Genomic DNA, 72,089 nt, shown 5'->3' with positions numbered 1-72,089 from the left:
GGTTGAACTTGTCACCTGACAAGTTCTGCTACTTCGAGAAAAAGCTACGAAAAACAACAACAAGGACTAGGCTAGGCTGTACGGCGCACGGCGCGGTGAAGTTCATTTTTAAGAGTGTACCAGAGATTGAACTGAAGGGATAAAACGTGCTCTCTGATGATAAACTTCCCAAGCAGCACAACATCTTGGCAAAATATTGGACCAATATTGGCAATACTGGCCCACCAGCTCCCGTGGCATATAGTGGTTAGGATGATCGCTTTCCACGCCGAGACTGGGAGGTGACACGGGTTCCGATCCTCTCACCGGCTGTGCTGTCAGAGGTTTTCCCTGGGTTTTCCGAATACTTTCCAGACGAATGTCGGCACAGTTCCCCGTGAAGTCAGCCCAGGACGCATACTAACCCCCTGTCCCCCACTCCTTCCTGCTGTCCTCTCTCCATCTGTGCACGTGTATACGCCGGTCATAGCCATAGTCGCTTCGTGGCGCTAACACAGAATTAAAGAGACAAAACAATGGTCCAATCTTGTTCCAATATTCAGCAGACCATTGCCAATATTGGTCCAATCTTGTTCCAATATTCAGCAGACCATTGCCAATATTGGTCCAATCGTGTTCCAATATTCAGCAGACATTGCCAATATTGGTCCAATCTTGTTCCAATATTCAGCAGACATTGCCAATATTGGTCCAATATTGTTGATGTTGATTGATGTTGTGCTGCTTGGGTTCACGTTCCTGCATCCTCCTAATATGTCTTGTTACCAGTAGGAAAGCGGAGCGGAGAGCTGCCCTGCTCATCGGAGTCATTGCAAACCTAGTTTCCCTGCGTGTATCTGGGGCAGTGTGTCTTTAAACAACTACACATGTCAAGTGCAGCCAAAGGTTACTACGAGAGAAGCTCGCAGCGGTAGCAGATAACAGATTATAAAAGCAGTCGCTTCAAATCCCTATTCCAACTACAGGAGTCGAGTTTTTGCATCGTTTGACTCACATATTGATTAGATATGCCGTCAAACTTTTGCCAACTCCTATACAGCGACCACACCCTGAGGCTTCAACCGTAATAGTCTGTATCCAATCCGGGGACTTTAGGGGACTTTTGAGTGGGAACATTCATTGCAACTGTCACTGAATCCATCCGCCTTGCTACTGATCAGCCTACACTCTTATAAATGATGGTGGGGGGGGTGATGGTTTTGGGTTTTTTTTAGTTCCGCGCTCTTAAAAATGAACTTCACCGCATAGCACGCTCCTAGCCAACCGTCATCTTGAATGATATCGTCATATGTGCCCTGATTTGTTGAAAATGGAAGGCGTACGCCTAATTATGAACAGCATTAGTGTTGAACGATGAAAGATGAAAGTCACAGAAAAGGTTAGCCAGCTATAGGACTCGAACCCACATCTTCTGGAGTACCGGTCCAGGGCTCTCCCAATTGAGCTGAGCTAACACACCTCCCCAGCGACTTCCAAGGGTGCGTCATCTTCATCGTGAATTTCTTCGTCAATTTGAGGCTTTGTATGTATTTGTCCTTTCTATGTTGTTACAACCTCAGAACATCAGTTCTCTCAAGCATTAGTGTCACAGAAAAGGCTTACGCCTCCGGTTTTCAACAAATCAGGGCGAAAAAACGATATCACTCTAGATAATGGTTGGCTAGGAGCGTGTTATGCGGTGAAGTTCATTTTTAAGAGCGCGGAACTAAAAAAAAAACCAAAAAACGACACTATAAAAACAGAACTTCACCGCATAGCACGCTGTGAGCCAACCATAGCCACGAATGATAGGGTTATCGCTTCTGATTCGAAGAGAGAGGTGGGCGTACGCCTTTTTGTGTCAATTTGGCTATATGAAAATTGCCACAAAAAGGCGTGCGCCCCCGTCTCTCTCCCCGAATCAGAAGCGATAACCCTGTCATTCTTGGCAATGGTTGGCGCACAGTGTGCTATGCGGTGAAGTTCTGCTTTGAGAGTGTAGCTTCTGTGTAGCATACTCATAGAAATAAATTTATTATCGCCGAATTTATTATAGCATATATCTCACGTCGATATCCTTCAAAAGCGTCTTTAAAAATAAGAACCAAAATCCACCCCGTGACGACTGCGTGGAGAGAGATCAGTGCCTCTGTTCTTGTTTGCCCCAGTGGCTTCCTCCGTTTTTTTTTTTCTTCTCTCTTCTTCTGCATGTTTATACTTTTCCCCCACGCAGAGTGGAAGGAAGGCTGTTCCGGCCGAGGAACGCAGCCCAACGAGGGTGAAAGTGACCTACTTCAACGCTCCGTGGAAACTGGCAAAATGGGTTAAGAGAAACAGCCGGCGCCGACAATCCAGACGCTGCGGAGCTCCACTGGCGTATAGCTGCTGCACGGCGAAACGAATTCATCTGCGTATAATTTATTTATTTGTAGCTAAGTGTTTCATATACGGGGTGTCTCAGTTAAATCCCCCCCGGGGGGGGGGGGTTCGCTTATCCTAAGAAATCAAAAGAAAAAAAAAAGAAAGAAAGAGAGGGCGGTCTGCCTGCCGAGACGGGCGGCAAGCTACCACGAAGAGGGAGAGAGAGAGAAAAAAAAAGGAAGAAAAAAGAACAAAAACGAGACACAGCAACTAGACACACACACATGCCGATGATACGTTCAGTGCAAAGTTCGGTGGCTGTGCCATCTGGTGGTCACCTTCGGCTCACACCATACAGTTCACCATAATCACTTTCAGTTGGTCACACGTTCGTTGTTCACAGTTGTCATAGGTTCTTCTTTGCTGTCAGAGAATACCTAGGAGGTTACTCTCCTTCATGAAATCTAGGACTACGATTTGTGTTGCCCGCTTGTTGTGTGGTCCAGTAGGGTAAATGAGTGACTCCAGAAGGGGCTCTGGGTGACCTACACTCTAAAAGCAGAGCTATACCGCATCGCACGCTGTGCGCCAACCATTGCCACGAATGATAGGGTTATCGCTTCTGATTCAAGGAGAGAGGGGGCGTACGCCTTTTTGTGACAATTTGGATACATGGTAATTGCCACAAAAAGGCGTACGCCTCCGTCTCTCCTCGAACCAAAAGCCATAACCCTATCATTCGCGGCAATGATTGGCGCACGACGTGCTATGCGGTGAAATTCTGTTTTTAGAGTGTAGGTTCCCCATTCTTTCCATTAGGCATCCCCGGGGCTAAATAATTCGCGAACCGGTGCACCAATCGAAGAACTTTCGTTTTTTACAAGCATCTGTCCAATACCACCTACAAGTAGCGCACCGTGTGAATGAGCGGGAGGCGCTTAATATATAAATTAAAATACCAGAGAGTTTCGTGAAAAAAACATAACTTCTAGAGCAGGGCGCCGTCGGCATTAAAATGGGTACTACCTCTTTTGAGGTACTATCCCTTGATAAATCGCGAGGAATGCATATTTGATCCATACTTGGAGGACCTTGAGTACCGTACTCTAAATACTGTATCTTAAATACTTTTGTTGGTATGTTAGTATCTTACTGAGTACACTTCGTGAAAAGTATTTGTACTGTAATTAAAATACTTTTTCAGTATTCAGTACTCTACTTACTCTTTCATTTTTGTCGAATATTCAGATGGGCTTCATATTTATTTACTTTTTGTCGCACCTGACAACAGTTGACCTTTCGAGGCCGTTTCAAAGGAAGTGCACGCTGTTATTATTTGGCTCGAAACACCACGTGTGTTTTGACCCTAGATTGGGCTGTCAGGAAACGTTTTTCAAAGGAAGAGAGGACCGTTGTAGGTTGAGCCCTTTTAAATGCAGCTATACTACTGCCTGCAAATAAAGCATATGTTTAATCTGCAGGCATATTTTGAGACTTCCGTAGCTGTTTATTTTTTTAGTATCTTAAATACTTTCATAGTATTTACTCTCTAAATGCTTTCATTTCTAACTACTGTATTCTAACTACTTTTACTGTAGTTTGAATACATTTTGCGCTCAGTATTTAGTGACATATTTTAAATACTTTTTTGTAGTACCTTCTACATCTCTGCATGGTTTGATCAAAATGTGCATCTTTAACTATGGGCCACATGCTGGACAGCAAGCACAAAAGCACCCCAATAACACCCGATTTCACCCGGAATTTCACATTTCAAAGTAGCACCCGATTGCCCCCCCCCCTCCTGCCCCCCGAATACGGGAAAGGCCAGCGCGCTAACCGCATGAGCCACGCGAGCTGGTCTCTCTTGAAACAGAGCTTCACAGCATAGCAGGCTCGTGGCCGACCATCATCTCGAATGACATCGTTTTCTCTTCTGATTTGCTGGAAACAGGAGGCGTACGCCATTTTTGCGACAATAATGAACTCCATAGGTGTCACTGAACAGGCGTACGCCTTCCCTTTGTTACAAATCACGGGGAAAAAAAGGAGGTCATTCGAAATTATGACTTGCTAGGAGCGTGCTATGCGGTGAAGTTCCTTTTAAACCGAACACAATCGAACACATCCTGCGAGACTGCCGAGCATACCATTCTGCGCGCGAACCCCATCTCCCTCGCTCCACCTCGGGCACGCTAGCGGACATCCTCTACCCCGCTGGTTCTTCTGCCGAACGTTCCGCCAAAGCAAGAAACCTCATTCTCTTCCTGCTGAAGACAGGCCTTGCTCATCGACCCATCTGATACTCTACTCTCCCCGATGAACTCGTGCACCTCACCGCACCCCATCCTTCAACCTCCTCTATCCTCCATCCGTCCGTCCTTCCTTTGTGGTTTGATTTGCTTTGCGTTCTTTTTTTTTTTTTCTGGGTATAGTCGTGACGACGCAAACTTCTGCGTGGCCAACAACGGCGAGCCTATCCTGCCATTACCCCCCCCCTCCTTTTAAAGAACGCAGTCACCTATACCACACTGTATCACGTGTACAATCCTATAGCACGAGTAGCATTTAGCCTATCCTATATCCTATAGCATCTATGCATCCTAGCCTATGTATCCTAGCCTACACTCTTAAAAATGAACTTCACCGCATAGCACGCTCCTAGCCAACCATTATCTCGAATGATATCGTTATCTGCCCTGATTTGTTGAAAACACGGGGCGTACGCCTTTTCTGTGACAATTATGAACAGCATAAGTGTCACAGAAATGGCGTACGCCCCCCGTTTTCAACAAATCAGGGCAGATAACGATATCATTCGAGATAATGGTTGGCTAGGAGCGTGCTATGAGGTGAAGTTCATTTTTAAGAGTGTAGCCTGTGTATCCTATTGCATTTTGTAGCAATCTATACGCATGTCTCAAATGTAAATATTGTATGAGTGCAACGATAAACTATGCGAGACATGTTCCATGTTACAACACGTCGTGCTTGTCATCACTACAAATACATATAGGTACCGATATCTCCGTTGGCAGGACAGAAAAAAAAAAAAAACCTATTACACCCGAATGTATGAATAGTACTGGATGGCCTGCAATAATAGGGAACTGTATTTCGACCTGTGACTGGCTAGATACCTCAAAAAATGGGTGGAGCCTCAGGGAAATGCAGGTCCCGTTAATGGCCAGACTCCTTCTTAATACCCCGCACTGTTCAACCGCAATTGTGCTAGGATATGGAAAATACTAGGTAATGTTTGTCACATGTATAGCATGTTGTGCTTTGTTTAACAAGCAACAAGTTGTTAATTTACGGCGTCAACACGCTTTACGGCACACGAAAAAAATAGCACCCACACACCCCTCCAAGATTCCCGAAAAGGCCTTTAACTCAGAAATGTCACACCGTATTCTTGCCAAACCTCGACAGGAGTATTACACCAGGGAGGTGTGCCACGAAATACTCTTTTTTTTCATGATGTTCACGAAAAGCAACAAGCAGGAACACACTGATGATGATGATCATGATGAAGGCATGATAAGGTTTTCCGTTCCGGTCTTCGTTTCGGTTCAAAGAAAACGGTTCAGTTCCTGTACAGCTTCGGAGTAAAAATATAACGGTTCGAAACCTGTTCGAACCGGTTCAGTTTCGCTAGGTGCAAGAATAATTAATCCAGCGAAAATAATCCCCTTTATTCTTTCCAAAGAGAGAGAGAGAGAAATAACGAGAGAGGTTACAAGATTCTACACTCTTAAAAATGAACTTCATCACATAGCACGCTCCTAGCCAAAGACCATCCCGAATGACAACGTTCTCGCCCCTGATTTGTTGAAAACGAGAGGCCGAGCCTATTTTGTGACCATTATATACGGCACAAAATAGGCTCCGTCTCTCGTTTTCAACAAATCAGGGGCGAGAACGTTGTCATTCGGGATGATGGTTGGCTAGGAGCGTGCTATGTGGTGAAGTTCATTTTTAAGAGTGTACACACAGAAACACACAAACACTTATACACAAACACACTCTTAAAAATGAACTTCACCGCATAGCACGCTCCTAGCCAGCCATAATCTCGAATGATATCGTTATCTGCCCTGATTTGTTAAAACGGGAGGCGTACGCCTTTTATGTCACAATTATGAACAGCATAAGTGTCACAAAAAAGGCGTACGCCTCCCGTTTTCAACAAATCAGGGCAGATAACGATATCATTCGAGATTATGGTTGGCTAGGAGCGTGCTATGCGGTGAAGTTCGTTTTTAAGAGTGCAAACACAAACTTATAGACAAAAACAAGGAGCCCCTCTTGCGCTCTGGCACGTTGTATAGTAATATGAGGTTTCTAGTTTCCTACCTAAACACCGAAGGATGCCATGTATTTTCGGTTTCCCTCCTGACCGTAAAATTTAGTTTCGGTTTTCGGTTCGCTCCGGGGCCTCCCGCACAGTATGTACATTTTGCACCATGGCTAGAGCCTAGAGGTGCTGCGCGGGTGCGTTTATATCCGCGCATCCTCGCGGCTATCATCCTCGTTGGTGGAGAAAAATGAAGCGTTCGAAAATCCGTGCGCATCCAAAATCTCTTCGGTGCCCGCGGGTTTCCGCACTTTCATCCGCAGATAATCGTTAGTGCCTCTGCATCTGTCCCGCATGGGAAGCCGTAATTAAGAGCACGTTGTGAACCCAAATGGTGTGGAAGTGTGCCATCGTGACCATTGCTTCGCCTTCAAGTGCTATTATTTGCTTATTAAGTGCTAAGCCATTAGCTGTCGGACAACTGAGGATGGCATAACGCTCCGTACAAAGATTGTATGCTGAAATGTAAGGACACAGGAAGCGTAACATTATCGAGAGTAATGTAATATATAGAGGTTGAACGAACAGCAATAAGGACAACACGGCATTTAGCCTCACCAACGATCTTCAATATGGAATAGGGCGAAAAGGTTTTCACGTTTTCCGAACCACTATCATGAGCATATTCCAGTCCTCCTCAAGAGTTAGCGCATCGGAAGTTGTTCATGGTAACGGTTCAGAAAATAGGATATATCAATCATTTCTTTCAAATGACTGACGTCACATTCTGCGGCATATGACAGCTTCCTAAGAAGGACATAATAAGAATAAGAATAATAACTTCTTTATTACCGAGGCCAAGAACAGCCAAAACCTTGGTATTGGCGCACGTAGGCGATATTGGTATCGACTTGCACATACACGCACATACATACACACATTATACAGAAACAAAACATGTCCAGGAACACATTCAGGAAGAGGAACTTAACAGGAACATATTCATATTGAGACATATACAATACAGAGCAATATAAAAAAGGGAAATAAAAGAAAATGAAAAGCTGTACAACTTCACATGTTACTGAGCGAACGTAGGAGAAGCATTTTCAGAACGTTTGTATGGGAGTTAAGGATATCAAAGGAGTGGTGAACTGCGTCTGCCATTTGTTCAATACGTGCGATCCGATTCGCGGGCACACGATATTCGTGCGTCTAGGATAGGTACAACGATAAAGAGCTGATGTAATAAAGATGGTGCATCGAGAAAACTATGTAAGATCTTGTAACAAAGATCGTGTAACAATAATAAGAATAATAATAATGTCAACAAGCTTGAATATGAGAGTTTATGATCTACTAACCCTCGTGCTGAAAAAACTCGAGCTGCCCCGCCTTGCTCCTTCTTATCCCTATCGATCTTCTCATATTTCTTGCTCTCCCCTGCAGTTTGGGTACGAAATTTCTCATTTCGTTACAACAGTTCCAGACGCATAAAAGCTGATACCAGTAAGCCTTCGGCCACAAACAGGAGAGCCTATCCAACGTTCGAACCCCTTTGAAACCCGACGCCCTGCCCCGGACGCAGGAAGAGTCAAAATAAACTCCGCGGGGTTCGCGTTGCGACCGAAGATGCAAGGCTTCCGTCACCTACGTGTTTAGAGTCCGAACGGCGCCGGCCTGCACCGGGAGAAACTACGAGCACGCGGTGGGGGAACCGAAAAAAGAAAGAAGCAAAAACATCGCTGGGCAAAACGAAGAAAGAGTAAGGCCCACTTAGCCTCTTTTACGCAGAGGGTCCCACTTCCGAATGACAGCCGAGGAGGAGGTCACCATCATCGCTATGGGGGTCCGTGTTGAGTCGGTCGTACGCATATATCAGTCCTGCGCGGGTCGGAATTTTCTTACCCGCACCCGACCCACAATCCGCGTTTCATTACGATAGTAACGAAAATCTCCAACCACGTTACAGGACGGGGATACCCGACGTTTCGGAGCCAGTTCGGCTCCTTCCTCAGGGGTGACTGTCACCCCTGAGGAAGGAGCCGAACTGGCTCCGAAACGTCGTTCCGTCCTGTAACTTGGTTGGAGATTTTCGTTACTCTCATAGTTCTCACCCAACCAGACACACTTGTGTCGAATATGTTCACTTTCAAGCGTTTCATTACGTAATGAAACCCGCATCCGCCAGCAAGTCGCACACTTTTTTTTTTCTATCGAAATCCCATCCGCACTCGCCGCGCCACTCGTGTCGACAAGAAGCAGAGGCATGAGCTGGGAGCACTCCCTTGCAAGACTTGTCACCAGAGGCATTTTTTTATTTCGTGCTAGCGCCACGAAGCAACTGTGGCGATGAGCGGCATACAGACCTTGACAGATGGAGAGAGGACATCAGGAAGGAATGGGAGACAGGGGGGTTAGTACGCGTCGTAGGCCGACTTCAGGGGGAACTATGCCGATATTCGTCTAGAAAGTCTTCGGAAAACCCAGGGAAAACCTCAGACAGCACAGCCGGTGGTAGGATTCGAGGTTTCATTTTATTCTATATTGTCCGAGACGACTCTATGCCTGAGAGGCCAGAGGGAAGAGGATCCCGTGACGTCACCCAGCATCGCCGTCTGCTTCCAAGCCTGCATTCTTTACCCCTTGCCGGATGATGTCGGCAGTGTGTTGCTTTCAGCGCCCTCTCGCTTCACAAAGGCGAAGCGCTCGCATCATAATAATTCATTTGAGTGAAGTCCGCGCAGTTTTGCGCCGAGATATTTCGTACACATGTTCCTGACGTCCCAAAGATTACGGATATACCACAACCGTCGTGGTGATTTTGTTGCGGAGTTCCAATTTAACGGGGAACTGTGCCGACATTTCTCTTAAAGTGTCCGAGGAAAAACCCAGGGAGAACATACAAGCGGCACCCGGATTCGAACACGGGTCACCTCCCAGTCTCGACCTGGAGTGCCATCACCGTACAACCACGAGGCCACGGGAGCTAGTATGTAAAGAAAGACGTGCGGCCAGGGTTATTTGGATTTAATCCACATGGATTTTATCCGGTGGATTTTTGGGATTTTATTCACACAATTTCATCCGGATTATTTTGAGATTTTCTCCAGATGTGATGTGAAAGATAATCTGAATCCAATGTCACACGGAAAACTCCCGGTTTATTTTCTTGTAGTGTTGGCTGTTTGCGAAAGCCCAGGTACGCGCAACATTAGCTTTTACTTATAGCTTTTCAGATTTAACTGTTTCCCGCTTTCTTCTACTTCTGCCCATCAGGGAGAGACTTTCTTCCGCTTCCTGGAGGCACTGTAACTGAAGTGCGCCAAAACGCGAGCGCTAACTCCGACATGTAGGATCTATACACCATTCAATCACACGTGTATGGAACTCCACTTTTCGGAAAACAATAGAAACTGATACAATCTTGCTGGGACAGGCAGTTCCGTAAACAGAAACAATGAGAAGTGACCCGAAATTAAGAACAGCAAAGCGCATTTGTTTCTACTCTGTGTCACATTTCTAGTCTTGTATACAGGGTGTTCAAAATTAAACTTTCACGAGCGCTACGCAAACACAGCGATGACAGAAAACCGGATGACAACTTTACGCTACACTCTTAGAAATGAACTTCCCCACATAGCACGCTCCTAGCCAACCATCATCCCGAATGACAACGTTCTCGCCCCTGATTTGTTGAAAACGGGAGGAGGAGCCTATTTTGTGCCATTATGCACGGCACAAAATAGGCTCCTCCTCCCGTTTTCAACAAATCTAGGGCGAGAACGTTGTCAGACGGGGTGATGGTTGGCTAGGAGCGTGCTATGTGGTGAAGTTCATTTTTAAGAGTGTACTTGTATAAGAAACAGGTGCTGCTAATTATGTAGCACCTTTTTCTTACTCAAGGAACAGAAAAATAGCAGCCAGTTTTCTTTTGTTCGCCTATTTATAAAGTGCTAGTGAAAGCTTAATTTTGAACACCCTGTATATTCTCCAAAAATATCCGGGTTTTATCCAAGAAAGCCCACTGGAGAGGATCTTTTTAAAAATATCCGGAATTTTTTCAACCCTGCGTGCGGCCAACATACATACAGTGAGAGTTTCTAGCCAGAAGAGAATCACTCACATGCGAACAGCGCAGAAATATAAGAGAAGAACGATCTTTTTTATAAGTTGAGGGTCAGCCACTCATCTGCCAAAATGACCTGCAATGTGTGCGCATGTGTGTGCTCCACTCATTTTACAGCCAGCACATCTATACATAAGAAATTCACGCGTAATAGAGTAGAGTGCCGTAACCGCTACGGTCAAACATTATTGGGTGTCATCATCATATTCGTATTTTTTTTATTATTATACTGCTCTTATTTTCTATCATTCACGCAGTCGCGCATCATCATCTTGCATGTACCGCTATTGTTGTCATTCTGCGAAATCACTCCATTAATTAGAATAATAGTAGAATAATAATCGTGGTACATTTTAAAATGTAAGCAAGTTCGTTGTGACGTAACAGTCACGAGGGTAGGAGCTGCGAGGCAATCAAGCATATAGACCGCAGACACAAACACGCCACTTGAGCATCACATCACCCCGTGGTATATGCTTGAATTAGTTCAATTACATGATTCAATTAGTCCGATATTGGTAGTCATGCAATTAGTGAAAATACACATTCTTTGTTATATGACAAAGGCGCCGCAAACTGCGAGTGTGTTTATGTGTGTAAATGCGTGTCCGACTGAGCAACAATATAATACCCTTGTCACGCGGCAACTTGACTGTCATTCCCAGCGAATGACATTCGCACTGAATGGCATTTGTTCCGTGTCGCACGGTGAAACGAAATGGCAATGCATGCGAATGGTATTCGCCCAGCCCAGGAAACGCTGTTGATGCAGAATGTGTGCCCCCTGTGTTTCTTTGTGGTGGTTCGCTGCGTTCATGAGAAGGTACAGCTCCGGTCAACCTTAATAATAACACTGGAAAAAATGTGGTCTCGTTCTCGAGCGCTATTACAGCAACCCTTTGGGCCATATGAGAAAATCATAATTGAACAAAATTATTCTGTTAGTGTAACGCAAGGATTTTGTTCAGTTAACATTCCCTCTGTACCCCAAGGGTGGCTGTTATCGCGTTGGGAAATGAGACCGATTTTTTTACATTGTTATTATTAAGGTTGACCGGAGCTGTACACTCTAAAAACTGAACTTCACCGCATAGCACGCTCTGCGCCAACCATTGCCACGAATGATAGGGTTATCGCTTCTGATTCGAAGAGAGAGGGGGGCATACGCCTTTTTGTGTCAATTTGGATACATGATAATTGACACAAAAAGGCGTACGCCTCCCTCTCTCCTCGAATCAGAAGCGATAACCCTATCATTTGTGGCAATGGTTGGCGCACAGCGTGCTATGCGGTGAAGTTCAGTTTTTAGAGTGTACATAGCACCACTGAGCGGAAATCGGAGTGTGTGCGGATTCTATCTCACTTCTGGTTTCTTTTCGTCAAATGCCATTATTTAATTGACGTAAAAATCCGCGTAACGCAAGAGACCTTCCGGCGCAAGCAATCTGCTTCTCTCTTCTTCGCACCTTGGTATTTCTATTGCACACCGAAGTGACCTTTACGTATTTTTCAAAAAGATTAACGGTAGAAAAAAAAAAGAGCTTGGCGACGACGCCATGTAGCCGTTTGTATTGAGTCAGTCGAGTTCCTGTGCAAGTCTATTGTCGTACCTTAATTACTTTTGTATAGGCCATAGATCGACGGCAATCGAATGAGACTTCCAGATGGCATTCGTGAAGAAACACAGACACGTTGACGCCGTTGCATTAATGCGCGTTTCTTGTGAAGAAAAACGGATTTTCGACTTCCAGGAACAAATGTAGAAGACAGTCGCACAGGCGAGGCGAGTCTAAAAAAATGAAGTGAAACTAAATAGGTGTAGAATTCTTGTTAAAAAATGGAAAGGATCCGCCTATGAATGGGCGACGTCATTCTCCACATTTTTTTTTTTTTTTTTGGGGGGGGACTAGACTGCGTGTTTTCTTGGTTGGAAAATGTGTGTGTGTAGGATATAGGCTTATTCGAAGTGGCGGGGGGGGGGGGGAATCTCAGTGAAACGAAAAGTCGACTTGATCTTCCACACATACACTCACAGGGAGAGACAAACAGATGAACGGAAAAGACAGAAAGGAAAAAAAAAGTTTTTATTGCAGTATATATAATTTGTACAAAACACAGGCCCGCCTAAACCGATAGGTTTGTGGGCAGACCACCTCGGTCAAGTGGCAAAACACAATCTGAATAAAATTCCAAACAAACAAAGTAGTACAATGAACCAGACAGTAAAATTATAAGCCCGATTCAACACATCATTATACAAATAATAATAATAACAATAATAATAAGTCGCCATTGGCGAAGCGGCCTCTTTCGGCATCACGACAACCAGAAAATAGCCACATCTGGTAACCTTGGTTGTCCCATTGCCTATCATTGCATTGGGCCGCACTCCTCGTAAGATTACTCAGAAGGGGTAAAATTGCACTACGATTAGAGAAGGCGGTCAGCGAAAGCAGGATGCGCAGACGTACAACGTTGAGGTTTCAGCTTCCTTTTTTTTTTCATTTCTATCGTATTAAGAAAGGACAACATTGTACAGAAAATATTTTTTAAATTTTATTTTATACTGAATTTTATAAAATTTAATTTTTTTTTTAAATTTCGCAAAGTAAGTGTGGCTATGAGCGGGGTACTGACGTAGACACAATGCAGAGACAGCAGGAAGGAGTGCGGGGACAGGGGGTTAGTAAGCGTCCTCGGCCGACTTCAGGGGGAACTGTGCCTACATTCGTCTGGAAAGTCTTCGGAAAACCCAGGGAAGCCCTCAGACAGCACAGCCGGTGACTGGATTCGAACCCGTGTCACCTCCCACTCTCGGCGTGGAAAGCGATCATCCTAACCACTACGCCACTGAAGCTGGCTTGTACAGAAAAGAGACTGTAAGCACAGACCTGCGTCGCAGTCTCCATCGGTAAACGCAGAAATGATGCCAGGTATATGGATGTAGTCTTGTGCGGGTAACGAAACAATGCTAAACATAATGAAAGCTAATGAACAACAGAGAAGAAGACAAAAATTCCAGCGAAAGATTATAGCGATCTAGCCTGAAAAAATAAACAACACTAGCCTATCGAAGAAACATACAGACAAGCAAAGCAACGTGTAACTACAGACATACACGGTGCAATTCATGATTATAATGGTAGGATTCAAGTGGAGACCCAAATACAGGTTCCCACTAGTTCGGGATGAGAGAACTGATGTTCTGAGGCTGGAACAACATAGAAAGGACAAATACATATTGCGCATCATAGTTCTGGATGTTTGTCTCCCGGCCCCCAACTATTGGATTTTCTCCTTCTTCTTATTTATTTCGACTAAGTGTGGCTAAGTGGTTCGGGGTAGCCAGTCTGACTTTGTCGTGCCTTAAATCCCCTTTTTTTTTCTTTTTATATCATATCACATCACAGGTTTCAATAGGTGAATCTGGAACACTGTGCAAGGTTTGCAACTCTAAGAAAAAAAAAAGTAGAATTTCCTTACCACGCTGGTAGAACGACAGTATTTCTACCCTTACTTACCACAGTACTTATACCAATCCTCGCGCGCCTTGTCCTCCATTGGTATAAGCGGCGGCGTCCCTTTCCATTGCTCCTGTCTCTCACGTTTGCTCTAAAAAACACAACAAAAAACAACAACAAAAAAAAGGAACAAAACAAAAAGAAAAACAAAAACGAAAAGGTCGAATTTCCTACCCAAGCTGGTAGAACGACAGCTTCTACTCTGCAGTTATGCCCACAAGGTATAAAATTGGTTTGAGAACAAATGTGGTTACAATGCAGCTCTACCGTGATGGGCAGAAAATTCTACCATTTTTCTTAGGAGTGTAGGATTAACGTGTATAAAACAAAGCGATACGCATAATACTACATGTTCTGCAGCTGGCGGTACTTAGGTTTAATCTGCAATAGTGAATATAGCTATTGATTTGCCGCAGATCAATTGGCAGAGTATTCCTGTAAGTCGGGCCTAAGTACTTAACTCAGAAACTGCCGTCCGTAATTCGTGTGCGGCAGAGGCAGGCATAGATAAAGATAGATAAAGGGGATCATAGCGATCATAGGGGTCATACGGGTCGTCGCGTCGTAGCGAGTAAGGAGAAACCAAATTCGCTAGGACCGTAATGTGTGGAAAATAAGACGGGCGTACGAAAAATCGTCCCCGAAAAAACTGTCACCCGTAAGAACCGTCCCCTGGGAACAATGTCCCCGGAGAAATCGTCCCCGCAAAAAAAGTATAAAGTAGTTTTTGTCAAACGGCGCTATAGTGTAGCGTTGCGCACGTGCCCAGCTATGGGGAGCCCCCCCCCCTCCCCACCGCATGCTGAACTGTCGAAAACAAGCCTAAACTAGCCTAATCTCTGAAAACTAACCTTGGATCCGATTCTAACCTACACTCTTAAAAATGAACTTCACCGCATAGCACGCTCCTAGCCAACCATAATCTCGAATGATATCGTTATCTGCCCTGATTTGTTGAAAACGGTAGGCGTACGCCCTTTTTGTGACAGTTATGAACAGCATAAGTGTCACAAAAAAGGCGTACGCCTCCCGTTTTCAACAAATCAGGGTAGATAACGATATAATTCGAGATTATGGTTGGCTAGGAGCGTGCTATGCGGGAACGTTCATTTTTAAGAGTGTAGAGGAGATTTTTACTGGGGACGATTTTCCGCATCCCAAATAAGACGAGTGAGTAAGCTTGCGTACCAGCAAACTTGCTTTATATTTAAAGGGGCACTAAAATGCAAAAACAACTTGCTCTCAAATGAAAGTCCGTGTTTCAATTAGTTCACTGCAAGCAAAAGTAGTTCACACAACGCTATCGTTTAGAAGAGAAAATGCAATGAAAACAGAGCCGTCTTTGGCAGCAACGAATGCGATCCCCAGGAGACAAAAATTGGCGGCATCCAATGAGACACCAGAAGAAGCGCGCGCATACTTATCGTGGCCGTGTGAATTTGGAACGGGTCCGATCGTAGTGTTCCGTATGTGCGCCGCATGATGCGCACTGCCGCATTTTTCAATACCGATTCACTGCATTGTAGCCCACAGCAGTTCTCGCGAATGTCTCCCACTGACAACATTTATCTTCACGTCCTTCGGACAGCGACGTCAGTCCGCTTCGCAACGCGCGCGATTATTTTCACCGGGACTAGTCGATGGCGTGGAACGCGCGTGCATCCGCAACGTGCACTCTAAAAACAGAACTTCACCGCATAGCACGCTGTCCGCCAGCCATTGCCACGAATGGTAGGGTTATCGCTTTTGATTCGAAGAGAGAGGGGGCGTACGCCTTTTTGTGGCAATTTGGATATATGAAAATTGCCACAAAAAGGCGTACGCCCCCTCTCTCTTCGGTTGGCGGACAGCGTGCTATGCGGTGAGGTTCTGTTTTTAGAGTGTGGACTAAAACCACCGATGCTCGAGCTGAAAAGAGGCTCACTGCTTAGCGGCGAAGCAAGAAACCGCGCGAACATAGCGTGTAACGTAATTTGAAGTGAACTAGTTTTGCATTTTAGTGCCCCTTTAGCTAACGTGTATATGTCCATGACGGGACAGTATGGAAAAAGCAAATGTAATTGATTGATCTGGTGGATTTTCTAAATCTATTCGCAATCCTCTTTTTTCCGTTAATAGCAACGGTCTTGACACAGAAGTGTATAGTTGCATTCCTCCCGCAGCCTCCACTGTGGGAACCGTATTTGTCGACCCTGGTGTGTCTTCGTTGCACAACGCTACCTGACTGCTGAACAAATCGTGTTCGCTAATATTGTTGGACGCAACATTGTGCGTTCTGCCTTTTGTTACCTTTGTCCTTTTGTACATAAAGCACAACACAGTGGGCGGTACGCCACATATAGGAATCGTAAGCAGAGGATGTAATGGAGTGTAAAAGAGAAAGTGAAGAAAAAAAAAGAAAGGAGAAAAGATCAAAGGTGTGAAGCACAATTCCCCACAATGGGGATTGGCCATGCCAGATTGGACTACAGTTAAAAAATCAACAGTATTTTTCTTTGCTTAGCCGTCTGTGCTTGTACATTTTGCCACGTGTTTTTTTTTTCTTTTTCTGTCGCTACCTTAGGTTACTTGACGTTCAACAACAACAGCAACCACAAACACATGCAGGGACGATGAGTGGGGAAAATTTCCACATAATTTGCGACTCATAACCACAGGCACCCGAGCTGAGCATGGGCACACTCATGGAAAACAACCTCTCTCACTCTGTGTGTGCTCAAGCTCAGGATTCCTCCTCATGAACATGATCCACCCGCTAGCCTGGGCGTACACTATTTTATTTATTTCGGAGCAGTCAACTTGTACCGCAACACGCCAGTTAAAATCATCAACTCATTAACATAATTAACACCGCGAAAGACACCGAAGCGAATCGGCCACACAAAACCTTTCCAACGGAGGGACCGAGCTACCACAGTTTCTCATTATGAAATGTCGATGAACGTGGAATTGGTCTTGAACCATTACCACCATGACTCGCTGCGAACTAACCTCATCTGTCTAACCCCATACATCTCCCACCGCACCAATCGTCGCGAAAAAGTGCACATACCCATTTCGCATACTACGTACGAGGGGTGTTCAAGTGAAACCGGGACTTTCTGTCTCCTAAGTGTGCAAATGGCTTGTGCTACTTGATTTTCGTGATTTTCACACGCGACAGGCCTCCGCGTTCACCATGTGGTGGTCCAAAGTTTGTGCAAAACAGAGCACACGTTCTGGACAAGATGGCCGACAACGAGGTCAGCGCGCACATCGAACAGCGAATTCTCATTAAGTTTCTCGTGAATGAAGGCGTAAAGTCATCTGAAATTCACAGAAGACTTCAGGCTCAGTATGGCCACGATAAACTTAGCCGCAGTAAAGCGTTTGAGTGGTGCAAACGGTTCCGAGATGGCCGTACATCAGTGCAGGACGATCCTGGCCGGGGCGGCTCAGAGCCCAGTGTCAGAGTTCCTGAGAACATCCAACTTGTGGAGCGCCTGATCCTCAAGGACCGACGGGTAACATCTCTCGAACTGGCACGAAAGACGGACCTTTCTGTGGGAACGTTGAACACTATCATTCATGAACACCCCCAGTTTCGGAAAGCCGGGTCTCCTCACCAAAGGAGTCCTCGTCCTACAGGTCAATGCACGCCCGCGTACCGCGCATCTCACGACACGCACCTTACAGGAACTTGGCTTGGAGTTGCTGCCACATCCCCCTTACAGTGCAGACCTCGACCCCAGCGATTTCCATCTCTTCGGGCCACTGAAGGCGTTCCTTGGGGGCCGCCACTTCAGCTGCGACGACGAAGTCAAGAATGCGGTCCGATCATGGCTGCTACGCGCCGGTAAGGATTTCTACGCTGCTGACATCCAAGCCCTCGTGAAACGCTGGGACAAGTGCATTAGTGCAGCTGGAGATTACTTTGAAAAATAAAACTAATTTCTCGCCTGTAAGTTCATTTTACTTTTGCGAAAAATGAAAAGTCGCGGTTTGACTTGAACGCCCCTCGTACTTGCTTCGCCAATGCCTTTCTTCCTGGCACAAGCCAGGATTCCTTTCCTGTCCTTCTCTTTCTTTTCCTTTCCTTCTTTTTCTTTTCGTATTCTTCTTTTCCTTTTTTTTTTTGTTGGAATAGGAAGCCGACCTCCGTCTGCCTGAACTTTCCTTTCTCTTTTTCTTTCTTAAATATATCCGCCCCCCCAAGATTGGAACCACCTTCCTGGTTTCCCCATATCGATTTCATCCATTAATCAATTTAAAACAGCTGTTTGTGATTATGTTACATAAGTGTGAAATTTACAAACTACTCCCCTCAGTAACGCTTCTTGCCCTGAGGGTAAATAAATAAATGAATAAATAGACAAATCAATAAATCAATAAATAAACCATCACGTTCGAATTGCACACTAGCACGACATCAGTTACATTGCTTACAATCCGACACTCTCGACCAACGCTCACCGCAAACGCTCTCTCGATGGGCAAGTATTTGTCTCCATCGACTTTCCGAATGCATGTGAGCACCTTGTGATTCAGACACCTCATCTCATCGTCATTCATGTAGTAGTAGTTGTTGCGTGATTCAGGTAATAAAGAGCTCGATAACATTCAACCAACCTGTCCTCTGGCCTCAACCGTAAAGAAAAAAAGGAAAAAAAAAAGCGAGATTCAAGCGGACGTACACCGCCCAGGAGATTATTCGCATCCGAATAACAGGGTGCCAGATAACCAAATTGGCATTGCTTCACCTCCGACCCTGGGGGGATGACACGTAGGGTTGAGTCCCACTTTCGCCGGTACTGCACCCAAGTAGGGCGGGTCACCCACTACGGGGGGAGAACAATAACTATAATAACAATCGTATAGCAGGCCCGTGAAAGCGCACAAAGGCTTGTAATGGAGAGTGACAGCCACAAAGGCATTCAAGCAGCGGACATTATGCTGCCGGACGCATTCGAGGCCAAGGCTGCCGAGCGGGTCTTCGTGAGCGACTCCCACATAACCTCCGCTGCTGGGCCGTGCATCAACTATAAGGGAGGAAAACAATGCCTCCTGTCCCGGCGGCGTCAAGACTGAATGCGCTGGATGGGGCTGAATGGCGGACATAGAACATGAGCGACTGTGGTGTCTTTCGGTGTTTCTGGACTGCACGGGAGTAAGTGTTGTTCTTTTGCGCCAGTGACCTCGAGGATTGTGTGTTTAACGCCTCAATCGTGAACGTTGGTGCATTTTCGTGTTAATAGACCTCTACCTGAGGAACGTCATCATGACGTTGGTAGACAAACTGAAACTGAAACCGAAACAAATCGGAAGGGAAGGGATGAGTTCCACGAATGGGCACTTGTTCGCAGCCTCCTATTCAAAGAAAAGTAGGACAGAAGGTCTCGTCCCTTTCAGGGACCATCTTAATCCTCTCAAGACCGTAGCTTTCGATCGCGACCTTGTTCGACCCTAGCTTCCAGCGTGGTTCAACTCTACCAAATTGGTGGCGCTGTCGAATACTATGACGTCATTTGTTTACAAGCAAGACGTCTATTGGTCAGACACATCAGATTGCAGAGACAGCAGAAGTGTCCTGTTTGCAGTCTCGTGGAGAGGATGCTTTCCAGGAAGAGTGTACTTGGAAGGTGTCAACGGCGTTTTTCAACTTATATACCAGTTTTGCAGCACTGTTAACTTCTAGAGGACTTTTAATTATATAACTCGAACTAATTTTGTTCGAGGTCTATTTATAAAGAAACAAATTTTGTTCAGTTATCTAGGAGGCCCAGGCTTAGGCCCTCCGTCTGTTGCTATGGGGTTTATTCACATGACGTCACCAGCTGGGGAGCGCCACTGTCGCTAGCATATTCTGCCGCCATAATGTAGCTCCTGAGGTTTTGACCGTCCACGCATTCATCCGCATCGCAGTCACCGTACATTTGTCCTTAAAGGTTATTGGACAGTGTGAATATTACCGTATTTTGCGGTGTATAACGCGCGCGTTACACAGTAAAAAAGTGTTCTGCAGAGTTCCTGCGCGTTATCTAACGGTGCGCGTTATACACGGAAGTATTTTCCTGCAGAGTTCCTTTTCATATCGGTGACGTACACATCCTAGCCTCTTCCACAGTGTGCTGTGACTTTCTCCCATATCTCTTTGGGTCACTTGACAAAGCCGGCGAAAGGGCACTGGACTTCATAAAAGGTTAATTATGCTGCTTAAGGATGCTATTCACTCTAAGAAAAAGGGGTGTGAAAAGGTGGTAACTTCTATAGTTACCACCTATAGGTTAACCTAGCGTCTAATAAAGGGTGTAAAAGGGTGGTAAAAGAAATTATCATATATCAAAATTGCTACAAAAAGGCGTACGCCTCCCTCGCTCACCGAATCAGAAGCGGTAACTCTATCATTCGTAGGTAGCAGGTACACTCTTAAAAATGAATTTCACCACATAGCACGCTACTGGCCAACCATCACCCCGAATGACAACGTTCTCGCCCCTGATTTGCTGAAAACGGGAGGAGGAGCCTATTTTGTGCCATTATGCACGGCACAAAATAGGCTCCTCCTCCCGTTTTCAACAAATCTAGGGCGAGAACGTTGTCATTCGGGGTGATGGTTGGCTAGGAGCGTGCTATGTGGTGAAGTTCATTTTTAAGAGTGTAGAACTTTGGAACCTTTTAGGCACAACATATGCGACAACAATTACCTCCTAAAAGGTGTAACTGCTCCACCTTTTTTTCTGAGAGTGTTGAGCCGTCAATAATTTTGGATTCATTTCAGAAGAATGGCGCGATTGAGAAGGGACGCGAAACGGAAAGCAGAGAGGAGACTGAAGTATAATATGACAGCGACGCTGTTGCATCGGAGTTTAACGGATTTGACTAAATGTGTTTCAAATACAGCATGTGCATATATGATACACAGCTTTGATTTATTGTGTATACTGGTGGCAGTACAGAAGCTGTGTGGGGAGGTATTTACTGAACGACTTTACAGAAGCTTGTAGCACCATTGCGGTGCGCGTTATACATCGAAAATTTTTCAAATTCGGCCCGTTTATGGGGGTGCGCGTTATACACGAGTGCGCATTATACACCGGAAAATACGGTATAGAAGTTACCACCTTTTCACACCCTTTTTCTTAGAGTGTAGTAAACTACCTGTTTAACATACCTACTTTTCCCCTGAAACTACGGTTGTAAAGACATTCCACTTCCTTACCAGGCACCTGGTAACACTGCGTCAAAAAAGGCGAATCCGGTTTGAAGTCAAACTTTGCCACCCTGTTCTCTGGGGTGTACGGAAGTAGGCGAAGGTATACTACGCGCTGTGATTTAATGTTGGATTTCTAGGAACACGTCAAGGTCGACAGCATACGCGAAACAACAGAGAGAGAGTTTGCATTCCGCGGAAGACTCCTATCCATCCAACGTGGCCCCCACACCTTCATTGGCATGCTCCACAACACCGCAATCCTCCCCCGAAGAAGAGTGCGCACTTTGTGACTGCGTACACCCTCACGTGCGCCTGTCTTTTTAATCATTCCGTGGTGTCTTCCCGACCTTGGCATTTCTAGGCCGACCGTGCATGCCAAAGTGGACTACCTGTTCAACCTGAAACACGAAGGAGGAAAAAGCAGTTAGCGTAATTCGTATCTCACAACGACGTAAAGTTCCTGTAATGGGTATGTTACACAGAAAGTGACAGAAGAAAGCCTTGAAGGGAGGCTCCGCACCAAAAACGTGTTGAGGTAACAGTGCGACATCAATCCGTACCGTATGATATTTCGGTGAATACAATTTCTCATCCTCAGGTGGCACAGATAATTAAAAAGTGATATTTTCCTTTCAGTGATTAGGCGCTCCTGCACAGAAAAGCAGTCCAGCAACATTGGACTTCACCTCACCGGTATTCCTCGTGTACGGCTTTCTGTACGTTTCGCTTTTACCGCCGGCGAATATTTTAGAACGAAATCGAGGAAGCAGATGAATGGCCATCCATGTGGTACGAAGTAGTTACAAAGCGCGTGCCCGAAAAACAGCCGGTGCCCGCACGAGGCTACCGGTGACGTCACGCGTGGTAAAGGAAGTAGGAGAGAGAATCTTCGAAGTTTCGGTTTCGTTTTGAGCTTCCCATCTTTTTTGTCAACTAACGAGTCCCCGACTGCCAAACTAACTTTGTTTCTCATTTCGGAAGAGCGCATCGAACTTATTTACACGGCCAATATAATGGTCTCGGATTGTCCCGGAGTCTCCCTTTAAAGGGACCATGAAATGACTTTCGCGAATTCCGAGTACTCCGCCGGAAACGGTTCTCATGTACCCCCACAATCATACACACATCGATTTTTAACGGTATTCAGTGCACCGGCGGCGCAGTTACCACGCAAAAAACAGCGGGGCGTGACCGCCGGATACATCCCTTCCAAGGGGGCGTACGCCGTCAACGTCCAGTCCTCTCAGCAAATTGTGAACGACCGGGAGCACACACCCCGCGGGACCACGTGGGTGCATGGTTTTAGTTTGGACAACGACGACGTCGTATATCTGCCGTCGAAATCAGCAGAAATATGTCGAAACGCAAACTGTCAGCGATGGAGGAAGAGATTGTGCGACATACACAGCGTCTACACTCTTAAAAATGAACTTCACCACATAGCATGCTCCTAGCCAACCATAATCTCGAATGATATCGTTATCTGCCCTGATTTGTTGAAAACGGGAGACGTACGCCTTTTCTGCGACACTTATGCTGTTCATAATTGTCACAGAAAAGGCGTACGCCTCCCGTTTTCAACAAATCAGGGCAGATAACGGTATCATTCGAGATAATGGTTGGCTAGGAACGTGCTATGCGCTGAAGTTCATTTTTAAGAGTGTAGGAATCATTCCGTACGCAGCCCAAAAAGCCACCGACAGAGACATTTTCTGACGAAGAAGCTCAGAAAGGGGAAAAACGCGCTCGTCCGGTAACCATGCTGATAATCAACGGCTACATTCCACTTCTGGTAGGATACTGTGTCAACGATTAGACATACGATTTTAGCTCCAGGTCAAATTAAGACACAGTTCATGGCGAAGTTTGCAAGCTTGCTCACAAATTTTGGAATTTGCTCGCAAAAGACCTTCCGCGAATCGGCAAGATCCCCTGTGTACGATATCACGGCCAGTTCGCCTCGCAGGCGGGTCGTAGCCGCCGCCGTTCACTGCCGTGGTTAATATAGAATATTTTCGCTATTTGAACGATTTTCAACTTCATACTTCACAGTGGGAATGCTTTAGTACAGAGTAACAAATTGAAAATGATCGTAGGCTTTGTCAAATATCTTTTCATGGTCCCATTAAAGCAGCAGTGAGGTGTCGTTTAACATGGCTCGAAACACTGTCCCATTAGTCAAGCTTTCAATTAGGAACCACCATGCAAAATATTTTCGCTTTGCGGCCTCCTATGACAGCGCAATCAAATCTAAAAAAAAAAAAAAAATGAAAAAGAAAAACAGTCGGCGAAAGCAGCAGCGGCACGATTCTCGCGTGACGTAGTGAAGGCCCCGTGCCTTGTATCTTCGTTTCACTCTTCTCATCTCACGCGCTGCTTATACCTGCTTGAGATGTGCCGCTCTACGTCACGAGTCACGTGCCCGTGGACCACGTTACGTCACGACGTTCACTCGTTCTCTCATACGCTCTTTTCACGAGTGGAGGATTCTTCTTCTTCTTTTTTTTCTGAAGTGAACGGAACAGAGACCTTGCGAGCGTTGTCTATAGATAAGCTGCACACCTGGTTCCTTCGCAGGAGCTCATTTTATTCGTTGCAGAAGAAGCTGAAGTGAAAAAACAAAATCTTTCGGGGGCTACCTTCAAGACTCCTAAGCAGATGAAATATTTACTAGAGACATGTACACGGTCGTGCTGAAGATTGGGAGGTGGCGGGTTGGAATCCTAACCACCGCCTGTGCTGTCTGTGGTCTTTCCCTATGTCTTCCGCCACACTTTATAGACGAATGTCTGCACAGTTCCCCTTGAAGTGGGCCCAGGACGCATACTAACCCCACTCCGTCCTGCTGCCCACTCAAAATATGTGCACGTCTCCACGCCGCTCATAGCAACACTTGCTTCGCGGCGCTAACACGGAATAAAAAGTGATTGATTGATTAACAGAAAAAGAAAAAAAAAGACACGATGGAAATGTGGCAGTCGTCGAAATAATCAGACAGGTGCAGGAATCAGCACCTCTTGGCAAGTCCACGGCATAAGGTAGTGTAGCGGAGTAGCGTAGTTGGTGCAGCGTGGTTAGCACACTTGACTTCACCGGTAATCAAGAGGTGTGACTTCCATTCCTCCTGCGCTCTCTGGCTTTTTCAACGGCTGCCATATTTCAATCTTGATTCGGCGTGTATCCGTATACGCGTCTGCGTCAGCGGCGCGAAGCAACATGTGTACATGTAAAACATGCACACTCTAAGAAAAAAGGAGGACTTTTACTCCTTTTGGGGACTAAATGCCTTGCCACAAAAAATAGTCCCTTTCAGGAGTAAATGCACGGGAGTAAATGAATGTCAAAGAGTGTAAACTGCATTTCCCGCGCAGTTGTAAGAGTCCCAAGTACATAATTCGTGTACATGCATGAAAATACTTTGAAGCAAACCGTCAACCGTGACATATCGCGTGATATAAAATCTTGCGCCATACATAGGGCACAATTTGCGGAGAAATATGCGCTAACTGTTTCTTACTCTATGTGGTTGGAATATTGCTACGTTGTCTGAGTTATACAGCCTTATGCCGCTCAAATTGACCAAGGGCACACATTTACGTAGACTGTTGCATTCAGGAGACCATGCGCGAAGTTCAGTGACGATTTGCAGTCCTGGGGAGTAAATGTCGAGACTAAATGTCGGGTTAGGGGACTAAAATGGGGAGTAATTGCAGACTAGGGGAGTAGAAGCTGCAATTACTCCCCGTTTTACTCCTTTTTTTTCTTAGAGTGCAGAGGACAACGTTGAGAGAATGAGTGCGAGTCCTCTTCGTTCAATGAGGCCCTTGGCAAGTCGTCTGTAACGCCCGGCCGCCAGTGCAGCGTAAACGGCTGTTTATACTTCAACTGCAAACAGCGTAGCTCATGCAACGTCGACCAGCGTCCTGCAGCGAGCGCGTGCCAGAGAGAATTAGAGACGAGACGCATCCACAATTTTTGCAATTCGGAATCCGAATCCAAGGAAGCTTTTGCGAATCTCGAATCTTTCCAATCCTTTCTTGAAAAGAGTTTAAAATGTCAGGAGAAAAAACACTTCTACTGAAAAGTGTTTTGAAGCAGAATTTCATATCTTGTGTTTAATGAAAAAACAAAAAGAAATGAAATGATAGTTCACATTTACGAGAAAACATAGTTATACACGTCTTCTTAAGTGCAATTTATTTAACATGTTGTTCACCGATTACACACTCTAAAAACAGAACTTCACCGCGTAGCACGCAGTGCGCCAACCATTGCCACGAATGATAGGGTTATCGCTCCTCATTCGAGGAGAGAGCAGGGCGAACGCCTTTTTGTGGCAATTTGGATATATGATAATTGCCACAAAAAGGCGTACGCCCTCCTCTCTCCTCGCATCAGGAGCGATAACTCTATCATTCGTGGCGATGGTTGGCGCACTGCGTGCTATGCAGTGAAGTTCTGTTTTTAGAGTGCAGGAAATACATAAACTCTCCAGTCTGAGTTCTTTCCATAAAACTAAGACACAATCAAAAGCAAAACCCTGTTATAAACTTGTAATGTAAAAGTTCCTGCTTGAACTTTTTCAGTCCAGAGCAATGTAAACAAGCAAGCAAGAAACGAAATTTTTGTTCAAAACACCAGCGTTCTCACCTGCTCGGGTCTAGCCTACTGCGTTTTTTTATCAGCTATGACAGCCGATGCGCTGAAGACAGTGCTCCTGGCATTACTGCCGATGGAGGTGTGATCAGGAACTTTTCGCCCAATAAGGCTGTCGGCGGACTCCGTAGGCGCCAATTTTAAAAACAAACAAACAAACAAACATGGTTGGTGGATTCGAGAGAATCGATTTGCCCAGTTGCCCGGGTAGCCGAATCCCAGTGCCGTTTTGGGCACTGGGATTCGGATTTCCCAATTTCGAATCGAGGAGGAGGAAGAGGAGTGTCGTTGGGAGGAACCCGAGAGGTCTGCCTGCCTGATTAGGCGGCATGTTTCTCGGGAAGGGAAAGATGGTGGAGAGGAGGAAAGGGTGAAGTGGAAGACCGAGCGGAATCCGCTCGGGGGGAGGATAGCTGCGTCCATGGGCCGACTTCAGGGGAACTGTGCCGGCATACGCCTATTACACATCTGAGGGAAACCCAGGAAAAACCCCAGACGGACGGCACAGCCGGCCCGCGGATTCGAACCGCGGACCTCCCAGTCTCCAAGCGCACGCGTTACCGCTGCGCCACCGGAGCTGGTCAATTTCGAATCCCTGCCTAGGATTCGAGGATTCGGTTGACCCATCCCTAGTATATCCCTCCGACCTATCCCTAGTATCCCTCCGACGGCAGCCTACACTCTTAGAAATGAATTTCACCGCATAGGACGCTCCTATAGTCAACCACACTCTAAGAAAAAAATGAGTACTTTTACTCCTTTTCGGGACTAAATGCATTGCCACAAAAAATAGTCCCTTTCGGGAGTAAATGAATGTCACAGAGTGGAGACTGCATTTCAAGCGCTGTTGTAAGAGTCCCAGGTACATAATTCGTGTGCATGCATGAAAATACTTTGAAGCACACCGTCAACCGTGATATATCGAGTGATATAAAATCTTGCGCCATACACTCTTAAAAATGAACTTCACCGCATAGCACACTCCTAGCCAACCATCATCTCGAATGATATCGTTATCTGCCCTGATTTGTTGAAAACGGGAGGCGTACGCCCTTTTGTGACAATTATGAACAGCATAAGTGTCACAAAAAAGGCGTACGCCTCCCGTTTTCAACAAATCAGCGCAGATAACGATACCATTCGAGATGATGGGTGGCTACACTCTAAAAACTGAACTTCACCGCATAGCACGCTCTGCGCCAACCATTGCCACGAATGATAGGGTTATCGCTTCTGATTCGAAGAGAGAGGTGGGCGTACGCCTTTTTGTGACAATTTGGATACATGATAATTGACACAAAAAGGCGTACGCCTCCCTCTCTCCTCGAATCAAAAGCGATAACCCTATCATTCGTGGCAATGGTTGGCGCAAAGCGTGCTATGAGGTGAAGTTCAGTTTTTAGAGTGTAGCAGCGTGCTATGGAATGAAATTCATTGTTAAGAGTGTACGGCAGTCATCTACCAGCTCGCGTTGCTCAGTGGTTAGCGTGCTGGTCATGTCACGTCGAGACTGGGAGGTACCTGGGTTGGAATCCCGGTACCGGCTGTGCTCTCTGGGGGTTTTCCTGGGTTTTCCTCAGACGCTTTCAGACGTATGTCGGCACAGTTCTCTTAGAAGTCGGCCCAGGACGCACCATCCCCAAGGGCGTTAGTCGTGACGTTGCCCACCTCTGTGAGGCCGACAACGGCGAGCCCTTTCACCACCACACTCTTAGAAATGAACTTCACCACATAGCACTCTCCTAGCCAACCATCATCCCGAATGACAACGTTCTCGCCCCTGATTTGCTGAAAACGGGAGGAGGAGCCCGTTTTCAACAAATCAGGGGCGAGAACGTTGTCATTCGGGATGATGGTTGGCTAGGAGAGTGCTATGTGGTGAAGTTCATTTTTAAGAGTGCACCACTACGGCAGTCATCCTCGTTGCGCGCGCTTGGTCGTCGAGGTTACGACGGAGTATAAGAGCTCTTTATGGTTTGCGCACCTGATTGGCAATCTAGAGCTGTAGAGCTGCAAGAGATTCCGTTACCTTGCTTTTTCGACCGTGCGTATTTCAAGCCTCACCACGAGAGGGCACCTGGACGTGCACCAGGACGTGCAGCTGTGGTGTGGACCTTTTGCGGAGTACCCACTATCAAAGTCAACAACTCACGTTTAATTGGTGCTTCGTTCTTCATTCATTTCAAGATGATCATCATGGCATCGACATATTTCGAGACCGTGGACACACAGCCAGCACAGAAACGTCAGCGGCGCCAGCGGCATCATCAATGCTACTAGGACACGCACGGGGAGAGACCACATCAAAGGTATGCCATCGCCAAGGCAGAAGTCAAGCCCCGCCCATTGGTGCTAGCCAAGGTCGTGCTGAAGACTGGGAGGTGCTGGGTTCGAGTCCTACCACCGGCTGTGCTGTCTGAGGTCATCCCTATTGGTTTTCCGAAAACGTTCGAGACGAATATCGCACAGTTTCCCCCTGAAGTCAGCCCGGGACTCGTACTAACCCCCCATTCCCGTACTCCTTCCTGCTGTCCTCTCTCCATCTGTCCACATCTGTACGCCGCTCATAGCCACAGTTGCTTCGCGGCGCTAACACGGAAGAATAATAATAAAAAGTCGGGTACGTATTCGAATAGGAAGTTATTAGACCGAAGACCAGCAACTGGCCCTCACCAATCCACGTGATACCCAAAAGAAAGAAACGGGAGACATGCAACCGTACGGGGACTATCGCGCACTGAACCGTGTCACTCCACCAGCCCTGTACCCTGTCTCGTATCATTCCTTCTTAAGCATGGTTCACACTACTGCGTTTTGCTGCGTGCGGGCGCTGGTTACCGTGGCAACAGATACGTGCGCGACCTCCCGTAGCAGAACGCAAGGAGTTCGCCCGAGCTCAATTTTTTTCCGACGCACGCAACAGCCCGCAAGCGGAGAACGTATCGCGAGGCCGCCTTCCGAGCGTGCGCTGTAGGTTTCTCTCCGCGAGACTGTTTTCAACATGGCGGCCACCGGAGTGGAAATCCCGCTCGGCGCTCATTGGCTTAGAGATTGGTGACGCGCGCATTCGGACGCAATTATGTGAACAGAGGAACGGATTGCTTACAACGCACGCATACGCACGCAGTCGTCCGCGCGCAGCAGAACGCACTAGTGTGAACCATGCTTTACCGCTCTCGCTTTCGAGACGCCTCTTTTCTTTCCATACCGTGTTAGCACTGCAAAGCCACTGTGGCTATGAGCGGTATACAGACGTGGAAAGGGGGAAAGAAGTCTGGAGGAACGAATCGGAATCTTCGGGGCTAGAGTAGGCTTCCGCGTCCAACACTCTAAAAACAGAACTTCACCGCATAGCACGCTGTGCGCCAAACATTGCCACGAAGGATAGGGTTATCGCTTCTGATTCGAAGAGAGAGGTGGGCGTACGCCTTTTTGTGACAATTTGAACACATGAAAATTGCCACAAAAAGGCGTACGGCCCCCTCTCTCTTCGAATCAGAAAGCGATAATCCTATCATTCTTGGCAAAGGTTGGAGCACAGCGTGCTATGCGGTGAAGTTCTGTGTTTAGAGTGAAAGTCAGGAGCAGTTGCGCCGATATCTGTTCTGAATATCTGCTGGGAATCCCAAGGGAAACCTGAAACAGCACGACGGTGCATGGGGTTCGAATCCTCCACCTTTCTCCCTTTTTGCGTGAACTGGAGCTGAGGGAATGCTATGTCCATTTCAGCCATGCCGCTGGCATTCCGAGGTCCTTGCTAGACCACAAGTCACGGAAGTACAAGCTATGGTGTACAGAAAAAATGCTTTAAAATGAAATAAAAAGAGCTGCAGAAGAGACTTGGGGAGTTTGACGCAGGAAGTTCTGCGTTTCATTTCATTTTGCGTTTGATTTTGATGCGGAGTCCGACTGTAATGGAGAAGTAGTGTTCGAGAAGGATATCAGTGAAGGCTTAGAAGCAAGGGGGCAAAAACAAAACAAAAACAAAAACGACTGCGTTTATTTATTTATTTATTTATTATCACCCTCAGGGCAAAGCACTACAGAGGGGAGTGGTTTTACAAATGATCCGTAATGATTCTATGGAATGTTTCCGAGTTGGTACAAAATAGTGAAGATGGAAGGTGATTCCAGTCAATGCTTGTTCTCGATACAAACGAGTTTGAAAAAGCGCTAGTCCTGCAGTGAGGTATCCCTACTTTGTGCTGATGGTCAATATGGTCATGATGATCGTTGAACATCAGAGGAGAGGAAGATGAACCAACAGATTAGGGATGGCTGTCCCACTTGGCATTCGCATACACAGTAAATCATTTTATACCTTTATCCGCTCAAAACGGGTGTATTCTTATAAAAACACCCTTTTCTATTCCGCGGACTAAAGAAAAGGGTGCAAGAAGAGCATTACTAAAGGTGTAATATCGACATACACCACATTTTATCCAATGTCGATCATTAAGGGTGTAAAGTGAGGTATTGAAAGAAGTGTTTACGCTCAATACACCTTTTATACGCCCCAACTAATCTGGGAATATTGTGTTAAAAATTATGTTTTAATTCGAGAAAGAAAAATTCTGCTGCTTTCACAGCTCCGCTCAGGAAGTAATCACGTTATAGACGATAACCTGAGTTAAGAACATAGTATTTGACAGGGAAGGATGTTAGGAATATAGCTGGTATCTTTGACTCGTGGCAGGCGTACGTGTTAATTGCAAAAATGTATCCCGTCACCGTTACAAACGTTTTCCGCACCACTACACTTAACGAACGTGCCCCAACAAATTGTACTTCAGTACATGATCAATTCGATGCGCCAATATAGGCTACATCGGAACTCACGCTGGTCCCACCGTATTACCAAGCTAACAGGGGTGCCTGTGACGCATTGCGCTCCGAGTCAGGTTAACCACGTCTGGTAGCCTGTTGTGTTCAGGGTGGTGCATGCCATAGAAGCAAGAACGTCGAACTGTACGTCTCGGCATGCTGCCGCAGGAGCTTGTATTACACTAGCTATTCTAGACGGAGTATTTGCCAGAAAATTCCTCCATCCTGAAAGCTGTGTTCAACACAATACTCCACTTTTAAGGGGAGTTTTTTTTTAAACGCCCATTATAAGAGTGTCTATGAGGAATACACCTAATTAAACGGTGTTTTAGAAGAAGAAAAAAAGCGTGAAAAAGTGTACTGTGTATTTCTGCGTAGCACTCTAGAGGAAGATTGTGAATGTTCCTCAAATATCTTCACTGAAGACTACTTCTGCGTCTCCGCACCACACAAGCTGTCATCAGCCCCTGCAGGAACGAGACGGAACAGAGACACACGCAGAATATCAATGTATACCCAATAAAAAGAAAAGGTGTGCGAAGGATAATACACTGACCTGTTTCAACAAATACAATCGACGAATAACTCCTGTGTTCTGCGAGTACCGCGTATTTCGACTTAAATCACATTTGGAGGAACATGAAATCAAAATATCTTATAGTCTGTTGTAGTGGAACGACCGGCGAGTCCATTGCGTTTTCAGGCAAGATAATAATAATAACAATAATTCCTTTATTCACAAAGATTAGATGTGGGACGCAGATGTACAGGCAGGTACAGATCGAAAAGAAGCGTAGATGATCAAAAACTGTAGGCGCAACCATTCGTGAGATAATTGCTGAAATTAGATATTCAGTCATCCTCAGCCGACTTATTTTTTCCTGCTGTCTTCATTTTTGCTGTCTATAGTTACTTTGTTTTCTCTTCTTCGTTGTACTCTTTCAAGTATTACCTGATCTATTGTACTTTTCGAGCCTCTTCCCTATAATTTTGTTATTATGTCCCCCATATGTTTATCATCTTTATGCATGTTTTTTAAACATCCCCTCCTAGTGCCTTGGATTATTGCCTTCCTGCCATTTCCTCTACAATCATTAACGTGTCTTGCTGTATATATGTACATTTCTGTAATTTGATAGTGCGTTAACACCAAGGCTCTTGCGGCCGTTCTTGGGCACAATAAACTCATTCAATCATTCATTCACTCATTCTCCTCCTACACTTGTATGCATAGGTGTACGCAGCTCTTTACTGCACTCCTCAGCATCACACAGGAAGATCGGAAATAACGGAAATGTATACTGTTACAATATACACGTGCTGAGAATACACACATAGTTATAGACATCCTGTCATGCGAGCCCAATGTTTATCAGCAGACGAGGTAGGTATGTCCTTTTTTCTTTGCCTCCTATCACTCTCTCCTTTCTTTGTTTGAATGCTACACCGTACGTCCGGAACCCCGGTGTGGCACGTACCCTCGCGAGCGCGTCGAAAAGCACAAGTGATTCCCACAGCCGTCCCACGTCATTACATCCCCAAGCAGAAGGAGCGTCAAGCGCAAGAAAATGGAACGTTCCTCCAAAGCAGACGAACGGGCCGACGAAACCGAAAGTGAAACTAAGCCAAGCACGCACTCCTCGTCAAAGCAGAAGACAAGCGATCGTAAAACGCGCCGACGTCGGGTCATACAGGTAAGGGCCCTCCTTTCCCTTCTACACAGCCCATCAAGTACCGTACACGGGTGACCCTAATGCCGTTGGGGGCCTTTCAACTGCCTCGTCACGCGTCTCCCATGCGTTTCGCTTTCATTTCTCCTCTGTTGTTTTGTGTTTCGAGCTCCTTGAGATTTTTTTTTTTCCTTCTTCTCGCGATGTTCCTTCCTTTCTGTATGCTACGCCGGGATGACGTCCCTGTCGTGTAACGCTTTTGTAAGATGTCAGATGATATCGTCCTAATTAGTATTAGATGATGCCGTATTACGTCGCTTTTGTTGTCTTTTGTTGTCTGGGAATGTTGCCGGTTCCTCGTGGAGCACAAGTGTACGATGTTGGGGTAGTTGGTATCCTGACATATTGTTGAATACAGCAATAAACAACAGTTGAGAAGACAAGAAGTTGATGCCGCGGCTTTCACGGCAACGTTAATGATAAAGAACGAGGATGCGTGTGCAAGCCAGCCTTCCATTGACCTGTCTTTGGATGAGATAACATATCTGCATAGGATATAGTTTCTGGAAGCGGGTCAATAGGTTCGGTACGTTGTCAAGCATGTGTGACGGTGCTTGATTGATGTGAGTGTCCATCTGTTAACGGGGCACTAAAATGCAAAACCAACTCGCTCTCACATGAAATTCAGTGGTTCAATTAGTATAATGCGAGCAAAATTAGTTCACACAGCGCTACCGTTTAGAAGGACAACGCAATGAAAACGCAGACGTCTTTGGCGGCAACTAAAGGGATCCCAAGGAGGCAAAGATTGACGGCATCCAATGGTACAGCAGGAGAAGCGCGCGCATACCTGTCGTGGCCGCGTGGATTTGGAACGGGTCCGATCGTAGTGTTTCAGACATGCGCAGTATGATGCGCACTGCTGTGTTTTTCAATACCGATTCACAGAATCGTAGCCCACAACAGTTCTCGGGAATGTTTTGCACCGACAACATTTATATTCACGTACTCCGGACAGCGACGCCAGTCCGGTACGTAACGCGCACTATGTTTTTCACCGGAACTGCTCCATTGCATGGCACGCGCGTGCACTCGCAGCATGGACTAAAAACACCGATGCACGAGCTGAAACGTCGTTCATCGCTTAGCGCCGAAGCAAGAAAGAGTCCGGTATAATTTCGATTGTGGCTCCGTAACGAAATCAAAGACTCGTCTGCATGTCTGTCCGACCTTGTCCAGCCACCTCCTATTGATTGCGTTTTGTTTTTCATTTTTGTTGCTGTTTGTATTGCGTTTGTATTTCTCTTCACCCTTACCCTTTTCTCTTGTACCATGTGACTTGGTTTTTGATATATGCTTCACCTCTTGTAACAGGTCCTCAAACCTGAAGAAGTGCAGCCTACTGCACGAAAGTCTTGTTTTTAATGTATACAGTAAACAGTTGATGCTCTTAACCGTCTTTGTTATTTTTGATGACAAGTACGAAATTAACGTAGCGTGGAACGTAATTTGAAGTCAACTTGTTTTTTGCATTTTAGCGCCCCTTTAAGTATGGGCGGTAACTGTTGCGGGAAAAGTGGAGCTAATTCTGATTTTCACACTTGTTAATCATCGGTGATATTATTTCCCCTTTGTGTCCTCAATAAAATATTCCGTTAGTTGCGAGTATGCAGTCGTGGAGTCAACTTCTTGCCTTCTCGGTGTTGTCTATGTGCTGCATTCAACAATATGTCCTCACGGAGTTCCTCTGTCTCTGTGTCTTCGCCATGTGTACCAGGTCGCCCCAGTTCACCGCTGTGCGAGTTACGCTTTTTGCTTGTGATTATTCTGTGCTAGCACCGCGAAGGAACTGGGACCCATAGCGTTTACAGACGTGAAAACAGATCGGGAGACTCGGCGACTGGAATGGGATGCGGGCTCGAATTCCGGAACCTGTTGTGTCCCCTAGGTGTTTTCTTTGGGTTTCGTCGTGCGTATGAAAGGAGCATGGAAAGACGCGAGAACAAACATGTCGGGAGAACTAGAAATTAGGATCACAAGCCCTGAGAGATGGGGCAAGGTGGGGCAAGATGAGACGGCAATTTGCAATTGAATATGGAATTTTTATTTTTCGTATTTTTCAAACAAGAAATTCAAAAATGCAGATTGTCTCATCTTGCCCCAACCCTCGGGGCAAGATGAGACACGCTGTGGTAATGAACTATAAAAATTAGTTTTTGCAATTTAAGCACCTACACAGCCCCGTTGAGCCCACCGCCTACATGATGTGCGATAAAACTACACAGAACCCGGTGCTATTTTCCCCCACCGGCCTTCGCAAACAAGGCACCGCCAGTCTGATGTGTCGCTGGTCGCTCGCTTTTCAGTGCGCTTCTGCTTTGCTGGAAATATCCTAGGACACAGGAAAATCTGCTGGAAAATCCTAGGCAACATGCAAAAAAGGAAACTCTGTACAACAAGCATAAGGCCACCTAATAGTTGAGTGATCAGTTTATAAGTTACATTAAATGTAAATTGCATTACATTTAAATTACATTAAGTTGTCGCGTCTCGCCCGTGGATACCATCGGATGCGGATGTGGACTTACATTGACAGAATAAACCTGCGACACGCTGCTGCACAGCTGACAAGAAAAAGGACTACAGAAAATCGCGCCTTTTTTTTTGCGATTCTTTACATTCCACACTCTTAGAAATGAACTTCACCGCATAGCACGCTCCTAGCGAACCATAATCTCGAATGATCTCGTTATCTCCCTCATTTGCTGAAAACGGGAGGCGTACGCCTTTTCTATGACAATTATGAACAGCATAAGTGTCACAAAATAGGCTCCGCCCCATGTTTTCAGCAAATCAGGCACGAGAGCGTTGTCATTCGGAATGTCGGTTGGCTAGGAGCGTGCTATGCGATGAAACTCATTTTTAAGAGTGCAGGCAGAAGTAACCAATTTTTTTTCTCTTCAACGCAAATGCCAATCCAGACAATTCTCACGTGCAATGCAGAGCCACCTAAGAGTAAAGTTTCAAGCGCATGGGGCAACGCGTCTCTGATATTGGCGGCGCCGAGAAAGAAAATGTCCCATCTTGCCCCGTGTCTCATCTTGCCCCACCTTACCCTACATTCGCACATAAACTACGAGTGCAGCGCGTAATCCTGCAGCGCAAGAGAGCTTTCAACCTCGCGGGTCAGAAAACCTCCTCTCCTCCGCTGCCAGTCGGCCATGTCATGTGCCTCGCCAATAGACCTCACCCTGTTTGTAAACAAATGACGTCATAGTGTTCGACAGCGCCACCAATTTGGTAGAGTTGAACTACGCTGGAAGCTAGATGCGAACAAGGTCACGTCCGAAAGCCGCAGTCTTGAGGGTATTACCATGGTCCTTGAAAGGAATACGACCTTCGGTCCTATACTGTCTAACACTGTGACGGTATTTGTTTACAAACAGGAAGAGGTCTAATGGTTCTCTCTTGCTAATGCTCGCCATGACTCAACTTACTCCCACTTTATTCTGCACGTGAGCCACGACGACTTCGGAAGCTGCAATCTATTCTGCCGCAGAGATATGGTGCTTGAGTTCGTGAAGTACAAGTACGCGTCCTTTAATTTCGTTATGTGTCAACACCAACCCATTCCACCCTGGATGAAATCCGCAAGAGCGATTCATTATTGGCTGAGAGCACATCACTTCTCAGGTCTCTCTATGAAAGCCTGCATCCACGCCGCTGTAGTAACACTAACCCAACCACAACCTAGATAAACGTAATGTTGCCATTTCCGCATTTTGCCATTCATCAAAGCCTTAAGTGAAAATTGTGAGAAATATGTGAAAATTAAAATAGCCGTTCTTTTTCGGCAAGTAACCCTTCGATTACCTGGCACACCGTAAATATACCTCTCCCTGTTTGTAAACAACTGACGACATAGTGTCCGACAGCGCCACCAATTTGGTAGAGTTGAACTATACGCTCGAAGCTAGAGGCGAATGAGGTCGCGCCCGAAAGCCGCAGTCTTGAGGGGATTACCATGGTCCCTTTAATGGACGCGACCTTCGGTCCTACTTCTCTTCCAATAGGAGGCAGCGAACAAGTGCTCATTCGTGGAACCCGGCCCTCCCCTTTAGATTTGTTTCGGTTTCAGTCTGTCTACCAAAGTCATGATGACGTTCGTCGGGTAGAGGTGCATATGTGGCTGGGGGAGGGGGGGTTATGCCCAATGAACAGTGTGCTACACGGAGTGCGCACAAAAGCCTATCGGAGGCCTATCCTTTGGCATGGTGTCATCTTTCCCCCCCTCCATAACTCCTTCAAACACCTCCAGGGGGAATTCCCACGATGGTGAACACTTGCACCGAACTCTCGGTTACCTATAGGGTTGTAAAGAGGAACACGTGATAGAACAGAAGTTGCACCTCCTGCAATACGGGTAAGACACAGCAAACGTTTTTTCTGTTCCAGACCTGAAACATAGACATTGTGAGGGTAGCCCTACATAGAAACGTGAGAGAAAAAAAAAAAACAAAGAAAAAAAAAAGAGAAAGAAAAAAGGAAATGCCAAGGACAAGAGCCAATCGGCGCTGGGTGCTGAAGCTGGGCGAGTTCTCAGTCTCGACAGGGAAAGCTATCTTAGGAATCTTAGCTAACATAACATTTTCTTCTAACGTTCATTCTCAACTAAATATCCAAACAAAAATAGACATGTACAGTTCACGGAAAACTGAAAACATGAGCAGGTAATGTGACTAAAGCTACCAGTCTTTTCCATTTCTTGACACACAATTTAGTTTTAAATAAAATTTATAACTTAAACTTAGACTTACGACTTTCCAATCTCTTATGTGGCTGACATTTACGAAATGTCATGCAACGTTTTTTTGCGTTGAATGTGAATCATTTTAAATGTGTCCTAATAATTAATTCATTAAATCAAAATAGTTAATTAAAATAAATTAGAAGCCACCAAAGCAAATTCTACGCCCAATATATTGCTGACTCCTTCAACGAACAGACCCTTCCCCCTCTTTTCGAAATCCTTCTAATGTACATTATGACCATATGTTGTGAGCGGAGCGTATAAGAAAGATTTATTATGGCTCATTCCACCTTGAGCAATCTCCGTATATTAAAGGAGCCAAGACAGCCGCCTGAAACATTTTCTCCTATACTGACGCATTATGAAAGGATGTAACTCGACTTGGCAACAAACACACACAAAAAAAAAAGCATCTGTATGCAATATTTGTCTTAAAAAACAAGAATAAGAAAAACGTACCTGAACATCGACGCGCGTGATCCCGCTGAACCTGCTCTCCAGGGTGAAAGAGGGGGAGGAGGAAAACGTCACCAATGATGTCATTACGTTCCATAAATGACAGCGCTGAAATCGGAGCCGGCGCTTTGTTCCTTTTCGTTTCCGGTTACCTCCCAGCTCTCATTGTGCAGCAGACGACGTTTCTCCAACCAATCTGCGGGCAGTACCGTAATGACGTCAAGTCGACCTGTGCTGCCAGTTGCAGACATTGCCTAGGTTGCGCACTGTCGCGATTTTTAAATTCGAACACTGCGATATTTATACATATGTTGAATGAATCGCTTCGCATAGTGCATTGTAACAAGCAGATTAAGGAGTTGGATGTAAAAAATGTGCTTTCTGTGCTGCTTTAAAGGGAGACACCGGGACAATCCAAAACTATTATATGGCTGTGTAAATAAGTTCGATACATTGCTTCGAAATGAGAAATAAAGTTGGTTTGGCATTCGGGGACTCGTTAGTCGCCAAAAGAAGTGGGAAGCTCAAAACGAAACCGAAACTTCTGAGGGTTCCCTCTCCTACCTTCTGTACCATGCGTGACGTCACCGTTAGTCTCGTGTAGGGGCCACCGGCTGTTTTTCGGGCACGCGCTTTTTAACTTCTTCGCGCCACATGGATGACAAGTCAACTGCTTCCGCGATTTTGTTCTAAAATATTCGCCCGCGGTAACAAGCACAGGCAAAACTAAGCCGTGCACCAGGAATACTACTGGGAGTGAAGCCCAGTGTTGCTGGACTGCTTTTCAGTGGAAGACCGCCTAATCACTCGAAGGAAAATATTCCTTTTTTATAATTATCTTTGCCACTTGGGGACGAGAAATTGTATTCACCGAAAAACTTTCCGGTGCGGATTCATGTCGCACTGATGCCTGAGCGCGTTTTTAGTGCGGGGTCTCCCTTTAAGTTATCGTATCTGCTGTAGCCGACCACGACCTTTAATCTGCGCCAAGAGTCGCGGTTGATCACGCACACGCGAGACGAAGCAGGAGGATGTCTCGCCGTCCCCGCATTTCACTTTTTCCGCCTTCCGTCTTCATGCGGCGGATATCCGGAGAAATCGTGCCGGCTATACACTGTGCTATACACGCATATGCAACTGTGTCACATTCATAGCAATCTCTCTTGGAATCAAAGCCTACTTCATTCATGCAGTGTAGAACACGTTTCCACACTTGCACTTTACAGTGAACTAGAAGAGGGCATTGGAGCGACCGAGTTACCCGCGTGACAGTCGCAGCGTCGACCGCCAGCGGCGGCGCTGCAATCGACGACAGTATGGAGGTGCCATAGAGTTAGTAAGGAGGAGACGCAGAATAAAAATGCTATTATTACTGCAATAGACTTCTACCCGAGAAACGTCATAATGACGTTCGTAGACAGAATGAAACCGAAACAAATCTAAAGGGGAGGACTGGGTTCCACGAATGGGCATGTGTTCAATGCCTCCTACTGAAAGAAAAGTAGGACCGAAGGTCACGTCTCTTTCAGAGACATTCGTAATCCCCTCAAGAAGGTGGGTTTCGTGCGCGAACTTGTTCGCCCCCTTGCTCCGAGCGTAGTTCAACTCTACCAAATTGGTGGCGCTGTCGAACACTATGACGTCATTTGTTTATAAACAAGAAGAGGTCTATTAATTTCAATTACAATTATAATGAATTGTTCTCAACATAACAGAAGAGAAGAAAAATCTGAATTCGTAAAATGGTTGAGACGCAGACGACACGCTTTGCAAAGCATGCCCGCAAACTGTAGTTGACGATAGCAGCGCCACCGCTTTATTTTCGCCACTTGCTCTGACAGCCGTTCCAAGGCGCACACCCATCCGGTCGTTCCACTGCCCTCTCCTATTGCACTGTACTTGCATTAACACTACATCATAAAATGATGGTCAAGGTTGCAAGTTGCAGCGCCGCGAAGCAACTGTGGCTGTGAGCGGCGTACAGACGTGGACAGGAGAGAGGACAGGCGGCAGGAGAGATTGACATGGGGGCTAGTATGCATTCTGGGCCGACTTCAGGGAGAAGTGTGCTGACATTCGTCTGGAAAATCTGTCGGAAAACCCAGGGAAAAACTCAGACTGCACAGCTGGTGCCGAGATTCGAACCCGCTCACCTCCCAGCGTCGGCGTGGAAGGCGATCATGTAACCACTACGCCATTCGAGCTCGTCACTATACAGTTTCGTGAAGTAATGCATTACATTGCTCATTACTTTCATGCTTAGTAATGCACTATTAATACCATTACTTTGGCATTACATTTTCTGAGAAGTCTCTAACGCAGCCCGACTACGTGGTGTTTTGTGCACTGTAAAGAGACGCGTTTTTCTTCGTCACACATTATCGGTGATAATTATTATATTAATTTCTGGAAAATCGCTGCTTATGAATGTTTTTGATGAAAGCAGTATGTACGATCGAGATGGGCTGTCATTAGTAAGATTAGAAGCACCGTGGATGAAGTTATTGTTCAGACTGCGCTTGGACTTTGTTCTTCTTGTTCAGTGACAAAAGTGCCTGGGATAAGCCAACTTGGTTATTTTCCCTGTCTGTACCAGCTAAAACTCATTACTGGCATGCCTGAATGTACTACCCTAGTAATGTGAAACGTCATTACAGATTTCCCGGCAATTAAGCGATCGCATTACATTGCTCAATATTCATCCCTGAAATGTAATGCATTATCGTTACTCATTGCATAGATGCAATGCGTTACCGGTAACGCATTACTCCCTACCTCTGCTGTTGCAGGTCTTGCAATTCTTTCACAGGCCGCAGAAAATCGACTCCGAGTATTTGTTACATTTCCGCTAGCTTAGTTTGACTCGTAATGTTTTCCTGCAATGACGTTTTGACGTTTCTGAGAACCATAAGCGGTCTTTCTTTTTTCTTTTTTTCTGCCGTTCACAACGCACACTGCAAACAATTAAGGACTGTGAGCTGCTTGTGTTAGCGGGACAGCAACTTTATAAGCAACATACCCATACGTATGGTATATGTGACGGGAGTATGTTGTAAAACAGAAAGAGAGAGAGAGAGAGATTCATAGTAGCGGCAATAGTTCTTCCGCTGCCAACTCCTAATATAACAGCTCAGCCAATACAGCACTTCTATTATGCGTCACATATTTCGATGTTCGTGTACTCTGCGATCTAATAAAGATATGTTTTTATGTTTTCATCACCAAAAATAGTGCTGTTTTTTAAATCCTATTTCATGACTGGTTTGCGTGTGTTTGCGGTTTACATATTTTTGTCGCGGCCGGTCGCTCCGAAAGGCAAAACGACGTAATTCATTGGTTGATAAGGGAGTGGAAGAGCGACCTTTCGCGCCTCATCACGACCAGCCGCGACAAAAATATATAAGCCGAATCTAATTAATTACTCAACAAATGACCCGCTTCGGAGGCAGATTTTTCTCTAAAGGGTGTCCACTAAAGGTTCCACAAGGGGTAGTACCCATTTTAATGCCGACGGCACCCTCCTTTAAAAGTTAAGTTCTTCACAAAAAAGTCATTCCAATTTTTATTTAAATAATGAACGCCTCGCACTCATTCACACGGCGCGCAGCGCAGCTTGCACACTCTAAACACAGAACTTCACCGCATAGCACGCTGCGCGCCAACCATTGTCACGAATGATAGTGCTATCGCTGGTGATTAGAAGACAGTGGGGGAGGGGCGTACGCCTTTTTGTGACCATTTTCATATATCCAAATTGCCACAAAATCTCTCTCTTCGAATCAGAAGCGATAACCCTATCATTCGTGGCAATGGTTGGTGCACAGCGTGCTAGGCGGTGAAGTTATGTTTTTAGAGTGCAGGTGGAATCGGACAGATATTTGTAACAACAGATAGTTATTCGATTGGTGCATCCGTTCTCAAATTATTTAGCCCGAGGAATTAACTGACCCGCACCTTATAGGACCTAGCTTACTAATAGTATGACGTCACTCGAAGTAAAACTCTGTTTCAGCATCTCCCCCCCGCGTACGCCCCCCTCTGTCTTCCAATCACAAGCGATAGCCCTATCATTCGTGGCAATGGTTGGCGCACGGAGTGCTGTGCGGTGAAGTTATGTTTTTATAGTGCGTGTATCAGTGCTGTTTTTACAGCAACAGCTGTTAGTGCCTACACTCTTAAAAATGAACTTCACCGCATCGCATGCTCCTAGCCAACCATCATCTCAAAAGATATCGTTATCTGCCCTGATTTGTTGAAAACGGGAGGCGTACGCCCTTTTTGTGACACTTATGCTGTTCATAATTGTCACAGAAAAGGCGTACGCCTTCCGTTTTCAACAAATCAGGGCAGATAACGATATCATTCGAGATTTTGGTTGGCTAGTGGCGTGCTATGAGGTGAAGTTCATTTCTAAGAGTGTAGTTGCTCAGAGATCGCGCCGTCGGCCGCAGAAGGAAAAGCGAACACCGTATTGGTAACGACGACGACGACGAGAACAATCTCAACATGGCACTTGAGTAAAAAAAGAAAAAAAAAATGAAATAGTGATTCTGCTTCATACATACACTCTAAAAACAGAACTTCACCGCATAGCACGCTGTGCACCTCAGACGACACAGCCGGTGGAGGGATTCGAACCCACCACCTCCTAGTCTCCAGCACGACCTTGGCTACCACCAGCGACCGGGACGTCTTAAGCGGTCGGCCATGCCGCTGGTACATAATACTAAAGACTAAACACTTACACGTACTAAATAAACACACGCTAAACACAGTTCACTGCGTTGTTCTGTTGTTAACTGATTATTGTTGGTACATACAAAGCATCTGTCATAACCCTAACTGTAGAAAGTTGTTCAAGTCCAATCTTCTTGTCTAGAGATTTTTTCAGCTCCCCCACTCCAACACCCCGATAACCTCTCCCCCTCCACTGAAATCTTCCTATGTGACCACGTTTCATATGTGTAGGGCACTAGTAGCAAGCTGAGTATGGGTGTCAACCCCCTCCCCCAATACTTATTTCCTGACTAAAAAAATCCTGGGGAAATCCCTTAGTTTGAGTCACTCCAAGTCGTGTAGAGGACAGCACGACGCAAAATCGCGTGACATGCTTTGGAGACGCACCTCTGTCAATGTTGAAAAGTATCGCCGTTGTCTTCGAAGAGCAAAGACCTTGTTGTGATGGAGTGGGTGACGTAACGTAACACTCGTTTGTCGGCAGCACAGCAGGGAGTGTGACGGCGGGTACGCGGCTTTCCAGTGCCAATGCTGGCGACACGTGGCAGGCTTTGACGGCGGAACCACAACAGGACGACTTGGGGGCGAAATGTTACGATTTTCGCAGACTTCGTAAGATTTTTTTGTGCGTTTTGGGATTTTTGTGATACTTCTCAGTAACTCGACTATTTCGAATGGCCTCACGGCAAACTTAAAAACGGAATGGCAGTAACTTCACCTCCTAACCAACCATCATTTCGAACGACATCCTTCTCTCCCCCGATTTGTTGAAAACAGGAGGCGTACGCCTTTTCTGTTACAGTTATATGTCCATATAGTTGTCACAAAAAGGCGTACCCTCTTGTTTTCAAAGTTTACTGTGGTGCTAGGTTATAAGTGAGGTTTTGGTGGATTATCCCATTTACGCGATGTTTGAAGACTAACATTGCATTTAAACGCGTATATCCGTAGGACGTCCTCTGGACGTCATTGTGTTGTCTGGGAACGTATTGACAACCAGCACATGTAAAATGATACACATTAATAAATTCAGTGATCCATATCTATGAAGCCTCATCAGCACTGACCTTAAAGCTGAAAAACACTTGGCTGGAAAAATTAGTTTGCCAGTATAGGAGCAATAGTAGAAACAGTGGCAGGAGATTAGCAGAACTGGCTGGCCAATATGGGGCAAGGTTTCAATTGCCATATTAGACCAATATTGCCAATATTGGTTTCAATATTGGACCAATACGGGTTCAGCACTGGTGTGCTGCTTAGGGAAAGTCAATTCGGTGACCGGAAGCAGAGGGAAAAGCTTGAGGTTGGGAACTGCGACGATTTCGAACACAAAACTGTTGTGCGGAACAACAATAACGATCGCGTTGCGCAACATGACGTGTATGCACGTAATGTGAAAGATGACAATCAATATATTAGCTAAAAGTTGTGGTGTGTTTTTTTTAGTTGCATGTTGACTAAATGAAGGAATTGAAATTGTACACTGTCATTAGACACATTGCACAACAAGATCCCTTAACGATGACGGTACGGTATATAGAAGAAAAATAGCCAGAAAAGTATTTTCGTTACTTTTTTTTTGTATCAAGTTATACTTTTTAGAATTTTGTATAGCGGTCCTACTATTGCACTACCTTTCAGTGAAGTAGCAGGTAGTGGCATTTCTTAACTTATACCCCTGTCAGACGGATTAATCTAGTGTCACTTTCACCAAGTGACACTTATACATAGTGTCATTCTCGCGGTGTCACACTGCACCTTTAGTGACACTCGGCAGAAAGTGCACTAACGATTGAGTTCCCCAAACTCACTTCACTTCTCTTCGACGGACCGAGTGTGTAGCCTTGACTGCAGTCTTTGTGGTACAGGTAAAAATATTGAGAAAAGGGGAGGGGCTTCGACTACTGCAATATTTTAAACAAGCATTTTTAACAGCGTGTTAATTTGATTTTAGTACAGGGTGACACTGTGCCGAAAAAAACATGTCATCACTCTGTGAAAACCTGTGCCTGTGTGTGTCCCTGTGAAAACTTCGCAGTCTAGGCGATCTGGCAGGAGCCATGTTTGTTTTTGCACATGTTCGAGGCCAATTTGTTTAATGTTCGAAGAAGATTTGCACAAAGTGTTTCTAACTCAAAGAATAACATTCCCAGTAAGGCATTGTGGCGCACGACTAAAAATTTTGCCGCCGTCCATCCTTACCGTAATTGCCATCACCGCTTAGTGACACTTACTTCAGCCGTGCAGCAGGAATGTAGTGAAAGTGACAATCGCTCGTGAGGAGTGCACTTCACGAAAACGACACTTATACCACTGTCAGACGGACTAATTTAGTGTCACTTTCAGCGAGTGACACTTGCGAGTGACCTGTTATTCGTGCGCTTTTAGTGACACTCGGCAGAAAGTGCACTAACGATTTTGTGAGTTCCCCACACTCACTTCGCTTCTCTTCGGCTGACAAAGTGTGCATAGCCTCGACGGCAGGCATTGTGGCACATGTAAAAATATTGAGGAAAAGCGAGGGCCCTCGACACCACAATATTTTGAAACAAGTATTTTCAACAGCGTGTTTATTTTATTTGAGTACAACGTGAGATGGCGCCAAAAAAAAAAAAAAAACATGTCATTACTCTCGTTAATAGCCTGTGAGAACTTCGCGGTCTCGGCGATCCGGGGGCGGCCACTTTTGTTTGGAGAAGATTAACAGGAAGTGTTTCTAAATAAAAGAAACAGATTCTGAGGAAGGTATTGTGGCGCACGCCTAAAATTTTTGCCACGGTTTATCCTTATCTATCGTAATAATCATCGTAAGTGACACTTACACATCGTAAGTGACACTTACTTATTTAAGCCGTGTAGCAAGCACGTAGCGAAAGTGATATTCGCTGGATTGAGTGTATAACACGAAAACGACACAAAAACATCGCGTGTGACATGAGCATCAATTAACCCGTGCTATACAGGGCTGTTAGTTTCCGTAGTAGGCGCAACACTGCATGAAACTCACATGGAGGCGTTCGACACCTTTTCTCTGGCTTTCCAGAGTTTTCTTGAACCACGACAGTCTATATGTGAGAAAGAACGAAAGAAAGAAACAAAAGCGAACCGACGTCACCGACGCCGCAGACACAGGAAAAAGCGGCATCAGGAAGGCTATGTGAGCCTTCCTGTCAGAGTCGCTTGACGTTTCAAAGTCAGGGCAGGTTTTTTCATTTTTCTCTTTTGCAGCTCCTTCTGTCTGGTACAGCGTCAAGGGCATCCGCGGAGAAATACGCGAAACGAAGAACGGATTGATGAAAATAAAGGGGTATAGAAAAAAAAGGGAAATTGTGCCGGTTTCCGCCAGTGCCGAGCTCAAGTCGTAATTATACTTTCTTTTTTCTTTCATTCTTTCTTGTTGATTTTCGTTCGCTCTATAACAACTCCGTGGGCAGAGAGCAACGCCAACCACATTTCCAATTATTGTTATTTCCTATTTATGTTTTTGTTTGTCTGCTTTTACTCCTCATTTACGTTATTGCTGGCGATAAGTGGACTCTCGAAGCTGCCGTCCTTGTGTTGAGTCCAAAAATCTGGAACAAGTACTTCTGCGTTGCCCGCACCACCAAATTTTCAGGAGTACACTCTTAAAAATGAACTTCACCGCATAGCACGCTCTTAGCCAACCATCATCTCATTTGATATCGTTATCTGCCCCGTTTTCAACAAATCAGGGCAAATAACGATATCATTCGAGATGATGGTTGGCTAGGAGCGTGCTATGCGGTGAAGTTCATTTGTATGTTCCTTTGTGTTTTGTTTTGCTTTGCGTTCTTTTTCTTTCTCTTTTTTGGGCTATAGCCGTGACGACGCCCCCTTCTGGGTGGCCAACAACGGCGAGCCTATCCTGCCATTCCCCCCCCACACACATCATTTTTAAGAGTTATCTTGAAGTGCCGCTACGGACTAAATCTCGTGTCTTCAGAATCCTACCAAAGTCATGTTCGTGAAATCTTCTTGTCTCACTTTACATTCCTGCAAAATATTTTGGCTCTACGTGACGCGAGAGCTAGAGAAAATTATTTTTTATTTTTGAGAACTGTGACGTCATGTTAGGCTCCGACGGAGCACCCGGCTCTCATCTGGCAACGCTGTCGCCCTTCGCGTCTTCCGAGGGGGCTCGCTTTTTGCATTCCGTTAGCGGAGCCCCACGTGACATATCTTCCAACCGCTCCGGCCTTCAAGAAAACACAAAGGAGGGAGAAGACATCTCTCCGATTTTCCCCTCTTTCGATCAGCCTCACATGACTTCTCCATCACGTGACCCCTCCCCGGACGCCGGCGTCGTTGGTAGGAGACGAGTGCCCTCTCCAGAACGTGACATCGTCGCAATTTGTGGGCTTATGATTACGTCACCCGCTCCTCGCGTCATCGAAACTTGTGGAGGCTCAGCAGATCTTCAAAAAATTGACATAAATGCTCAGCGTTCGCAAACAGGATTGAAATTTCGCGTATAGAATCCTCGAGGCACCTTCTTTTCATGGACTAAATAAAATAAGCGCTGTTTTCTGAGTCCGGAGTGGCACTTCAAAGCATGGAAGCGCTAAAATGTGCGCACGCATACACCCACACACGACGACGTAACCCACTCCACACACACACACACACACACACACACGAAGCGCACTTGTGACAACGACTGAATGAACACACGCGTGCGCTTTTATGCACTAGTCAGTTTTAGCGCATCGTACGCTATCGCCTTTGCTTGCGCAAAGGATACTGTGATGGTTCTGTGCAATGCCCGAAGCTCTCTTTATGCCTTGCGAACCAAAGTGCAGCGATGGCTTCTTGCAATTCAACATCTTTCTGGCTTAGGATGCGGCTGTGATCAACGCTCCCTTCTAGCCGTTCACGCGGCTTTGGTGAGGGCGACTGTGCTATACAGCATTCCAATATTGCACAGGGTTTCTACAACGTCGTTAAATACCATTCGAACCCTGTTTGCCCGAAGCCTTCGTCGCTGCATTGGAGTTCCAAGAATGGCCGAAACACGGCAAGTCCTAGCTGAAGCTGATGAACTCCCGGTGGAGGTCCTGCGTGAGCAGGAAACGGCTCGACACTTCCTACGTTTGCGTGCGCACATTCCCCGCCACCCGCTCCTCAGGAAAATTCGATACTGTCCTGAAAGTGATTTCTATCGCGTACCGCAGAGGACACGCCAGGCTCTCACTGGCTTCATACCTGAGGTCGCCACACAGCCGAACGCCCCCTGGTCTATGACTGTGCCACCCACCTTCGCACGTCTTCCGGACCTCCAGGACCGCAGAGATCACGATCCCCCTCAAGTCCTTCGAGCCCATTTTTATGCTCTGGTAGACGCTAAGTTTTCTTCCTCTGCCGCAGCATACACCGATGGCGCATCTCGAAATGGCTAGTCCGCCTCGGCATTCGTCATCACGTCCGAAGGCCTAGTGGAAGGACGTCGCCTTTCGCATCAAACCTCTTCCACAGCTGCGGAACTCTATGCCATACTTTTATTTCTGCAGCAGTAATAAAAAAAAAACACACACAAAAAAAAAGCAGCAAGAAAGCAATTGTACTTTCTTTCTGCACACTCGCTAGTGCATAAAAGCAACGGCGTGTGTTGATTAAATTGTTGTTTCGAGCGCGCTTCGTGTGAACGCGTGCGTGACTTCTACGTCTCCGTGTGTGCCTCTTTTTAATCGCTTTTACCCTTTAACCAACAGGGCCAGAGAGGTGTTTTATGTGTTTGCTGGAGTACACTTGCAGTCTCTTTAAATTGGCTAGAATCTCGACCTCTCACTATAGGGACGTTCGCCTGGAGTTTGGCACCACGACATTAGCGCCGCCTTTCTCCCCTGGTGGTACGGAGAGGAAAAGTTTCAGAGTACACTCGTCAGGCGAAGAATGCGATTAAATGCGCTGTGCACCTTCCACCTGTTTCCGTGCAATATCTGAGAATGTACAGCCCGGCGAACGGGAAAAATAAAAGCCCGGACCAAGTTACTGTTACAAAATGCACAAACGGCACAAAGAACACCGCAGCGTGCCTGTATCGTATCTGTTTTTTTTTCCCCTACATTCGAACTCAAGCTGATAGCTGTGTGGTTCTGCAAGCTTATAAAGTTGAGCTGTTCGGTTGTCGTATCTGCTTCATGCCCCACGCTCAGGCTTTTTTCATAATGAATTTCGTCGACCAGCTCGCTTGTGTCTACGCCATTGTGTCGCAGACGTAGACCTATGTCTGGGGCTGCATAGTACTATGTGAAAATCACGAGTAATGTGGTTTATGCGTTTATTTTTTTTAATTCTTACTTACATATTCTACAAATATATATAGTTGGAACAAATTCCTAGGCAGCGAGTGTTTGGCAAGCGTAGGAGAAGTATGAGATGTCGTGAGTGCATGCAAAATGATCATACTACGCAGGATCCACCGGGACTCGTTGCAATTGGTCCTTGGTCATTGGTGTATTGTACTCGAGACAAGTCTCCCTTGAAGTTAGATCTCATTCACAGCCAAGTGTCTCAAAGCCAATAATCTCAGTCGCAAAGACATGTAAATTCTTGTTCTGATGACTGTTCTGATCTGACTCCAACATCCTCTCTTCCGAAACAGTCACGGATATGTGACAAGTGGTAGCTTGGTTTGGAGTAAGCAAAGAGGGAAAAGAAATGATCTAAAGCTCATAAAAAGAGCCGACCAATGGCTTCTGACAAACATTAATAGCGCTCGCTCCATTCATTAAATAAATCATTACTCTACACGCTCTCACACCCTCTTCGTAAACGTGAGTAAAATATTTGACACCAGGCTTCATTCTTCAGTCAGGTTTCGCTCAGAGCTAGTAGATCTACGACACCTGGGAGTCACTTTTTACACGTATTTCGAGCCTGTCCGAGAATATTCTGCAAATATTCCGCGCCGCTGTTGACGCTTTCCATTCTTCCGACTTGATGGGGAAACAATCCTCGGTCGTTTTCGCCCTGTTAAAAGTGCAACGCAACTTGGTCATTCTGACACAGCACATACCATGTGTGTGATGAGAGAACACGCCACTTTGGAAAACTTAGCACAATCGCCGCAACTGGCGCTGACTGCCGTAAACGGGAGCGCCCTCTGGCCGAGCCGAACAGCCCTATAGCGAAATTGCTTGGTCCATGGTCAAATCTAGCTGACCAACGCCATGTTCTAAAAGCACAGCTCAGCCTTTTCCGGACACTCACAGGGCTCCTGTCCTCACACTCTAAAAACATAACTTCATCACATAGTATACGGTAAAGACCATCCATTGCACAGAATGGTACCTTTATATAACTCAAGATTTGAGGAAAGCGCGGCGTACGTCCTCCGTTTTTAACCAATCACGGGCCAGAACGATGTCATTCGGGGTGCTGATTGGCTAAGAGCGTGCTATCTGGTGATGTTCTGTTCTTACAGTGCACTGTAAGGTACCACAATTATATTTTTACCAATTTACTGCGAGCAATGGAGTAGGGCATTGTTTCTTCGATGAAACTCCCCCTCATCACAGTAAACTAAGTGCTGTTTTTTGTTTCATTTATTATTGTTACTATTTACTGAATACGAAATAGTTGGGTTGCGTTATCATGTGTGTGGTGGCTTCAGGCTTGATCTCCTGGTGGTCCGTACTCAATTCAGGTTCATGTAATTTAATTCAAGTTATTTAAGTAATCTGTTCACGTAGTAAGTATTTATTCAATTACATCGACTTGGAGTAATGTATTAACCTACTCAGTTACACGTGAATATCTGCCAACTAAATTAGAGACGTTGAGAGACAATAGCAGAAATGTAGATTGCGATGACTGTAGGCATTCAATGAATTGATGAACGAAAAGTATTGCAAACAAATTAAGTTTTGCTCGAGTAGGTTAGATGAGTTTGAGCTAGATGAGGTTAGGAGCAACGAGGTGACATTTAACGTGGCTGGGAACCCCGCTTCATTCGTCAAGCTGTTCATCAGGAGTCACCATGGAAAATATTTTCGCTCTGCGTTGTATTGTCACTACAAAATAAAATTTACAAAAAAAAAAAAAACAGTCGGTGCGGTAAACACGGACGGCCGACACGATCCCCGCGCGGCGCCAGAGAGGTCCCCGTGCCTTTTCTCTTTCTTCCTTCTTCTCTGCTCACGTGCCGCTTATGGCTACTGCGTAATAACTAAGAGTGAGCCAATCAGGATCGTGTTTTCAACGGCCGTAGCCAATCACGGACGTGCTTTCAGCCGTCGTAGCCGTGGAGACGAACCACCGTCGTCTGCGAGTGGTGGTTGAACATCCCCGCGTACTAAATTGGAAAACTTTAAAATAAAGCGCAAAACGGTGCCATATCTTTCTCAGGACCGATAATCCTGGAATGCGTGTTGCACTATTTGTCTACAGAATCAGATCTACAGGTTCCAAGTTAGCTGCAATCATTTCCGAGCTCTTGAATTGGGAAAACGGCGATTCGCAGTAGGAGACGAATTCTGACTTGAAATGTCCACGTGGTGAAGGAGCTAAAGGCGGCAATGAGCAGGCTTTCTACGTCTAGGTGGCATTGCCTACACTCGTCGTTCTTTCGCAGAACCTCATTTCATTCGTTGTAGAACACTCAGCAGAGAGAGAGAATGGTCACCTTTGTGCTTCTTTAAAGGGGCTATGAACTCTACCAAGCTAGCCCGCCGACTCTGACGGCTCCAAACGGTAATTTTAACTTGTTAGGTGTGTTGACTGGTCGTATAGATGAATCTGATAGGTCAATATCTTCGCCACCTATAGCACGCTGCTAGCCATCCATCATATCCAGTGACAACGTTCTCGGTGGCCAACAACGGCAAGCCGGTTTCGACATCCCCTCGCTTTATGACAGATACGCAGGTACGTTAATTGTCACAAAATGGGAGGCGTACGCCTCCCATTTTGGATTTTCAATCAATGGAGGGATGATGGTTTCTGTTCTGTTTTTATTTTAATCGTATGATCAATCAATCGACCTGTTTCTGTTCTACGGGTGCAGCATCCACAAAGCAGAGGACAGTTCAGAAAAATGTTGGTGGATATAGCTGACCACTCCTGTTCGCGGACACTGACCTGTACGATCAGTTCTTTAATTGATATTTCCGGGAGAAAGATCTATCCCTAAAAAAGTCTCATCCTTACGACTGTCGTCAGAAAGTGTCACCTTCCGCATCAAAACAGACGACATGCCTCTTGGTAAGTTTGAGGACCAAGAGGACAAGATAAGCGTAAACACTGGAAACGCGCTGTCGATCGTGGAACAAATCCTTGAAGGATTCGAACAAACAAATAAAAAGAGAGAAAATGTCCTTTCGGTTGTTTAGTTGTTTAGTTGTTTCGTTTTTTTGAACACCGTACGAAACGGAGATGAAAGGCGAATAGTTTTTATGATCGTGACTTCCGGCAGGCATGCCTGTGGACTCCTTGAGAAGTGAGCTTCCTCAATGGTCCTCTCGCGGTCACGCATTGTTTCTTTGAAAGATTAGGGTGATGTTCATTGCGTTTTCATGGTTACGTCTGTTAACCTCGTCGAGGCTGAGCACCCCAGAAAGTTAAAGGAGAAACGCCGTAGCAATAACGCAAAACTAATAAAATAAACAAATGCACACTTGCGCTAACGCGCCTATTCCATTCAACAGAAACGGTTAACCTCAAGTTAAAGGGCCACTAAAGTGCATCTTCTCGTAGAATGAAAGGTGGCCGTTACCTTGACACACACACGAAAGGAACAGGACTCATCCGTAGGTCATTATAGGGTATCCAGAAGGTAAGTTTGAATTGGTTAAGGTGGGACTCCGCAACAAAATCACCACAAACGTTGTGGTATATCCGCAATATTTGGGATGTCAGGAACATATGTATGAAATATCTCTGTCCAAAATTACGCAGATTTTACTGAAACGAATTATTCGGAAGCGAGCACTTCGCCTCTGTGAAGCGAGAGGGCGCTGAAAGCAACACTGCTGACATCATCCGGCATCCGGCAAGGGAGAACGAATGCAGGCCTGGAAGCAGACTACAATGCTGGGTGACATCAGGGTAGCCTCCGCACGGACGAACCGCCGTAGTATGGAGCTCTCTTTTCTGCTCTTCGCATTTCGGTTTCGGTTTGCTATTGCCATCATTTACGAATTAATTACTCGCGCAAAATGAATGCGAATGTTGTATTCGGTATCGAGGGTGTGGTTCGTGTTCGGTATGATGTTCACGTAATTTTTTTTGAATACTTGCGAAGTCTCCCTTTAACGAAGAAAGCAAGAAAAATCTGTTCCAAAATGTTGTGTTTTTCTGTGGGATCTCCATGTCTTATAGACCCACTTCAATTTGTAGACAAGAGGGCGCATCTGCGCATGTGCATAGAGCAGCCGTCGCTGGTGGGCGAAAGGGAGTGGGAAGCTGCATGATGTGTACGGCATAGTTGGCCTTTCTGTACCGCGTAGCCATACAATAGTTGAATCAATCCGCGGCATGGCTTTAATAACAACCGAAAGCACCCAGTGACTCGATGATTGCGCGATTTTGCCCACCACAGACGACCGCAGCGCCACTGCATCGCTATGACGTTACTCAATGATGTGAATTCATAGGAGCACTTGGGTGCGAAAATTTCTCCTTGCGGAATGAAAGACGCCGTTACCTTGATACCAGTGCGAAAAGAACAGGATTCATCGGTTCAGGATTCATGCGTCGTTCGCGTTTTGTGCGCGAAAGAAACCGCAGTGTTACGTTTTCCCTCTCCCTCTGCCTCTTGAGAAGAGCCACATTGCCGGGCAGCTCCGGATCGGTCTCCTCAAACGGTACCTCCGGCGATGATTGGGCAAGTTGTTTGAGGAGACCAATGGGGACCCTCTCCGCGCTGTCGGTCTTCCTGAGAAATAAAGGGAAAGGAAAGCTTACTTTGCGGTTTCTTTCGCTCATTAGTAGGGTTCCGCGTTTTCGTTTTTTATTTTCGGGAGGATTCGGCGTATGTTTTTCGGTGTTTATTGATTTTTCCGAAATCGGCGTTTTTCGATGTTTTTCCTCGCGTGTACATGGCTTACCCGACAGTTATCGGCGAATAGAAATGACAATGTAATTTCCGCATGACGCTCATTCAACATAGCGTTGTTCGCTGCGGTAGGGTTTTATGGCTAAAGAAAAGTAAACATACATTTTTCACAGCCGTCATATTTCTGTACGGTTTTCTGATCTGCATCAACAACCTGCTGGGCATGTGCAGCAACTTACCCCTGTCATGTCCTGGAATGTCCTTCTGTATTCGGTGTTTTTCGGTTAAAACCGAACGAAGAAAAATTTACCCGGTGTTCTTCGATTCAAACTGAAAACGCGGAACCCTACTCATCAGTCACGAACAACGCGGCACATTCGTGTCTTAGTTTTGCACTTCAGTGCCTCTTTAAAGACAAATATAATTTGATGATGTGCTATCCTTTCTCGTTTTATTCGCTTTCAAAGTAACAATGTTGTCATCTCTGAATGCCTTTCTACAGCTCGCCTGCATGTTGGTACAGGACTGAACGCATACCCATTCGTCATACCTCAACAAATCTTAAAGGGAGACTCCGGGACAATCCGAAGATACTATAATGGCCGTGTAAATAAGTTCGATGCATTCTTCCGAAATCGGAAATAAAGTTGGTTTGGTAGTCGGGAAGTCGTTAATTGCAAAAGAGCCGGGAAGCTCAAAACGAAACCGAAACTTCTGAGGCTTCCCTCTCCTACCTCCTGTACCCTGCGTGACGTCGGGCTGTTTTTCGTTCACGCGCTTTGTTACTTCTTCGTGCCACATGGATGACCACTCACCTGCTTCCTCGATTTCGTTCAAAAATATTCACCAGCGGTCAAAGCTAAACATACCGAAAGACGTACACGAGGAATACCGGTGCGGTGAAGCCCAATGTTGCTGGACTGCTTTTCCGTGGAGGAGCGCCTAATCACTCAAAAGAGAAGATTCCTTTTCTAATTGTCTGTGCCACTTGGGCACAGACACACAGACACAAAAATCATACGGTGCGGATTGATGTCGCACTGTTACCTCAACACGTTTTTGGTGCGGAGTCTCCCTTTAAAGGAACAGTGAAACTCTTCTCCGTATTTTTTATTTTTGGATGCGTCATGTTGTGCAACAAATAATATGGGTTCTTGTGCAGGAACGCTGCGCGCGTAAGATTGTATCGCGCACGCGCGCGCGTGTGATGACTTTGATCTGTACACCCTCTACAAGCCCTGCACTCCTTCACAGAGCGTTCAAGTGAACGGTGGAAGTCGCTGTCATTTCGTGACGTACACAGTCCCGATTGGAGTGCCAATGAAGGGCCTCGCGACGCAAACTGCGCGACCGAAGCACGGTGGCAGTAGCAGTATAGCAGACGAATTTTCAGTGGCCAATGAGAGTTTACGACTGCTCCCCCAAGCGTGCCTGATGCCCCACAAATTTACTGACGTCATGCGGAGATCAGACAGGGCGACTGCTTTCTCCGGGCAGTTTTGAAAACTTCATCCCATAGGGATAATACATCGCACTGCGAAAATATTATGCCTGGCGTCTGCTGAGAGTATCCCCTATATAATGAAACATTGCTTTGAGCATTCTTAAATGTCCGTTCCTTGCTCCTTTAACGTTAACTAATATGAACGAAATTTACGTGGAATGTATTGTTTGATAACATCGGCAAGAAAAATAATAATTTTACCTCACAGGACAGCTATTTTCCTGAGCGACGTTACAGTTTTCGGCTCGTGGGTCCATTCTGCCCGCGTGAAATATTTTTTTAGCGTGTGCTGCAATCTCAGAACACGACACACCGTATTCAACGTCCACCACGGATGACGACGAATCTGAGGAACTTGCATACCATAGCACCAAGCTGCTGGCATCCCTCCTAGGGATAGAATTCAGCCAACGGCAACTGGGGTCCCATACTCCTCTCACATGAGGATTTAATTTCATTTCCAGTGAATGCCATTCACACTGAATGTCATTCATTCGCTGCCACATGCGACACACATAATGGCATTGAACTGAAATTACATTCGCTTATTGAGCTCTGGAGATTCTGCCCTGTTGTGGGACGACCTGCATACGCATACTATCGATGGTTGAAGTGCTGAAAAAAAAACACGCAAAGAAAAACAAAAAACGCAACGTCAAACAGCGACGTCAAACAGTAATAAAGTGATGCGGTGTTGTGTGGTGAGGTTCTATATTAACACTGCTGTCAGCTTCTGCGCTCGAGTTTCATGTCGGTCATATTTATTTATTCAACGTGCTGCAGATCCGACATCCTGCACCTCCTGACCTGCAGCCATGGCTGAAGATTTCGCTTCCGCACCGTTTTTGAAAAGACGAAAGCAACACGAAATGGACGAAAACATACTTTACTGTAATGCGGCCCTAATACTTTACTGATATCCGTTGCCATCGTTGTCAAATGACAGTTAGTTTTCGCCGTATGTCTTGACGCAGCACGAATGAATGAATGGTATTCAGTTTCAAAGCCGTTCACAGGAAATGCCATTCATTCATAGCGCGGGACTAACTGCCCCGTCTGCAAATGTGGCAGCTTACTAGTGCCGTCAATGCAAGTTCTGTATTCCTGTATCTGAAGGAAGAATAAAAAGAGAACAGCAGAACTGTCGAACTGTTGCAGGTCTCAATAACAGTGGAAGATGTCACGACTACAAGGGAGCTAGCTTCAGCCACGTCAAATCTGGGTATAGACTGCATTAAATATAGACTGCACTGGATAGACTGCGGATAAACCCGAGGATGGATTCGCAACAGTGATGCTAGATTGCTCTAGCTTGTAAATTTCATGAATCCGTGACGTAACGATTTCCAAATATTTGCGGTTTTTTGTAATACAGGGTGTTCAAAAGTAAGCTTTCACTAGCACTTTATAAATAGGCGAACAAAAGAAAACTGGCCGCTATTTTCCTGTTCCTTAAGTAAGAAATAGGTGCTACATAATTGGCAGCACCTGTTTCTTACACAAGTAGCGTAAAGTTCTCATCCGGTTTCCTGTCATCGCTGTGTTTGCGTAGCGCTCGTGATAGCTTAATTTTGAACACCCTGTATAGTCTCGACGGCACATTCAGATGTGCAGGTTTCTGCAACGTAAATAAAGCAGGATTTTGATCAGCGTAGTAAAGTAGGGAACATATATTGCCTCTTAAGCCTCACCCATAAAGCTTAACAGTTAAGCATCATGAGGCAATATATCTGTACCAAAGAAACGTCACTGTGACGTAATGATGACGTTGGTAGACATAGTGAAACCAAAACAACACATTTTCAATCGCTTCGGTGTCTTCACGAACAAGCGCGGAATGTGGTTTGTTAGTCGGCTTAGTTCGCGCTTGCTTTGTAGAGAAATACCTGGTGTACCCCATAGGAAACGCATACTCCTGCGGTCCTGGAACATGGAAAAGCCCGGCAGCCATCTTGACAATGGGCTGCCCAAAACGTAGGGCTACAGGTATACTGGAGCAGAACAAGGCCATACAACTAACAATATGTAACAAATGACACAAAATTCTTAGAATATCAAATGCTATATTTGTTGTGACTTTCTTGCCGCTTATTGGTTTCCTACTATAGTAGTTCCAGTCTACCAAGTAGGCGACGCTGTTGTACAATCTCACGTCAGTTCTTTGTAATCAGGGAGAAGTACATTTCGTTACTTAACTAATATCACTATTAACTAACTATTAACTAATATCAGTCGATGTCCCACAGATAATTCCAGTGCTGGTGCTTTTTATTCAACTGTCACTCTTCAACCGAAGATCTTTAAGTCCCATGCTTCGAGTTGGTCTAAGGTCAAAGTTTCTAGAATAGCCAGCTCCACATTCGTCTCCATGAATATGCGGATTTTTCCTTTGAATCCAATCGAATCCAATCTTCCTGGTATTCCCAATAGACCTCTACCCGAGAAACGCCATCATGACGTTGGTAGACAGACTGAAACCGAAACGAATAGGAAGGGGAGAGCCGTGTTTCACGAATGGGCACTTGTTCGCTGCCTTCTATCGAAAGAAAAGTAGGACCGAAGGTCGCGTCCCTTTCAGGGACCATCGTAATCCCCTCAAGACTGTGTCTTTCGGACGCGACCTTGTTCGCACCTGGCTTCGAGCGTAATACCAAATGGACCATTTCCATATTTGCGTCGCCCCTGGCGGCGGAATGTCGAACGTCGTATCTTTTCCCCAATAAACATGGGGACGCTTTTCGGACTGGCACGTTGCGTGTGAATGTAGAGAAGATTGAAAGAAGAATGCAGAAAGGGTGAAAGCTTTATTGCAGCCATTACTAGTACAAAGCGTTGTCAAATGCCAATCTCAAACGTCCACGTAACCTTGAAACCGATCATCTCCCCCAATGAACATGGCAGCCGGCCGCACGTGGCTGCGCATGCGCATACGCTTACGCGGAAAAGGCCCATTGGTGGCGCTGTCGAACACTATGACGTCATTTGTTTACAAAGACGGAGAGGTCTATTCTTACTGAAGTCAGCCTAAGTCGCACATTAACCACCCGAGTCCCAATCCGCCCTCCTGCCCTCTCTCCCCCTCTCCGCGACCCAACACCATCCATAGCCACAGCTGCTTTGCGGCGGAGACAGAGTCGATGCTGCCCCCAGCCACACTGCCTAACGCGACGACTACCAATGATTTGCCTGATAGGCCCTAATTCTCTCTTTCTAGATAGCCTAAATGAATATCCTCAAAACAAACGTGCACGCCGGTTTTCAAACTCGGTGAATAAGATATCACTTCATCTTACACACCGAGATACGGGGTGTTGGAACTTCTTAATCGTTCTTCTCATAATCTTTTTCTGCCATCTCAGTAGTGCGCACAAAGAAGCCCCCCAGAAGTGTCCCACTTTTGGGTAATTATAGGGTGTCCAGAGAGTAAGTTCCGATTGGTTAATGAACAAAGCACGAAAAATTATTTTCAAAATGCTCCATTTTCTCTGGCGGGATCCAGATGTCGTAAAGTGCGAAAATTTCTCCTCGCCGAATAAAAGGTACCGTTCGTGTGTTCACACGAGCGAGTACGCCATTTCCGAGAGTACGCCAGCGGAATATGCGAAAAACGGCACAGCTTTCTGCTGTCACGTGATCACGAGCGCTCAACGTCGTGCCTCCACGCGCGCACTGCTAAACGACGCAGCCACGATATATTCCGTAGCAGACGACAGGAAAAGACGCCGACGATGTCTGCTAAGTGTCGTCTGCGAAGTGCCCAGAACGCCACACTCCCGATATTCCGGCACCGTGCGAATGCTCAACATAACACGGGGGGACTTCTACCCTAGTCAGACGGCTAACTGAACGGCATTCCCAGCGAATGACAGTCGCACCGAATGTCATTCGCATGTATTGCATACAGCTACACGAAGAAACACAATGTCACTGTCGGTAATTAAGGCACCAAGGCCCAGCATATGAAGCATTATACAGGTACATTAGTGGTATTTTTACTTCTTTTTCTCGAAACTAGCTACATAATCATTATATTATTTTGCAAAAAAAGAAAGAAAGAAAAAAAAAAGACAGTGGCTAAGGGCATTCCTTCAGTCGTGTCAAAAGTTAACAAATTCGTGATAAAATATTGGTTTACAACTTTTCGTTCGTGTTTAGTTTCTTCAAAGGGATTATATTGTTGTTTTTGCTACTTCTGTATACTGCGAGGGTACGCAGTCGGTGCCAGAGGGAAAGGCGAATGAGTTCCACGAAGTCATTCGCTTTGCGAATATGATTCGCATGTATTGCCATTTGGTGTCATCGTTAGACACGGAACGAATGCCATTCGCTGGGAATGACATTCAATTTGCCGTGCGACACAAAAGGACGTAATTCATTGGTTTAAGGACATAATTCGTTGGTGGATAAGGAAGTGGAAGAGCGTCCTTTTGTGTTTCACTGCGACCGGCCGCGACAAAGATATGTAAACCGGAACTAATTAATTACTGCAACAAATGACCCTCTTTGGTGGCAGATTTTTTCTCTAAAAGGTGTCACCTGAAGGTCCCAATAGCGGTAATACGCATTTTAATGTGGACGGTGCCCTGCTTTAGAAGTGATGTTTTCTCACGACACTCATTTGAATTTTTATTTAAATAATGAGCGGCTCCACGGTGCACAGTTTGTAGGTGATATCGGACAGATTACTTCATTCACGGCATTCACACAACCATGCAATGCAATGCAATTATATGTACATGTGTGAATGTGCGCTTTTAGAAAATGTGCCACGGGATAATCTGGGCTTATCATGAAGTAAGCCGAGTGAGCCACGAATTCTAGAATTTGCGAAATGTTGTGGCCACAAATACTTGCGCAATTCGCGAAAAATTGAGGTCGTGAAATTACTGTGCTTCACAGCAATATACGTCGAAAAGGAATGCAGGCTAAATTAGAAGCACTGCTACAATGATTTTCCCCTTAAAAACCGTTAAAACCTCCAGTGCTGTGCGAAGCACAGGAAACGCACACAAAAGACAACCGAAACTCCTCTTTTCATTAGTGTGCGTCTTTTTTGATCGTCCCAGAACTACGGCCTTAACGATTTTTGAAATGAATCACAAACTCGCCAAAAGTTCAACACTTTTTTACTGATTTCCTTGCCTGGCTCATTTTATGCTACAGAAACGCATGAGGCTGAGGCAAGCTCCATCTACACTCTTAAAAACGAACTTCACCACACCAGCGGCATGGCCGAGTGGGCTAAGGCGTCCGCTCGTTGGTGGTAACCAAGGTCGTGCTGAAGACTGGGAGGTGGTGGGTTCGAATCCTACCGCCGGCTGTGCTGTCTGAGGTTTTCCCTGGGTTTTCCGAAGACTTTCCAGACGAATGTCGGCACAGTTCCCCCTGAAGTCGGCCCAGGACGCATACTAACCCCACTGTCCCCCACTCCTTCCTGCTATCCTCTCTCCGTCTGTCACAGTTGCTTCGCGGCGCTAACACCCAATCAAAAAAAAAAAAAAAGAACTTCACCACATAGCACGCTCCTAGCCAAGCATCATCCCGAATCCCGATTGACCACGTTCTCGCCCCCGATTTGTTGAAAATGGGAGGCGGAGCCTATGTTGTACTCATTATGTACGGGATACTGGTACAAAGTACACTGTTAAAACAGAACTTCACCACATAGCACGCTCCTAGCCAACCATCATTCCGAATTATATCATTCTGTGCACTGATTTGTTGAAAATGGGAGGAGGCGCCTATCTGGGACAAGATAATCTGTCCCAGATAGGCCCCTGTTTTGAACAAATCATGACACGGAATGATATCATTCGGTATGATGGTTGGCTAGGAGCGTGCTATGTGGTGAAGTTCTGTTTTAACAGTGTAGGCTCCGAGTCATTCGGGAGTCATTCGAGTTATTCATGGTTGGCTAGGAGCGTGCTATCTGGTAAAGTTCATTTTGAGGAGTGTAGGCACAGACACATTCAAAATTCACACTCTTAAAAATGAACTTCACCGCATAGCACGCTCCTAGCCAACCATTAACTCGAATGATATCGCCATGCGCCCTGATTTGTTCAAAACGGTAGGCGTACGCCTTTTTTGTGACACTTATGCTGATCATAATTGTCACGAAAATGGCGTACGCCTCCCGTTTTCAGCAAATTAGGGCAGATAACAATATCATTCGACGTGATGGTTGGCTAGGAGCGTGCTATGCGGTGAAGTCCATTTCTAGGAGTGCAGGTGCCGGCACTCAGTGACTCCCTTAAGTTTTATGAGACGCAGGAATATTTCAAAGTTAGATTAACCCAGAGCGCCATCTGTGCCAGCTTATGGAACATTCCCACCTGAGCGTTCCGCATCCCACCCCCGACTGCATCACAGAGAGCGTAATCTAGCTCGTCCGTTCACGCTGCTTCTCGAAGTGCTTCCAGAATCACCTAGTTTCTTGTAATAAGAATGCATAGCGCCATTCTGCCCTATACACTTAACAGCATGCTGGCGATGAAAGAAAGAAAAATGGAGGAGGGGGGCAAGATCGTCTTCCCGGGTAACAGGTGTGGTTCGGGAGCCCAACCAGTAGGTTACCAGGGGGAATGCTGTTGACAGCCAAAATTGGTCAATAAACTGCAGAGGGGGAGGAACCTCAATTGATGGATTTCGTCTCGTTTGCAGGATGGATGGTCTGACAAGCGCGGCATGTTCGCGTGTGGTTGGCAAGACGAGTTACGAGTTTTTTTTTTTTTTTTTTTTTTGCAAATCGTCGGAATGAGACGCGAAGCATCCAGTAATTGTGTTTCTGTAATGCAGTGTGCTCCTTTTTATCCATATTTTACCGTGTAGTTTCCACTGTAGTTTTATATATAGAAAAAAAATTATGAAAATCGTGCAACGAAGTGGAGGAAAGGTTTGGGGCAACGCATTTTAGAATAAGAGGTTCACGGTTAAACAACGTTTTTGCTATATATGGTTATAATTTTGATATTTTCGAGATTACTAGGTTTCTAAAGGGCGCATGTCAGCGAACAAAAAAACGACGAAACGTAAGTATGCCAGACGCAAATCATGTTGGCGTCTCCATTTATTTCTTTTACAAATCAATCAATCATGTTGGCGGTCGCGCCCTTTCGAAGCTCGTGACTTCTAAGGTCGTGACGCATTTTTCCAACACCCCAACCTCCTCACCAGCTAACGTATACACGGCAGTATCGAGTGGACACTCATGTTGCCCCCTCCCCCTCCCCCCGAGAGAGAGAGAGAGAGAGAGAGAGAGAGAGAGAAAATATCTATTTATTTACAAACATTGGAGCTGGGGTCCACCCATCAGGGGTCTGCTGCTTCATTTCTTGAAAGCGTTTCAATTACGCATGAACTCAGAGGCTCATAACAATTACGCAGAGGCTCAGGACTTATGAACTGCCTGCAACATTCTCACGTTGTTGTTGTCACTGTCGCTTTTTCTTTCTCTTGGTTCTTTTTTTTTTTTTTTTGAATAGCAAGCCGGCTCTTTGCCTGTCTAACCTTACCTGTTTCTTTTCTTAAAAAAATAAAAAAAAATAAAACATATCCATCCTCTCCTTCCCTCTTACAGAGTTGGAACGCTCCCACCAAGATGGAAATCATGTGCAAGGTCCTTCCCTGGGGTGTCGTCAGTGAATGAACTTTTATGCAAACTCGTGTAGAAGACGCTGAAAGTATAGTAAAAGCGCGCGAAGTGTTGGCAAAGATACAAAACAAAAACCAGAAAGTATGAGGAGGGCAAGAAAAGCGCGTACAAAAATGAGCTTAACAAAAAAAAAAAAAACAGTCCTCGTTTTTATGCGTTTTTCGTCGACCATAGAAAATGTCTTATCGTGACTCTCTTTCGCAACCATTTTTCTATCAGAGCGCTCTCGAACTTTTCCAGTGGCACATTTGAACGAAGGGTACTAAGGCTTCTCGGAGGTACGATGTTTCACGTGACAGGCATTCATTCATACACCCATTCTTACATCGCACGCACGTATAGAGTTATGTGCAGAGGTATGTAACCTCAACAACAACATCACTTCGATGATGGTCGACGCCCAGGTAGTCGAAATTATCCGCATACTCTGCGGTATGTGCAACATGTTGCCACACAAGTGCAGACGGAGTCACCTTACGGATAAATTCGACGTCCAATTATTATTATTTACTTCGATGATGATAAATGAGGTGTTGATGTTCGTGTTGATGTTGGTGAAAAAATAATAGGGAGAGATTCAACTCATCACACGACGAATCGTGCAGCAACCAGACTAGAAAAGTGTATACAGAGTGTTGCAGTTAAATCCCTGGGCTAAATAATTCGCGAACGGGTGCCCCAATCGAAGAACTTTACAAGTATCTGCCCGATACCACCTACAAGCTGCGCCCGTGTGAATGAGTGGGAGGCAGTCATTATTTAAATAAAAATTCAAATGAGTTTCGTGAAAAACATAATTTCTAAAGCAGGGCGTCGTCGGCATTAAAATGGGTACTACCCCCTTTTGGGACTTTCAGTGGAGACCTTTTAGAGAAAAATCTGCCACCGAAGCGGGTCACTTGTTGCAGTAATTCATTGGTTTCGGTTTACATATTTTTGTCGGGGCTAGTCGCCGTGAAGCGCAGAAGGACGCTCTTCCACTCCCTTATCCGCCAATGAATTATGTCCTTACACCAATTAATTACGTGCTTTTGCACTTCGATGCTACCAGCCGCGACAAAACTATGTAAACCGAAATCAGTTAATTACTGCAACAAGTGACCCGCTTCGGTGGCAGATTTTTCTCTAAAAGGTGTCCACTGAAGGTCCCAAAAGTGGTTGTACCCATTTGAAAGCCGACGGCGCGCTGCTTCAGAAGTTATGTTTTTTTTTTACAAAACTCATTTGTATTTTTATTTTAATAATGAAGACTCCCACTCATTCACAAGGTGAGCAGCTTGTAGGTCGTACCGGACAGATACTTGTAAAAATGAAATGTCTTCGATTGGTGTATCCGTTCGCGAATTATTTAGCCCGGGGATTTAACGAAACACCCTGTATATATTAATTTAGCAGTCTACGTACATATGTGGGTGATATTTTCTGTAAAGCGCCGCATCTATCCTTGACGGACATTTCAAACGCCTTACAATATAACTTCATTGGCGCACGCTGAGCCGCTATGTAACGCATTGCAACCGCGTACACAGTCACAAATGCCGCAGACATACAAGCGCGTATACATTATAAAAGAAAATGACACGCAAGAGGATCGTCGACAACAAGACGGGTCCCACTTTTCTGCTAAGGGGGCCCCTTTTCTGGGGCCCATTCCAACCTCTTTCTTCCATCGTGGTCCATTTGCGTAGAAGGGCCCTTCTCGCGAACGACCCCTCGGAGACCTAGTTGGGGAGAGAATGGCGTTGCCCTACAAGTCTTCCTGTGTGCCACAGAGTCAAGGACGTCCGATGACATACTTCCGGCAACCCTCGCGTTCTGCCTGGACGCCAGTACGTGTTTCGCGCACTCATCCACTGCGGGGGGAAAAAAAAAGAAGAAAAGAGAGAAAGTAATTTTGGTTGGAGGTAAACGGTCAACGTTTGGAGTTCTAGGGAACGCTTTGGAGATGTTAGATTATGCTTGTCAGGTGGCTGTTGTATTGGAGGTGGCCGTAAGGAGGGCATTGTTAACAATGGCAGCACGGAGGGAACGCTTCGTGTCGGGGGAGTTTTTACGGCGACTCGAAATGTTGGGGTACGTTGGGTGCCTTGTCACGTGAGAGGTGTGTTTGAAGAAGTAATACCACTGCCACACGGACTAAGTCAGTGTCACTTTCAACGAGTGACACTTTCAGTTCGTGCCATTCGTATGCTGTCACACGGCGCTCGGCAGAAAGTGCACTAAGGATTTAGTGAGCGCCCCCAAACTCACTTCACTTCTCTTCGGCGAACCGAGTGCATAGACTCGACGGCAGGCTTTGTGGTACATGTAAAAAATATTGAGAAAAAGCGAGGGGCCCCATCACAACAATATTTTTTAGCAAGTATGTTTAACAGCGCGTTTATTTGATTTAAGTACATTGTCACATTGTGCCAAAAACAAACAAACAAACATGTCATTACCGTCGTTAACAGCCTGTGAAAACTTCGCGGTCTCGGCGATTCGGTGGCGGCTATTTTTATTGTGGCACATGTTTGAGGCCAATTTGTTTTATGTTGTTGGAAGAAGGTTTGCAGGTAGTGTTTCTAAATGAAATAAAAACATTCTCAGGAAGGTATTGGTGGTGCACACTTAAAAATTTTGCCGCCGTTTGGTCTTATCTGTCGTAATTGCCATAGGAAGCGCGTAAGTGAGAGTGACATTCGCTTGGTTGGAGCGCACTTCACGAAAATGACATTAAGTTAGCCAATGTGACAGGGGTATAACTTTGCCCGACGAAGTACCGTATGTCGCTTTCAAAAGTAAATGACGGGCTGCCTGTAGCACCTCCCGGGGGTTCACTGCAGCTTGCCGTTTGACACTGCGGATTTGACTGCTTTCGTAGACTAAGCAATGTTGAGCTGCTGTATCCTGCCGTAGCTTCGGGACGAGGGTTACTTCTCACGTATTAAGAACATTACACATGTAAGCCAGCAGGCAAATGGGTTTAGGCGTTTCAGCATGGAGAAGAAGAAGACCACTTCGCTTATAAAGCAGCACGAACGTAGTCAAGCTGCTGGACAAGATCCAGAACGAGGAAAGCCAGAAGTTGAGCACGAAAACTAAACAGAACGACACAACCACGCTTTTCTTCTTCTGTGTCACCTTTGTGGTTTTTCCACCTTCATAATGTCTTGCATTAGATTAGAGTAGAGGAGAGAGGAACATGTCAAGTTCGTCCCGACGGGGTAAGGACGGGCTACTTCTCTCGAAAATATACACAGACATCAATAACAATAACAATAATAATAATAATAATAATAATAATAATAATAATAATAATAATAATAATAATAATAATAATAATAATGATAGTAATAATAATAATAATAATCTTTATTAACGTGCCCAAAAGCAGCCAAAGCATTGGTATTGACGCACGTAGACAATACAGTACTTACAAATATATACATGTATACAGGGTGTTCAAAATTAAGCTTTCACGAGCGCTACGCAAACACAGCTATGACAGGAAACTGGATGATAACTTTACGCCATTTGTGTTAGAAACAGGTGCTGCGAATTATGTAGCACCTGTTTCTTACTCAAGGAACAGAAAAAGTACCACCAGTTTTCTTTTGTTCGCCTATTTATAAAGTGCTAGTGAAAGCTTAATTTTGAACACACTGTATACCAGCCTGTAAGTCCAGAAGTGGCCATCCTAAGCGTAGAAGGCTTGTGGACTCGTACAGACAGACCTAAGGCGGACACACTCATAAAACTCATCAAAAGAGATACCAAGAAACATCAAAAGCAAAATATGCATAACGTACAGAGATTATTTACTTAACAGTGATGTTGCCAAGAAAAGAGAAAGAAAGAAAGCCATAGGCTATGCAAGAAAAGATTGGCAGACCACTAATTAATCATAACCATCGAATCTAAGCTGATGCAACATGGCTTTGACACTATACGCATGGATGTAACATTTAAGAAATCAGGCGGGAGATTGTCAAATACCTTCGGGATGTCATACTCTCGCAGCCCTTTGCCATAGCTTGTGTACTATAGATGCGCGGTAACGAATATAAATCGGGCTGTCGCAGCTGCCGAGAGCAATGATGATATAATAATAATAAATAAAAAAAAACAATTTCGAACCGCAGACTTTGTGAAATCCAATATAGAGGAACGCAGACTTAAGGACAAATAAATGAGAAACTGAAGACCTCCAAAAAAAAAGAGACTATGGGAGAAATGTCAATTGACAGAGGCCAGCCTGAGCAAATATCACGACGTAGCCATAGAAGTACGGGACTAATATATATCTGACGGCAACAATTAGAATGGGAATATAGACCCACAGGATATCAATCAGACTAAATGACTTCAAGAACTTACAGTTTCCGCTCTGCTTCGCCTTTTTGTTCCTTTCGTACGTTATTTGTAGAGAAACACTGCCACCTCATTCTCTTTCTCTCTCTTTCGATAAGTATTTACTGAGCGACCTTTAATGCAAAACGAGATAAAACACGAGATAAAAAAGAAAAGTAGTTAAAGTACAGAGTAGGAAATACTGAAAAAAAAGTGAAATAGAGTACAGATACCTTGCCACCAAAGTACTGAGTACTAAAATATACTAACAAAAGCATTTTGAGTGTAAAATATACGTTCGATAACGCGTGCCGCTGAGCTACGGGAACTGATCGTTCATGCGTTTCTGCTCGATCCAATCGTGGCCCCTGCGCGGCGAACAGGGACGGTAGCAATGTGGGGGAGGTACACATTGCTTCCAACACCGTGTGTGTCGGAGATTTCAGGCGCACGTGAAAAGAAGCCCACGTGGTCGAAAGCATCCGCAGTCCTACCCTTGCGGCACGTGCAGTATGTCGCCACACAAATAGACCGACTCCCCTTACGTGTAAATCATTCCGAATTTGAATTGAAGCAGTGCCTGCACATGCAGCGACGCTGCGGGCGTACGGGCGTTCTGCTAACATTCGTGATCAAACTACTATATCGGATAGTTTGAAAATGGGGTATCGAAGCGCATTACGACTGCGGTGAAATTAGGGGCTGTCACCACTCATGCATACAGGATCCATGCAGTGCTTTGCGCAATGTGCAGTGAGCGATACTTCTCCCTTTCAGGACCCAAAACGTTCGAGCATTTCAGTTGAGCATAAAAGACACTCCTATAGGAATGAGTCAAAGGATGGAATTATAGGAAGGTGTTTCTTAGCGGACAATAAATGCGTGAATGCATCAAATATATAAGTCAGAGGTTGATGCTGATGGAATTCGTACATTTTGCTTAGCGTATGATTTCCTTGGGGAAAATAATGCAAGGAAAATATAGGTGAGAGAACCGCAGGATGCAGTGAAAAAAAAAGAAAAGTAAACAAGATGATGTGTTAGCAGTGACGTAGCCAGAGTGGGGGTTTGGGGGTTCGAAACCCTCTCGAAACCGTACCTTTGGTAGCGCATTTGTGAGAAGGAAAAGAGGGCGGAACCCTCCTCCCCCATATAAAGTTCTCATCGAACTCCTGTGTGCTAGGCTACTGTGTCTTAGTGCGCGTCCTGGGCTGACTTCACACAGAACAGTGCTGACATTTCCTTGGAAAATCTGCCGGGAAAATCTTGGACAACACAGCTGTCGGCAGGTTAGTTCTACCCACACCCCTCACTATGGCCATGTTTTTCGTCAAATCGACGCCGCGCAGCGGTGAAACTGGGAACTATCCGATCCAGGTACACACGGCCGACCCCGCGTTCATTGCGGCGAAGTTGCTGCTTTTCGCATGGGTCGTTGACCTGCACCTGTGTTTTGCTGTTGAAATCATGGATGAAAGGAACAGTGCAGAGAACTACCAGCAAATTAAACCAATCCACTTTTGTTCTGTGCCGCAATGCGACTCTGCGCGCGAAGGCGATAGCCAGTTTGCCTTTCCGCATTTTCTTCTTTCCACACATGGAATACCGCCTACTTTGACGCATCCTCGGAAGAGATGGATTGAGCGACTCAAAATCAGCAAACCTGTTACATCAGCAATGGTTGTGTGTGTATGGCAGAGGTCTTGGAGCGGTACTGCCTACATATCTGATGAACGTTCTTATTTTTCTTTTTCTGAAGCACACTTCTGTACAATTCACATCAGGAAGGGAAGCAGAACCTTGTCTAGGTAAAACAGAACAATTTTTTTCAAAGTTGAGTAGCCATTATGTGCAGGAAAGCGCAGGAGATAGCGCGAAAACGTATACCAAGTCAGTTTTGTAACTATCTATTTGAATAGGCGCGTCAAATCACTTGAGGAAAGAATTCAGAAAGAATGTGACGTTTCGTTAAGGTTTCCCAAAAACATGCGCACCAGTGACACACGGGTGTGGCAACATTACCCTGTAAATTGTAAACTACATTCCTACACGCGCTACACACTTAGAAGATCTTATCTGTAAGAGAGCATCAGCACAGATATCGTGTGCTTGCACGCCTCTGACATTCCTGCAGCAGAGGACACTGGCTGCTTGCTATTTCGGTCTCGCAACCGGTAAACGTGAAATTCACCTTCACGAAGTGTGTTTGATCAAACGCGCCGGAACTTCGCAAAGAATACGCGACAACTATAGCCTTCTCTTTGGACAACTCGGTTACGCCTGCGAGAAGTATATGAGCAGCGTTTAATACACGCTCGCCTTCAACGCATCGAAAATCAACATTGGAATAAAGAAATCCAAAATCGAAACTTACGACAACCTGGTTACGTCCGCCATGTTGGAGGTTATAGATGCGCTACCTACAGGTCGCGCAAAACGCGAATACTTACCAGCTGTTAATAAGCACAAGCGAAAGTTCATTACATTCAGTTAAAGGTTATATTTCTTGTATGGATGTGCGTATTAGGAGAAGTCTTGCCTTAGCTCTCTACAACCTGATGGTCGGGCATCTAGGGACGTCCTAGGTGAAGTTTAGAGACGTCCTATAGGTGGAGTTGAGTTACTCCGCTGTTGCTCCTCCCGACATATCTTAGCAACAGCCCCATGTATCCCTTCTCACTCAGCGGCTTCTGTATATACCGGGTGTCCCACAGAAATCCCCCGGCAAGATAATTCGTGAACAGGTGGCGCCATCGTAGAAATTTCTTTTTTGGTAGAGAGCCTTAGGACATCAGCTATGAACTGAGTAGTGTGCGTATCATTTGCATACGCTCACAAATAAAAGAAACATGCTAACTTTTAACTTTTACTTCGCATGCTTACGGAACTTCTGTTTTCCGCAGCGGGACCTTCGGCGAAAAAATATTAAAAAAAAAAACGCATCGACAGTTAGCGATTTTTCCGAGTAATTAATCGGTTTCGGTTTACATATTTCTTGCGCGGAACAGTGCACCAATGCGCTCTTTGGATCAGCTATCCGGCTGTCAATTTCGTGTTCATCCGCCTGGTTCACGCACGGGGGCGAGGGAAGATTAGAAACAGCCGCAACAGACGCTTTGGTACTCGTTCTCAAAGTGACTGGTAAACAGCGCTGGCGGTTCTGTCGTTCCGTAGGTGAGATAGCGTGCTCTTATCATGGATGATGACGAATGCGTCTCGAGCGCTGTGAACTAGTGGGGTACACTCTTAAAAATTATCTACACCTCATAGCACGCTCGTAGCCAACGATCATCCCGAATGACAACGTTCTCTCCCTTGATTTGAGGAAAATGGGAGGCGTACCCATTTTTTTTTTTTTGAAGGAAACAACATAAGGAGAACATCAGGAGAAAAAAGACCCCGCCTCCCGTTTTCAATAAATCGAGCGAAAACGTTGTCATTCGGGATGACGGCTGGCAAGGAACAACAACAACAACAACTAAATCATGACTATGGCCTGGCCAGGCTGGCAAGGAGCATGCTATGTGGTCTAGCTAAGTTTTAAGAGTGTACCACACGAGTTCACAGCGCTTGTAGCGCATTCGTCATCATCCATGATATGACGGACCCTTTCGGGTGAACATGGGACATGAACAATATGCTAGGTGGGTCAGGTAATGCAGACCAGGTGACGTACAAAGGAGCAAGCGACGCGATAAGGCTCCGCGTCTGGGAGTTCAATTAGTGGACCCCATCACCTCGGGCGACACGGTGGCACCTGACGGCGGCATCAAAGGGGCACGTACTTCGAGGCGAATGACAACCATATGTGCGGAGCGTTCGAAGGAAAACAAGCGGGCGAGCGAGAAACAAAGGGGCCGAGCCTTCGCGTTAAGGAAGGGCTTTGACTGTAGACAGAGGAGACCCGACATCCGACGAGAAAACATCTCCTGACGATTGTAAGCTCCGAGGTCGCCTGTCTGCCGGCAGACACTCAATCGCCACCTCCCGGAATAGCGCCGACCAGGCCCTGCGTCACAGCCGACATGTCTGCGTCCCCGGACCTGAACTGAACACCAATGTGGTGCGACCGAGACCATCGCCCAGAGTGTCGTCGTCAATGAAGGCTTCAGGGAGAGCTGTGCCGGCATTTGTCTGGAAAGTCTTCGGAAAACCCAGGGAAAACCTCAGACAGCACAGGCGGTGGTAGGATTCGAACGCACCACCTCCCAGTCTTCAGGACGACTTTGGCTTCCACCAACGAGCAGGATGCCTTAACCCGCTCGGCCACGCCGCTTGGGACGCTAAGAAATGTCGTGTTTTCATATTGAAAAGCTAATTTTAGCGCAAAATTGTTCAAAAAAAAAAACTCGCTCCAAGACGCACCCAGTTACAGTTTGAATGCGGCAACTTGACGAAGTAAGCCAGCGGAAGGTTCACGAAACATGCAGGCCGTCTTGGACTAGCATGGGCCGTTAAGGAGGGGCGATTCCCCCCCCCCCCCCCCCCACCACCACCTTTGGCTGAGACCTTTTACATTTTTTTCGTGACGTTGCCAGTGTCAATTGAGGTGAATCGATCAGCGTCTTTAAAGATGATAACAAAAAGTATCGGCTCTCGCGCCGTGTAACTTGTGGTAATTCATCGTATAGCAACATCTCGGGCACCACCAAGTTGCGGGAACGTTCTAATTGCGGACGTCACTGATGGTACTCGGAGAGTAAGACTCGGAGAGAGCGCAAGACTGAGCTGTAGAACGGGGGGAATGTGCAGTGGCGCCCGGGTCCGAGATCTTGCCCCTCCCTCGAAAATTGCTAGCGACACCCCGGGTCTTCAGGGATACAGGTCCTAGCGCGGACTTGTACAAACCAGCTCCCGTGGAATAGTTGTTAGGATGATCGCTTTCCACGCGGAGACTGGGAAAAGGCACGGGTTCGGATCCTGTCACCGGCTATGCTGTCTGCGGTTTTCCCT

At 45.7% G+C, this 72,089-nt stretch overlaps 2 long non-coding RNA genes across 2 annotated transcripts; both read left to right on the top strand.

The window, feature by feature from the left end:
* Positions 1-21,993: 21,993 nt before the first annotated feature.
* Positions 21,994-28,471, top strand: LOC135371456 (uncharacterized). The gene is made up of 3 exons (XR_010415618.1): positions 21,994-22,053; positions 22,116-22,195; positions 28,323-28,471. It is a non-coding gene; the product is annotated as an uncharacterized LOC135371456 (long non-coding RNA).
* Positions 28,472-32,439: 3,968 nt separating this feature from the next.
* On the top strand, positions 32,440-62,946 carry LOC135371454 (uncharacterized). The gene is made up of 2 exons (XR_010415617.1): positions 32,440-32,653; positions 62,730-62,946. It is a non-coding gene; the product is annotated as an uncharacterized LOC135371454 (long non-coding RNA).
* The last annotated feature ends 9,143 nt before the right edge of the window (positions 62,947-72,089 follow it).

Source organism: Ornithodoros turicata, chromosome 1 (assembly GCF_037126465.1).
Source record: "Ornithodoros turicata isolate Travis chromosome 1, ASM3712646v1, whole genome shotgun sequence".
Classification (NCBI taxonomy): Eukaryota; Metazoa; Arthropoda; class Arachnida; order Ixodida; family Argasidae; genus Ornithodoros; species Ornithodoros turicata.
Note: the sequence above shows the minus strand (reverse complement) of the source record. Positions and strands in the feature narration are given on the sequence as shown.